The sequence below is a fragment of the Pecten maximus genome, chromosome 12, assembly GCF_902652985.1.
Source record: "Pecten maximus chromosome 12, xPecMax1.1, whole genome shotgun sequence".
Taxonomy (NCBI): domain Eukaryota; kingdom Metazoa; phylum Mollusca; class Bivalvia; order Pectinida; family Pectinidae; genus Pecten; species Pecten maximus.
In genome coordinates, this window is record NC_047026.1 from 33,834,164 (window position 1) to 33,906,252 (window position 72,089).

General features: G+C 36.8%; 6 protein-coding genes across 10 annotated transcripts; 2 read left to right on the forward strand and 4 right to left on the reverse strand.

Moving 5' to 3' along the window:
* Positions 1-6,601: 6,601 nt before the first annotated feature.
* On the reverse strand, positions 6,602-25,514 carry LOC117339422 (protein FAM204A-like). Its single transcript, XM_033900994.1, has 7 exons — positions 25,371-25,514; positions 22,881-22,974; positions 21,823-21,964; positions 21,102-21,300; positions 10,660-10,716; positions 10,436-10,485; positions 6,602-8,056 (listed from the first exon to the last, which is right to left on the reverse strand). Exons 1-7 carry the CDS (start codon positions 25,485-25,487, stop codon positions 8,014-8,016), a joined length of 702 nt encoding a protein of 233 aa, XP_033756885.1. The 5' UTR covers positions 25,488-25,514; the 3' UTR covers positions 6,602-8,013.
* LOC117339421 lies at positions 12,904-19,672 on the forward strand. The gene is made up of 2 exons (XM_033900993.1): positions 12,904-13,099; positions 18,080-19,672. The coding sequence occupies exon 2, from the start codon at positions 18,084-18,086 to the stop codon at positions 18,849-18,851; it is 768 nt and encodes a 255-aa protein (XP_033756884.1). The 5' UTR covers positions 12,904-13,099; positions 18,080-18,083; the 3' UTR covers positions 18,852-19,672.
* A 2,938-nt stretch (positions 25,515-28,452) lies between the features above and the next one.
* LOC117339423 (M-phase inducer phosphatase-like) lies at positions 28,453-34,682 on the reverse strand. 2 transcript variants are annotated; one of them, XM_033900995.1, is made up of 6 exons: positions 30,967-31,083; positions 30,473-30,619; positions 30,134-30,232; positions 29,731-29,861; positions 29,204-29,321; positions 28,453-29,020 (listed from the first exon to the last, which is right to left on the reverse strand). In XM_033900995.1, exons 2-6 carry the CDS (start codon positions 30,590-30,592, stop codon positions 28,889-28,891), a joined length of 600 nt encoding a protein of 199 aa, XP_033756886.1. In that variant the 5' UTR covers positions 30,593-30,619; positions 30,967-31,083; the 3' UTR covers positions 28,453-28,888. The 2 variants fall into 2 exon arrangements, 1 of the variants encoding a protein (XP_033756886.1); XR_004535193.1 differs by lacking the exons at positions 28,453-29,020; positions 29,204-29,321; positions 29,731-29,861 and adding exons at positions 31,410-31,481; positions 31,662-31,808; positions 34,530-34,682 and having other exon boundaries at positions 30,214-30,232; positions 30,967-31,101.
* Positions 34,683-38,469: 3,787 nt separating this feature from the next.
* LOC117339273 (M-phase inducer phosphatase-like) lies at positions 38,470-42,564 on the reverse strand. Its single transcript, XM_033900777.1, has 9 exons — positions 42,469-42,564; positions 41,821-41,967; positions 41,569-41,640; positions 41,126-41,260; positions 40,632-40,778; positions 40,288-40,386; positions 39,885-40,015; positions 39,347-39,464; positions 38,470-39,162 (listed from the first exon to the last, which is right to left on the reverse strand). Exons 2-9 carry the CDS (start codon positions 41,962-41,964, stop codon positions 39,031-39,033), a joined length of 978 nt encoding a protein of 325 aa, XP_033756668.1. The 5' UTR covers positions 41,965-41,967; positions 42,469-42,564; the 3' UTR covers positions 38,470-39,030.
* A 5,082-nt stretch (positions 42,565-47,646) lies between these two features.
* LOC117339272 (M-phase inducer phosphatase-like) lies at positions 47,647-52,811 on the reverse strand. Its single transcript, XM_033900776.1, has 9 exons — positions 51,845-52,811; positions 51,223-51,375; positions 50,467-50,538; positions 50,088-50,222; positions 49,593-49,739; positions 49,238-49,336; positions 48,823-48,953; positions 48,433-48,550; positions 47,647-48,159 (listed from the first exon to the last, which is right to left on the reverse strand). Exons 2-9 carry the CDS (start codon positions 51,370-51,372, stop codon positions 48,028-48,030), a joined length of 984 nt encoding a protein of 327 aa, XP_033756667.1. The 5' UTR covers positions 51,373-51,375; positions 51,845-52,811; the 3' UTR covers positions 47,647-48,027.
* Positions 52,812-54,789: 1,978 nt separating this feature from the next.
* LOC117339274 lies at positions 54,790-63,033 on the forward strand. 4 transcript variants are annotated; one of them, XM_033900778.1, is made up of 4 exons: positions 54,790-54,839; positions 57,139-57,271; positions 57,855-58,049; positions 59,449-63,033. In XM_033900778.1, exons 2-4 carry the CDS (start codon positions 57,226-57,228, stop codon positions 59,853-59,855), a joined length of 648 nt encoding a protein of 215 aa, XP_033756669.1. In that variant the 5' UTR covers positions 54,790-54,839; positions 57,139-57,225; the 3' UTR covers positions 59,856-63,033. The 4 variants fall into 4 exon arrangements, with proteins under 4 accessions (XP_033756669.1, XP_033756672.1, XP_033756671.1 ...); XM_033900781.1 differs by having other exon boundaries at positions 54,831-54,846; XM_033900780.1 differs by lacking the exon at positions 54,790-54,839 and adding an exon at positions 54,865-55,281.
* The last annotated feature ends 9,056 nt before the right edge of the window (positions 63,034-72,089 follow it).

Genomic DNA, 72,089 nt, shown 5'->3' on the forward strand with positions numbered 1-72,089 from the left:
GTTTGTTATCGCTATTCCTCAGAAAGTACTGAAGGGATCTTTCTCAAATTTCATATTTAGGTTCCCCTTGATGCTTAGTTATGCATATTGCATTTTGAGACTTATCGGAAAACAACATGGCCGACAGGCAGCCATCTTGGATTTCGACAATTGAAATTTGTTATTGCTATTTCTAAGAAACTAATGAAGGGATCTTACTGAAATTTCATATGTAGGTTTCCCGTGGTGATTAGTTATGCATATTGCATTTTGAGACCAATCAGAAAACAACATGGCCGACAGGCAGCCATCTTGGATTTTGACAATTGAAGTTTGTTATCGCTATTTCTGAGAAAGTACTGAAGGGATCTTTCCCAAATTTCATATGTAGGTTCCCCTCAGTGCTTAGTTATGCATATTGCATTTTTAGACTGATCGGAAAACAACATGGCTGACGGGCAGCCATCTTGGATTTCGACAATTGAAATTTGTTATCGCTATTTCTAAGAAACTAATGAAGGGATATTCCTGAAATTTCATATGTAGGTTCCCCCTGGTGCCTAGTTATGGATATTGCATTTTGAGACCAATCGGAAAACAACATGGCCGACAGGTAGCCATCTTGGATTTTGACAATTGAAGTTTGTTATCGCTATTCCTCAGAAAGTACTGAAGGGATCTTTCTCAAATTTCATAAGTAGGGTTCCTCTTGGTGCCTATTTATGCATATTGCATTTTGAGACCAATCAGAAAACAATATGGCCGACAGGCAGCCATCTTGGATTTTGACAATTGAAGTTTGTTATCGCTATTTCTCAGAAACAAATGAAGGGATCTTTCTCAAATTTCATACACAGGTTCCCCTCGGTGCCTAGTTATGCATATTGCATTTTGAGACTAATCGGAAAACAACATGGCTGACAGGCAGCCATCTTGGATTTTGACAATTGAAGTTTGTTATCGCTATTTCTCAGAAAGTACTGAAGAGATCTTTCTCAAATTTCATATGTAGGTTCCCCTCAGTGCCTAGTTTTGCATATTGGGACCAATCCAAAAACAACATGGTCGACAGACAGCCATTATCGCTAAATCTTAAATTTTATATATAGGTTCCCCTTGTTTGAAAAGTACTAGCTATAGAGGGCTGTTTCTGAATTTACACAGATTAGTAAGACTTAGAGGAAGGAAAAAGTAGAGAAAAGATCAATCTGACATGGAACCTATGAAGATCATTCAATGGTGGGCGCCAAGATCCCTCTGGGATCTCTTGTTTTATTACATACAAGTCATCATTTATAGGCCTGACAGAAAGATGCTGTGCTTTTACTTCACTAAAGAATAATGGTACTTTTATGAATCTTAGCAATGCCATTGGACTATTTAGTTAATTATACCTTCTATTTATGTATTGGAATGACGTATGTGGTTCCTCTCACTGTCTTACTCTTGTTTAAATACATTTACCTTCAATTCTTTATAATTATACTTTAGCATCAAAAGAGGGAGTGTAACATCTTTCTGTCGGGTCTAACCTGAAGTTTTTTTTCTGGAAGAAGACTTATATAGGCTTGGCCTGTTGTCTGATTCTTTTATCAATGCTGTATTTGCATGCATAAATATTTGTATGTATTATATATGTATTGTTAATAAAATATTTTGAAATGAAATGGGATTTTGGGGCAAATGCTACAAACAAACAAATTTTTTTTTTTTTGTTGAGAAAATTAAATATAAACATGTTGACGTGTCAGATATCATATATGTATATGCAAAGCAAGAAGTTACAATTTTGAATACATAAGAAACAAGAGATTAAAAAAATGTGATGGATATTGAACAAAAACATACTCTTTTTACATTAAGCGAAATTTTCTGAAAGTCAAAAATACAGTCCATTCGTAAATATGTGCTTAAAAACATCCCAAAAAAGTATAAAAAACATAGTCCAAACATATTAATTAGGAGTTTTGTGCAAAGTAATTAAAATTGATTGACAATATTGCTATGTTGACAATATTGCTATGTAACTTTTAAAGATAAACGACCATAGGAAACAAGAGATCCCAGAGGGATCTTGGCGCCCACCATTGAATGATCTTTATAGGTTCCATGACAGATTGATCTTTTCCCTACTTTTTCCCTTCCTCTAAGTCTTACTTATCTGTGTAAATTCAGAAACAGCCCTCTAGTACTTTTCAAACAAGGGGAACCTATATACAGAATTTAAGATTTAGCTATAATGGCTGTCTGTCGGCCATGTTGTTTTCCTATTGGTCCCAACATGCAAAATTGGGCACTGAGGGGAACCTACATATGAAATTTGAAAAAGATCCCTTCAGTACTTTCACAGAAATAGCGATAACAAACTTCAATTGTCAAAATCCGAAATGGCTGCCTGTCGGCCATGTTGTTTTCTGATTAGTCTCAAAATGCAATATGCATAACTAGGCACCGACGGGAACATGCATATGAAATTTTAGAAAGATCCCTTCATTACTTTCTGAGAAATAGCGATAACAAACTTCAATTGTCAAAATCCAAGATGGCTGCCTGTCAGCCATGTTGTTTTCTGATTGGTCTCAAAATGCAATATGCATAACTAGGCACTGAGGGGAACCTGCATATGAAATTTCAGAAAGATCCCTTCATTACTTTCTGAGAAATAGCGATAACAAATTTTAATTGTCAAAATCCAAGATGGCTGCCTGTCAGCAATGTTGTTTTCCTATTGGTCTCAAAATGCAATAGGCATAAGTAGGCATCAAGGGGAACCTACATATGAAATTTGAGAAAGATCCCTTCATTACTTTCACAGAAATAGCGATAACAAACTTTAATTGTCAGAATCCAAGATGGCTGCCTGTCAGCCATGTTGTTTTCTGATTAGTCTCAAAATGCAATATGCATAACCAGGCACAAAGAGGAACCTGCATATGAAATTTGAGAAAGATCCCTTCAGTACTTTCACAGAAATAGCGATAACAAACTTCAATTGTCAAAATCCAAGATGGCTGCCTGTCGGCCATTTTGTTTTCCGATTGGTCCCAAAATGAAATATGCATAACTAGGCACCAAAGGGAACCTACATATGAAATTTGAGAAATATCCCTTCAATACTTTCTCAGAAATAGAGATAACAAACTTCAATTGTCAAAATCCAAGATGGCTGCCTGTCGGCCATGTTGTTTTCTGATCGGTCCCAAAATGCAATATGCATAACTAGGCACCAAGGGGAACCTACATATAAAATTTGAGAAAGATCCCTTCAATACTTTCTCAGAAATAGAGATAACAAACTTCAAATGACAAAATCCAAGATGGCTGCCTGTCGGCCATGTTGTTTTCCGATTGGTCCCAAAATGCAATATGCACAACTAGGCACCAAGGGGAACCTACATATGAAATTTGAGAAAGATCCCTTCAATACTTTTTCAGAAATAGAGATAACAAACTTCAATTGTCAAAATCTAAGATGGCTGCCTGTCGGCCATGTTGTTTTCCGATCGGTCCCAAAATGCAATATGCACAACTAGGCACCAAGGGGAACCTACATATGAAATTTGAGAAAGATCCCATCAGCACTTTCTCAGAAATAGCGATAACAAGAATTGTTTACGGACGGACGGACGGACGGACGGACGGACGACGGACCACGGACGCAGGGCGATTTGAATAGCCCACCATCTGATGATGGTGGGCTAAAAATCTGTTTTGCATGGAAATATTGTAAAGTGAACCGAAATATTTTTTAGCTCACCTGCCCAAAGGGCTAGGGAGCTTATGCCGTGGTGCGGCATCCGTCATCCGGCGTCAACTTTTTCATTTAAACAACTTCTTCTCAATAACCAAGAGGCCCAGGGACTTGATATTGGGCCTGTAGCATGCTGGGATGAAGGGCTACCAAGTTTGTTTAAATAAATGACCTTGACCTTCATTTATGGTCACATGGGTCAAATAGGCTATAATCTTAAAAAAGACTTCTTCTCAATAACCAAGAGACCAAGGGACTTGATATTGGGCCTGTAGCATGCTGGGGTGAAGGGATACCAAGTTTGTTCAAATAAATGACCTTGACCTTCATTCAAGGTCACATGGGTCAAATAAGCTATAATATTAAAACGACTTCTTCTCAATAACCAAGATGCCCAGGGACTTGATATTGGACCTGTAGAATGCTGGGGTCAAGGGCTACCAAGTTTGTTCAAATAAATGACCTTGACCTTCATTCAAGGTCACATGGGTCAAATAGGCTATAATCTTAAAAAGATTTCTTCTCAATAACCAAGAGACCAAGGGACTTGATATTGGGCCTGTAGCATGCTGGGGTGAAGGGCTACCAAGTTTGTTCAAATAAATGACCTTGACCTTCATTCAAGGTCACATGGGTCAAATAGGCTATAATCTTAAAACGACTTCTTCTCAATAACCAATAGACACAGGGACTTTATATTGGGCTTGTAGCGTGCTGGGGTGAAGGGCTACCAAGTTTGTGAAAATAAATGACATGGGTCAAATAGGCTAAAATCTTAAAACGACTTCTCAATAACCAAGAGGCCCAGGGACTTGATATTGGGCCTGTAGCATGCTGGGGTGAAGGGTTATCAAGTTTGTTCAAATAAATGACTTTGACCTTTATTCAAGGTCACATGGGTCAAATAGGCTATAATCTTAAAAAGACTTCTTCTCAATAACCAATAGACACAGGGACTTTATATTGGGCCTGTAGCATGCTGGGGTGAAGGGCTACCAAGTTTGTTCACATAAATGACCTTGACCTTCATTCAAGGTCACATGGGTCAAATAGGCTAAAATCTTCAAACAACTTCTTCTCAAACACAAAGAGGCCCAGGTACTTAATGTTGGGCCTGTCTGTAGCATGCTTGGTTATAGGGCTACCAAGTTTGTTCAAATGAATGACATTGACCTATATTCAAGGTCACAGTGGTGAAATATTTTTTAATTTTGCGATAGCCAAGAGTCACCAAGACCTGATATTAGGCCAATAGTATGCTGTAATGAAGGACAAGAAAATGTATTGACATGAATAAACCTAGCTTACTCTGATATTTAAATAAAGTGTTTATCAGTATAGCATCTGTGAGCGATACAGGCCCATTGGGCCTCTTGTTTATACTTGAATTCGTCAGTACACAGGGACTGACACATACACTAATAACCAACTAAAGCAAAATTTCCACTTTCAAAAAACCCATCGCCGCCATGTTCCCTGACAACCACAAATATGAAATGTTCTTAAAACTGCTGAATAAATTTACTGACAAAAACGCTACATGATACATTTATGTTGGTTTATACATTCAACCACCTTATCTGGAATCCAGTATGGCTTCCTCGTCCTAAAATTCGATTGGCCATGTCAGTGTTTGGTCTACATCGTAGTTCTAATTGTCCAAGTCGACCATACCTAATTCCTGGAAGATGACTGTTGGTAGCGATATCTACATTGCTTGAGGTTTGTCTTAATCCTTTGACTTTTGGATGCAAAGGCTGGCTGGTTTCCAAATGCATGTAGTATCCTACAGTAAATAGTATATGATACTGGCTACGTGGGCACATACCCCTGGGTGCTCTGTCCGGTAGGACACTGGCAGTAATAATCCTTTATGGGATTAATGTCGTCGGAGCTGACATGCTGGATCAAAGCATTGTACTTTACCCTCCTCTTATGCCTCGAGTGGATCTGACATCGTTCAATGTCCCACGAGTGCCGATAGATCAAGATCTCATAGTCCCTATCATCACCGAGGTGCTCACCGATGTAGCCAGCTGCCAGTGATGTTTGGTATGTACTACAGGAGATTGTCCGAAAGTATTCCATGTCTAATTTCAGAAAGTCACAATTATCCGCATTTGCATCTAGTTTGACAAATAGTTACTTGGCCTTTCTAGTACGATCTGGCTCATTTTTCACACGCTGAGCTAAGGTGTGAACACTGAGGCGCTTTAACTTTGTCAGCCATTCCTTTCCGTCTCGCTCTGGTGTTCATACATTTATGGGTCCTCCGATTCCATTCAGAGATGTTGTTACTAACCTAACGAGTGCCTCGATGACATCAATGAAATAGATAAAGACCAGTTGTGTTTTAAAAATTTGAAAAATAGCCATTGTTTGAAGCGTCCGTGATATGACTCCCCTACCCATCTAGATTTACAGTTGTGTTAGCTTGCAGGTCGCCATGTTGAGTCTGCCCAGGGTTTTGATAAGACTCCATCTTTACTGTCAAACCATGTGATTTATAATCTGGTAAACCATCCCTATACCCTCGATTAATACTGACATTGTTATTTTTCTCCAGCCAGGAGAGACTATCCATGATGGCTTTTGTAATCTTCACATCATTATCGCTTCCAGGAAAGGGTCCTACTGTGTCAAGAAGGTAACCATCAGGCAGTGCCATGCTCATGAACTTCAAATACTTCCGATTCCTCTGGCCATAGTAGGAGATTCTAAGCAGCTTTTTGATCTGAACTCTTAGGAATATCGATATATGGACCGTCAAGTATGACAATCGCTCGCTTGCCAAGTTTGCTTCGGAGAACATTGTGATGTGAATGTTTTCTTTGCAAGATGTTCACGCCCAAAGAACAACGAAACTATAGCTAAGTGTAATGCATTTACTGTGGAATGAAATATCTTCGAAACTGACATGTTTAAAAGAGTTGAGCACTGTTTACATGATATGTCCGTCTTTTCTTTTACCCAGAACAACAGTAGTGCATCCTCGTGGTTCCAAGTATAAAAACCAGTGTCAGTAGAGGACGAACAGTGTGAAATAATTTCTAGAAACTGTGTTCTTGCCAAACCTGTCCAGGCTTTATAATCTGCATCATCCAGAGAGGAGAAACGCAGACTATAGGAAGAGTACTACTTTCTTGTGTTTCTAGCAGATTTCTTGGTTTTAATGTCTCTTCTAAAGACAACTTTACAACACGCACCTACACACCTATTTCTCATTGCGATAACGGTACTGTATTAGGTGTTTAAAGACTCCGTCAAACACGTTTTATAAATAGGGTAGAAGCGCTTTAATAATATAATATTTCCAATCATGGACAGAGAAGGTACATTTCATTATGAATAAAAGGTAAAAAGTAATGGCAAAAGAACAATGAGATTGGCGTATATGGGATATACATAAATGTATTGTTGTAAGATTTGTTTCATCACTATCGGTCATGTAATACAGCGTATCTAATGTCCTTATTATAATTAACAGCGATGGTCAAGAAATAATCGTGAAAAACTCAAAATGGAACATACACATCTAAGGAGAAAGGGGAACCTACAGGTGAAATTTGAGAAAGTTCCATGAAGAACCTTTTTGAGAAATAGCGATAACCAACTGTCAAATTATAAATAAACTGCTGTGCCATCTTGTTTTCCAACCAGTCTCATTATGGAACATGCACATATAGGGACCATGAGGAACCTAAATATGAAAATTGCTGTCTGAGAAATAGCGATAATAATCATTGTTAAAGGCTAGACGTCCGCATGCCAAACGAAGAGAGATCTGAATAACCCACTATCTGATGGCGTTGATCAGATGGTGGGCTATAAAAGTCACAATACTTTCCGAACTTATCTTTGATTATCGATGGAGGCAATCATGTTGCTCCGTCATTGCTATGGTTTTAAATATCAATGGCGTATCACATTTTGTAGTCATGCCATATAACGGCTAATTCTGAAAGCCGCCCATACCTCCGGAGACTTCGAGAACAAATACTGGTATATATATAAATATGAAACAACTATATTATAGTCATTGGTCACAGAACATAAAGCATAAGTTTACCAAAGACAAAGTTACCGTCCGATCTCAATGTAATGTTGTAACCAGATAGTATTCGTGGTCAAGACTCGGTTTAACCTTTTTTCTCTCCACGATCGTAAACAACTGAGTCATTTTATTGATGAATATTCCAATGCCAAGTAAACAACTTCATTCCGAAGTTATGTCATTGTACAAATGGAAAAGGACGTAAAAAATGTATCGACGCAGCACCTCTTCACATGTTGCCTTTCGTTTCCCATCTTTGCTTTTCTTGAAACCTGCAGTGAGATAGACAAAAAAACTACAAATCAAGTCGGGCAGTCACGTCATCGACGAAATCTATAAACATTGTACAATCATCATCGAAGAGGACAAACAAATACTCGAGTCAAAACAATTAAACTTTAGATCGAGATCGACGAACAAATACACGTGTAAAATCAAGGCTTATTGACGTCGGTTGATCGTTAAAACAATATATTAGATCTAGATCTATTGAGCTATTAAAACCAACACGGTCCAGCATTGCAGCTATCAACAAGGTTAACAATGGAAAGACATCTAAATATACACATCATAACGTCGGTCATTGTAAAGACACCATTAAAATCATCATTACCACCAGGTGGAACAATATATTCCGTCACATGCCAATAAGAAATACAACATGGTGTCAATTGAATACAAATATTGAAATGCAAGATGAATTGTTTAATCAAAATGCCGTTCAGTGAAACAAGAACTATATGCATTGTTTCAAAGAGATCGATAGAAAAAATGGTTTCTGTTGAAATAGAAAGCAGTTGAATGATTAAATATGTTGTATAGCCATCAAATAGGTCCACAAACATTTTAAACCCATCGTGAGGTCGACAAACATTGTAAAGCCATCAAAGAGGTCGACAAACATTGCAAATCCATCAAAGAGGTCGACAAACATTGTAAAGCCATCAAAGAGGTCGACAAACATTGTAAAGCCATCAAAGAGGTCGACAAACATTGTAAAGCCATCAAAGAGGTCGACAAACATTGTAAATCCATCGGGAGGTCGACAAACATTGTAAATCCATCGTGAGGTCGACAAACATTGTAAAGCCATCAAAGAGGTCGACAAACATTGTAAAGCCATCGGGAGGTCGACAAACAATGTAAGGTCATCAAAGAGGTCGACAAACAATGTAAGGCCATCAAAGAGGTCGACAAACAATGTAAGGTCATCAAAGGGTCAACAAACAATGTAAATCCATCAAAGAGGTCAACAAACAATGTAAGGTCATCAAAGGGGTCAACAAACAATGTAAGGTCATCAAAGAGGTCGACAAACAATGTAAGGTCATCAAAGGGGTCAACAAACAATGTAAGGTCATCAAAGGGGTTAACAAACAATGTAAGGTCATCAAAGGGGTCAACAAACAATGTAAATCCATCAAAGAGGTCGACAAACATTGTAAGGTCATCAAAGAGGTCGACAAACATTGTAAATCCATCAAAGAGGTCGACAAACAATGTAAATCCATCAAAGAGGTCAACAAACAGTGTAAGGCCATCAAAGAGGTCGACAAACATTGTAAATCCATCAAAGAGGTCAACAAACAGTGTAAGGCCATCAAAGAGATCGACAAACATTGTAAATCCATCAAAGAGGTCGACAAACATTGTAAATCCATCAAAGAGGTCGACAAACAATGTAAGGTCATCAAAGAGGTCGACAAACAACGTAAATCAATCAAAGAGGTCAACAAACAATGTAAGGTCATCAAAGAGGTCGACAAACATTGTAAATCCATCAGAGAGGTCAACAAACATTGTAAATCCATCAAAGAGGTCGACAAACAACGTAAAGCCATCAAAGAGGTCGACAAACAACGTAAATCCATCAAAGAGGTCAACAAACATTGTAAGGTCATCAAAGAGGTCGACAAACAATGTAATGCCATCAAAGAGGTCAACAAACAATGTAAGGTCATCAAAGGGGTCAACAAAAAATGTAGGGTCATCAAAGGGGTCAACAAACAATGTAAGGTCATCAAAGAGGTCGACAAACAATGTAAGGCCATCAAAGAGGTTAACAAACAATGTAAGGTCATCAAAGAGGTCGACAAACAATGTAAATCCATCCAAGAGGTCGGCAAACAATGTAAGGTCATCAAAGAGGTAGACAAACATTGTAAGGCCATCAAAGAGGTCGACAAACAATGTAAGGTCATCAAAGAGGTCGACAAACAATGTAAGGTCATCAAAGAGGTCGACAAACAATGTAAGGTCATCAAAGAGGTCGACAAACAATGTAAGGCCATCAAAGAGGTCGACAAACAATGTAAGGTCATCAAAGAGGTCAACAAACAATGTAAGGTCATCAAAGAGGTCAACAAACAATGTAAGTTCATCAAAGAGGTCAACAAACATTCAAATCCATCAAAGAGGTCGATAAACAATGTAAAGCCACCCAAGCGGTTGACAAACATTCTAAAACTTTCAAAAAGTTCAACAAACATCATAGCGCCCATGATTATAAAGGCACCAAACAGGTTGACAAAATGTTCATTTACACCATTACAAGAGTGTCCGTCCGTGGTTCTATACTAAAATATAGGCAGTATTACACGTTATGTTCAAAACATATTTAGAAGACTTCCATCTCCTTTTCCCATACTTACCCCCAATGAAGACTTTTCTTCTTTTTTGACTGTTTGAATTCTTCTTGTTCCTTAAATATATATGATACAATGAATAATACATTCACAATCCCAACAAAATCGTAGCTGTTGACCGTTGTCATTATTAAAAATGGCGCCTTCAATGTATCGATGATAGAGAAAAAATTACCAACACATGGAGCTACGGAAGATTCAGTATTTCTAAAGACAGTTTATTTACTTACCTTTCTTTTTTCAACAAATCTGTGAGCGTCAAAGGCTTTGGCCACTTTCGTTCCAAACTGCAAAATGACAACACAGGGAGACGTAATTAACGGTTAGGAAAATATTGGACACGTTGGTATAACTATCGGCACGAAAGCGAAAGGTCGTTTGTTGGATCATACATGTACATTGTATGAGGTCGAGTATCTTGGGGCACCAATTGAAAAGAATATTAACTTCGAATAATTGTAACTAATCACTTACGGAAGTTGAATGTTTACGTGGATATTAAAGTAGTATGGTACATGTATCTGGTAGTGAAGTGTATGCCAACAATATGAATTTTAATATCTTCAGACACGTGTTATCGCATCAAGTCCAGTAAAAGTTATAAGATTAAATTTGTACTGTGTACGACCACAGAACTCAGCACTAATTCCCAGCCCACGGTTCATTTATAAGTATTATAGTATTAAGGGTACTGTAGAGAAAACCGGACAAGACTTTTTTCAAATTGTAACTTTGACATAATACGGGCCGTGAATCCCACTTTATTATACATCAACACAAAGAGAAATGTCTTTCCCGCGAGTGTTCATACAAAGTAATTGGCAAGCTTTTTGTATTTGTATTATATCGCCTAGCTTAAGGTTCGCTGTATGCTGTATCATTACTGGATGTCGGGAGAGGGCGTTTCAAAAGTTCTCCGAAACTTGTCCGATCCCTCTGTTTCTTGATAGAAAACATATGTTTACGCTAAGACACAAGTAGTGGTGGAAAGCACAGAGGACAGAAATTAAAGGAAACGAAGACAGAAAAAAAGGAAACGACAACACTACAAACGTCGACAAGGGGGCAGCAGACTTATAATGGTCTCTCTCTAATGGCTCTCAAAGTAGGGGTAAGAAAAAACCTGACTCTACTAGGGCGAAGGTGATGTTTAGCACTCATATCTTAAGAAGATTAAAAACTCATGTTTAAGTTATCAAATGGTTCGTTCATGTGTATTTTATGACAATAATTATAGAACAATCACATAAACCTTGTCACATAACTTATTTTCAGCTGCTTTTTTTCATTTTATGATAGTCACCAAGGAATGATTTTATTTAGTGAAGCACTTTGGTGTATTAGGACTTCGCCGATGACTTGTTGCTTTGGACCTCGCACTGGAAATATGTCTAGATATTACTATGATAGACCAAATACATTTAAATTTCATACATTATTCAATTACGTAACTCAAAATTTCATTGACTAAATTTATTATTGATATAAATGAAATAATTCACAATACTGATGTCCATCCTGTTTTACTATGTATCATTTTGATCCATTTGTTAATGTTCATATTTTCTGCAGTATACTGTTTATGAGAATAAATAATTTTAACCTGCAACTGCCACCGCATTGTCGGGATACACCCACCGTATATATTTTTGCTGTATACGGCAGTGACGGAAAAACAGCTGTATTTTGGAATCTTAGCACGTGCGTCAATTCGACTGACCTACTTCAGAGTGAAGAACGTTTAAAAGGCGAACATATTTCTGTCATTTTTGACACCGTTTCACTTCAAAATGATTATTTTTGATGATTATTTTTTTATTGTTGCAGGATAAATAGAAAACATGGTCAGTATCTTAAAATATAAGCTGTGTTTTTGGCTCGGGACAGAAAGACAAAAGTGGCTCGCCAAGGCTCGCCACTTTTGTCTTTCTTTACCCTCGCCAAAATACAGCTTATATTTTAAGACACTGATCATGTATTCTCTATGTCATTGTCGTTGACAATTTATAAGTGTCTATAGATGAGTCTCTTGTTTCGTGTTGACACACGGTCTTGGAATCTCTATTGTGATCAAATTGCTCAGGCTAAGAAAAACATCCATCTATATGCGTAATAAAGTAATTATACGGATGGTACAAAAAGACGGGGATTATATTATACGATTAACATTCCACATCATCTCTTAATCTAAAGCAGTTTTGGGTCGAAAAGCAAATTGAATGCACTGTTAAGTTAATGCGTTTTAAAGCTTTAAAGAAATTTATTAAAAATAGACTTACATGCTACCTTTTATCTTAGTTTGTATTCTTTAGCTAACAAAACACATCGAGAATTTTGTGTTGACGCAGTCTCGCTGCAGTGCTGGCATATTTCTGTACTCGACCACCGAACCGGTTCAACCAAGAAAATTGAAGCACGCCACAAAAAAAGCGTTTGATCAACATCGACGATGGAAATCCCCTAAACTATTTATAGAACACGTACACTGTCGGTGTGCTATTTGATACTGGAGTAACATTACTGACGTGCTCACATGTACACTCAACAGGCTGTAAACATCAACAAGTACAGACTGCGTTAACATTAATACATGTGCACATCACACAATGTAAGAAGGATGTAAAGCTTACAAGGAAGTGGAAGTTAATCCTCACTACAGTACTGACTCAGGTTGGTATTTTTCTGTCAGGAATTGTTCATCCGTCGTCCAAGGGACGTTATGGACAATATAATGTATTGTATGTACAATTGTACGTCCCTAGTAATAATTTACAATGTAAGTCCATGTACATGTAATTATGTATAAAATATATATAAATTATATATTATATATAAAGTTCATCCCTGGTAAAAGTACGTCCCTTGTAATTATGTACAATATATGTAGATTTTATACGTCCTTGGTAATAATACATAGTGCACGTGTATGTCCATGGTAATTATGCACAATGTAATTATAATAAGTACGTCCCTGGTAATAATGTACAATACGTGTATATGAATGTCCCTGGTAATTGTGTACAATGTATGTATGTCCCTGGTAATTATGTACAATGTATGTACGTCCCTGGTAAGTATGTACAATGTATGTACGTTCCTGGTAATAATATATGTACACTGTATGTACATCTATCATCCCTGGTAATTATGAACAATGTATAATTGTATGTTCATGGTAATTACATTTATGTACAATGTATGACATTGTATATGTATATTTTTATTTGACCTGGAAGGATTTGAAGTGATTTTTAAAATTTTTATACCTCTCAATTTGTAACCTGATTTTCAACTGAGTTTGAATTACAACAAGAGATCCCAGAGGGATCTTGGCGCCCACCATTGAATGATCTTCATAAGTTCCATGTCAGATCGATCTTTTCTCTACTTTTCCCTTCATTTTACTAATCTGTGCAAATTGAGACATCCCTCCAGTACTTTTCAAACAAGGGAATCCTAGCTATATAAGAAATTTGAGATTTAACGATAATGGCTGTTTGTTTGCCAGGTTGTTTTCAGGACAGACTGGTCCAAAAATGCAATACAAGGGACAAGGGGGAACCTACTTATGAAATTTGAGCAAGATCCATTCAGTACTTTGAGAAATAGAGATAACAAACTTCAATTGTCAAAATCCAAGATGGCGGTCTGTCGGCCATATTGTTTTCCAATTGGTCTCAAAATGCAATAAGCATAAGGAGGCACCAAGGGGAACTTCCATATGAAATTTGAGAAAGATCCCTTCAGTACTTTCTCAGAAATAGCGATAACAAACTTCCAATTGTCAAAATCCAAGATGGCTGCCTGTCGGCCATGTTGTTCTCAGATTGGTCTCAAAACGCAATATGCATAACTAGGCACCAAGGGAAACTTACATATGAAATTTCAGAAAGATCCATTCAGTACTTTCTCAGAAATAGTGATAACAAACTTCAATTGTCAAAATCCAAGATGGCTGCCTGTCGGCCATGTTGTTTTCTGATTGGTCTCAAAACGCAATATGCATAACTAGGCACCAAGGGAAACCTACATATGAAATTTCAGAAAGATCCATTCAGTACTTTCTCAGAAATAGTGATAACAAACTTCAATTGTCAAAATCCAAGATGGCTGCCTGTCGGCCATGTTGTTTTCCGATTGGTCTCAAATCGCAATATGCATAACTAGGCACCAAGGGGAACCTACATAAGAAATTTGAGAAAGATCCCTTCAGTACTTTCTCAGAAATAGCGATAACAAACTTCAATTGTCAAAATCCAAGATGGCTGCCTGTCGGCCATGTTGTTTTCCGATTGGTCTCAAAACGCAATATGCATAACTAGGCACCAAGGGGAACCTACAAATGAAATTTGAAAAAGATCCCTTCAGTGCTTTCTGAGAAATAGCGATAACAAGAATTGTTTACGGACGGAGGGACGGACGGACGGACGGACCACGGACCACGGACGCAGGGCGATTTGAATAGCCCACCATCTGATGATGATGGTGGGCTAAAAATTGGAGTGCAATGGATCAGAAATTTTCATTGTTACAAAGTAGTCTTTTTTAAAATCTATAATATGCAGCCATAATCTAAAATATATTGTTATTTTTACCTGAAAGTATTTTAGAATAGTTTTTAAAAATAGACAATTTACAGTACCTAATTGGATGTGAGTAAAAGAAAGTCAGAAAATGGAAATCTGGGTAAATTAAAAATAATGGGCATTGGGAAGTTTCTTTATTTAAGAAAAATTAAATGCAAAATAGTGAAATACTAATAATAACTTATCATATAATTAATCTGACTGTTTTCCTTTGATGTTAATGTTTTAATTACTGTAATTTAATCATTCTTAGTTTTATGGCTCTAGAATTTTTTTCCATATACCTGAACATGTACCATAAAAATGTTGTGGCATTTCGTTCATTTTGACAATATTATTTAAATGTATTTTTTAAGTCAACCCCATATCTCAAAGGATATGAGTAAACTATTAAGGAGTAATTAATGCAAACTAAACTTCAAATTTTTCCTTATTTTTCTATACACCCCAAAAGGTTGGTTCAGATGCATGAATATTGTGATCTGTGTGACTTCGAAATTCCCATTGTGAAAAGTATCAGAAAACGTTTTCACTATCTAATTCTACAAATGAGCAATAAATTACTTCAAAAATATACAGAAACACATAGATGAATTAATAGAATTTCTGTCAATATTCCTTGTAACAAAGACATATATACCTGATATACAAGTCTCTGTCTCTGCTTGTAAGTGTCATTTATATACATAAAATCTTGTACTAGTGTTTTAGGCTACTGTCTAGATCTAATATAATGATTTAACACAATTCAAGTTTATATACATGTACATGTATTACCCCATTCTTTTAATCAACTAACACTCACAGTTATGTCAGTTATTTCTACAATAGAAGATTATTTCCTTACACCTGCTGGGAAGATGATTGACATGTCTGAGTAACTTTACCTGGGGGCTATACCTGTGTATTTGTTCTCAAGGTAGGGTATACCCCAGTGCACACCTGTGTCAGCAGGAACTTTTCTTTAAACTTAAATTTGTCATCAGAAATATACTCCTTAAGTCTTATTTAAGAAAATCAACTAGCTATAGGCTGTACATGTTTAATTCATCACTTCACCAAGCATAAATTGTGTTGTACATTTGTATATATAAGTTCATGACATATATAAAGTCTAAAATGAAGATAAATGGATAAGATAGAAATTTAAAAAAAAAAAAGAAAAAAAAAAAGAAGAGAAATTATTAAGAAATAAATATGTACAGTTGTATATACATGTATATATACATGTATACAGTACATATATATAAACTTTTACCATATACAATGTATATATACATGTATGTATACAGTACATGTACAGTATATAAACTTCTAACCATTGGACAATATACTGTATGGTACACAACATAATTTAAATTGGATCATTTATTCATGAACTCTTTGATGATGAAGTGCAAAATAAATTGAAGAAAAAAATGCATAAATTTATTAACCAGATCTTTTATCTATATCATATCTCTATCATATCTATTTATGAAAATGTTGTCCACTTAATAAAATTACAAACTGTCCAAATTTTAGGGTCTAACATTTGATTTCTTCACTAAATAAATGATGTTACATTCACATATTGATAGTAATCTTTTCCGAGATATACTTTGTATTGCATAGCGATTATATAATTAGCTATTCAAAATTTGCAATTTGACACTGTGACCAGAAGATTTTTCTGCTTCAAATTTAATTATAAATATATATATACCGGTATTACTAATTTTAGTCTAAATGCTGTTTGAAATTTTAAGGTCACCTGAGTTCCCAAATTATTATCCCAGAAAAAGTTGATCAGATGTTGCTACCACAAATTATAATTTAAATAGTGTATATGAAACAGTTTGAGGGATGTATGTCTTATACTGCAGTCTACATGTATACTAAAGGCAGTAAAATATACTGCTGCAGGTACATATGTTTTTCAGGCTATATAAAAACTGTTGTCAGTTTTCCTGGAAAAACTATAAAGTCATGGATCACTCCTTAATGAATCGTCAGAAAAATTATTGGAAAGAACCTAAATAGACTAATTCCTAAAGGATCACTCTATTTAGGTATGTTCATCATTGGGGACCTACAGTTGATTGCACGACATGTACACTACATAGCATAGCAACCAACTGTGGGTCTCTGACAATGAGGCTTTTTAGGACAAACTTATTCCAATTGCAACAGTACGATAAAAATCTTTGTAATGTCAGAAAGCAAATTAAAACATGGGAAAAAATAAACAAAACTAATTGGTTTTTTTTACTCATATTGATCATTGATTCATGACAATATTCATAAAAAATTGGCATGTCCAGTACATTTTTGTACAGTGTCTTTGAAATTTGATACAGTAATTGTTTAGAAATTGTTTGAATTATTGATAAATATTTTACAATTTAGTTAACAAATTTAAGTTTCCAGTCATTAGCTACACAATAGAGAATAATGCATTAAACACAATGGAACATGTCACATTTTAGGGTATTTTATATTTAAATAATTGTCAAGAAAAGACAATGTTCAATAGGTACATGTACATACTGGCAGTGTATATATAGTAAAAGTGACTATAATCTGACATTTCCTCAACTAAATTAACATATTATATAAATATTATGTGTGAACATTCTTTCTATGTACCCACATGTGTATATGCTGTTTTTATAGTATAAATAACAATATCATTACTAGTGGGAAGGAATATAGTCTCATTCCCTTTGCAGACTAAAAATGAGTTACCTCCCTTGAAACTCTTTTCCATTTATATCGGGCCTAACAGTGATTGCAATAATCCTACAGTAATGGTCATGTTAAACATGAAATGAGAATATTGGGGAGAATAATGTTTGTGCTAGGATTAATTTTTGTGTATTTGTGTATATTTGAATGTATTTGAATGTATTTAAATGAACCCCTGAGGGTCACCATACATGTGTACTAGCTCAGGTTTAGTGAAAATTTCCCTTTAGCCAGGGCATTTTCACTGTGTTTATTTAAATTTTCTTTTATTTAAAGGATGTTCTTTCAATATATTGCAAAAATTAAGCCAATCGTGATTTTTACTTTTATCTTTTAGAACCATGGATTTACTGTCAATCCTGCAAAGCAACTTGAGTCCAACCAAGAAATTGGAATCTGCCATCCTTCAAAACAATGTGGCCTTGTTAGAGAAAACCTTACAAACTGGGATTGATGTAAACAGTAGGTTACAGTTACAGGGAGGGAACACAGCGCTCCATATAGCATCTCGACAGGGTTATCGTCATTGTGTTGCCAAACTCCTGGAATATCATGCCGACCCAGACAGGAAGAATGATTTCAACATTAACTCCATAACTGTAGCTTTCCAACAGAAAAACTCCCAGTGTCTGTGGCTACTTCTGCAGAAAAGTCGTGAATGGATGAATCTCGGTTCATTTTGGTTAGAAGATGATGTAGCAGGATTGTTGTGGAACACTACGGACAGCTCCATGGATACTCTAGTTTCTGTACTCATTAAAGCAACACCAGATTTATCACAAACTCGGAGTAATTTAAAACAAAACCTATTTTACAGGTGTAAAGATACAAACTTAGAAAAGTCTCTGAAAATTTGGAGAATGACCGAAGACATGGACAGTGAATCATTTGTTACAAATAAAAAATCTGCTTTCAATCAAAATGAAGACTGGCAAAAGCAGTTTGTTGAATGGATGAATCAATATAACAAAACTCCCAAATCTTTATCTCATTATGCGAGGCTGGTGATTCGGAAAAGCTTCCATGCTAACTGTAATGTGTGTTATGGAGCAAGTCAGCTTCCTATTCCGACCTCACTCAAACAGGATGTAATGATGACCTGTGATTAGTCATCATGGCGGTTTTCAAACTGCACCAACAGTATCTCACCATCTGTGATTACACCATGTCTATCTATTTACCTTGAAAACAAGGGTGTAATTACCATATATACATTACGAGTCCCACGTAATGTTGTCCTTGTTACACATGGTTGGAAAAAACAGTCTATTCACTATATCATGGATTAAACAAGAGACAGGCAATGGAAAATGTATAACATAACTCCTCTAGTTGAGCAACTGTAACAGTACTTTGTATTTTCTAAAACAAAAATACAAAAAGGACCAGTCAATCCAGATTTCTATAATTATGATATTAAGGAAATAATCTGCAGACTGTATCTAAAATTCACCAGTAGTTCTGTCCTATACTGAATAAGTTTGTATGTTAATTGTTATAAAATAACATATCAAACATATAAGTATAAATCTTGAATCCCTAGGGTGGTCCAGATACGGGGAGTTCTATAATCAATATAAGGGATCTGTGATATCTTTAACAATGAGATCTTACTTGCTGTTCCAATTCACTAAATAGTTTACTTCTTTACCTCATAGAAAAGACCCATGCCTACTTTGGTATGAAAAAGAGGATTGAACTTATAGGACTTTACCACATCTTACTATCATATGATAAATTTTGTGATCCAGGTAAGAATATTGCTACAGTATATATATATTATGTCAACATTATAGTGCAATATAAAAATTATAAAACATTTTAAGTTAAAAATTGCATATAAATGAATATCCTTTGTTCAATACACTACATGTACATTTCAATAAGAGATAGTATGTATCGTATAATAAAGTAATCTGTAAGTATTGTTTGAGGTTTTTAGTTTTGTTTATATATCTATTTAAATCCTTAAAAAAGGGAATTGATTAAGCCTAACAAATAATTAGATATACATTTATATAAAAAGAAAATAAATACTTTGAGAAATAGATAAGATGATTTGCAAATCGTAAGTAAGACCAAGACTGTAATATTAAATATGAAACCATGTACAGTACATAGGAATCATTGTTTGAATAAGTATTAATTTGCTTGAATTTCCATTCAGACTTTAAAATAATCAACTGATCATTAAAAATAAAAGACAAAATCACTTTTTCATATCACTTACCATGGCATCTAGATCTGCATTTAAAAATATCCAATTCAATATCCTGTTATACAAATTAAACTTAGGGTACTTTATGATGAAAATTACTGCACAAAAATAATGTTATGTTGGGAAACTGTTGTCAAGCTATATCTCCCACTTTGAACAATTCGATGGTGGGAGATCTACCACTTGGGCATTTCTAGAGGACGGAAACCCTAAAATACGTAGCCGAGTGTTCGACCTCACCAAACTGAACAGAATAATGGCACCATATTGCTGGTTATATGATGACTGGAATCACACTTCAACACAACATTTTTTACATCTTTCTGTATCTGTTTTTTTTATGAAGAGCTGTGTATTAGGTAAAAGTCTTCTGAAAGTTGAGATTATTATGGCCACAAATCACAGTTTTCTATCATAATAAAAGTTGTACAACTGTATCTACAGGTAGTTTAGCATGAAAAATTGCCACAAAAATATATTACCCCTGTTTGGCAGGTTGGGACAGGTGGGAGAAATGCAAAAGACATATCGGAACAAATTTTTTCACTTCCATATGCACATCAACTTTGACGGTAAAAGCACCAATGTGTATACTGGAAGTATTAAGTAAATAGTAGTGATAACCTTGACCTTTGAACCCTGACAGGTGAACTCATTCATATGGTATATACTTGATTTTTGAATGGTTTTCTTTGATAGTAAGTGAGAGTGATTTTGGCTCATTCATACATACCACAAAACATATATCCCCATTTCCCTCCCTCAATCCCCAATAACTTGAATAAACTGAGAGAGAGAGAGAGTGAGAGGAGGGGGGGGGGTTGATGCCAGACGGACAGACATTACTGATAATTTAAACACTCAAATCTAGTTTGGAACAAAAATCATGTTCTTACTTATTAACTCATCATATATTTGACAACACATACACATCTAGTTTGGGGCTGACATACTAGAAGCTTTTTACCAAATCATATTTTGATGAAAATATGTATTAACGAAAATGCACACAGCATTTCTGAATAAATATTGAAAAGTACTCGTTTGAGAAACATGCCTGTTGTTTGAACCCAAGGTAAAGTTCCCATATTAAGATTTTCCGGAAACGTGACTCCCAATATTCAGATATTTTGTTTATTACCTCTCGTGTAGACAGTTGATCACTGAGTTCCTCAGCCCTTGAGATTTCTCCTTGTTTAATGGCAGATGTAATCTGAACCTCTAGTCCTGACTCTGGTTTGTGACAGTCCTTATCTGGCCTACGAAGATGATCATCTGCAGTCAAGTATGGCTTGATTTTCTCCCAGGAATTATGTGTACCACTTGATGAACTCTGTCCTCTGAAAATACAAATAATTCTGTGTTTTTTCAACCTATATACATATGTATATTTGATAAATGATAGTTGATAACTAACCCAATTCCTGATGGAAAAAGGTAGAATGTTTTCACAATTTACGAACCAAATTCCCAATTTCATTTTTTCAAGATTTAAAGTCTGGTACTAAACTTGCTTTATAATAAAGACAATAATCTTAAAACAGTTTTTGCATTGAATTAATCTGCTGAAAATATGGTGCTTGGATTTTTTTTAGCATATTCCAACATTCACAACAAAATTATTTTTCCAATTTCTTGCTTAAGCTTTACATAGGAGCTATTTCCCGAATTAACAGAAAAAACACTGTAATGTTGATCAAATTTGATTATATTGTATGTTTCATGTCTAATTTATTCAACTTCAAGTTTAATTTGATATTCACTTATTCATAACTGATCGACTTATCAATATAATTATCTTGCTGTAAAAATGTATTTGCTTAAATTATCATATAAAAGAGAGTTGGAAAAGTTTTTAATACTCTTGTGTGGTTGTATCGCTAGAAGCAGGAGTCTTCCTCTTCCTGTTCCCTCGTTCAGTGTCATCACGTACAGGTGGTCCAAACTTGACATCATGCTGTCTAAGAATGTCTCTGTCTTCTGGAAGAGTTATCTCCTCCTGAACTACAATATGGCCAAGGAAATTATTAATCATACCAGTCTTAAGTATCAACAACATAATCCATTACTGCAAATACAAATATATGTATTGTACTAGACTTACATGTAGCACACTGTGCACTTATAAAAACACGAAACAGGTGCCCTTAATAAAACCATGTACACGGAAAAGTTTCCATTTGAAATCTTGGTGGAAAAATTACTTTTTTTTCTTCATTTACATACATTCATGTAGTAAAAACAATCCAGATTCTTTGGTTAAATGACTAAAGATTGTATTGGCAGATCAGTGAGGTAAGGAAATTTTTATTTGTTTCAAGTACAGTGTACCGGGGCAAATTATTTGTTATGGACTTATTTTTAAATGCTAAGATTTCTTAGAAAGCACTTAATGCTGTATATACTGATAAATGTCAATGGTGTTGGTGGTATTATGGTCTGGACGAGGACTACAAATATATCACTATCAATGAAACACAAAATGGACATTCAAAATAACAGTGGAAATTTTAGCTTTCTCACTAAAAACTAAGTAAGGACTAAGTTTCAAATTTCAACCATTGAATTAAACTCAATAACTTTTTTTTCTTTTTTATTCTGAGGATTTTTTCAGGTAGCTGCCTGGAAATTCAATCACTTTTAAAAATCTGAATAAATAATGTACAAATGTGTACAAGTACAATTTCAATATAACAAAAATATACTATCCCATTTTTACATATAGATTCACTTAGCCTGAATTTCAACTGGCCCTAGCTAGCTGACACCCACATTAGTGCAATAGGGCCCTACACCAAACATGATGTTAGGACCAGAGGAAAGTCAGGCTAAGATTTACTTAATTGATATTTCTTTATGACTTTAAAACTATTTGTCAATCTTAAAAAATCAAAATAATCTTAATACACATGTATAATACCTTTCTTTATCAATGATTTCTGCATATATTTGATTCTTTTTTCTGTAGATCTTCTGGTCATGTCATCAGTCTTCTTCTCCAAGACCTTGAATCTCTGTAAAGAAATAGAACACCGATATAGGACTAATTGCCTGTCTTCGGGTAAATAAATATACATGTTTTGTTTATCCATATGTGTAAGGCACAGTTCACGTCAGGTGGTATGGTCCCCAATCACTGCCACAGTTTTGAGGTCTAATCCCTTCCACTTGCTCAGTCTGTTGCATCTTGGTTGAAACATTGACTGACACCGGCTCAAAACCCGAGTGGTCACCTTTTTACTGACACCGCGCGACACGTTATGGAAGAGTGTTGGGGATTAATGGAACAAGGGACCTGACTCATGATTGACAGTTGCATTGCCTGATACTCTGGACTGTTTTACCTGTTGGAACCTGCGTTGTCGTAGAGTACGGTACATGTACTGTAGCTGGATTTAGACTTATATTTCAAGTATGATGTGTTTGCGTCCGAGATATATCATGTTGTAGATGTATGGTACATATACACTCCAAATTAAAAACAAATTCTAGCTAGATGGTAACACAAATGTTCGTAACAGGAAATGAAATATAGACACAGAGAAAACAAAACATTGCAACATTTTAACTACCAAGGGAGAAGCGAAGTTCAATACTACAAAAAACTGTTTGTATCTTGCACTGTATTTTGTGATAAATCAAAAATTTAAAGTAACTAAACAGTCTTGAGTAAAAGTTATAATCTAAATAAGAAGAAAAACAAATCATGACCTACTCTACTCACACTGAACATGTAGTGTAAGCGTTATTATTTTGCTGCCTTGATGTTTCATAGCAATATTGTGATTGGAGAGTGAGCGAGTAAATTCTGCTTCCGATTTAATGAGGCCATGCTGTTCTATCTACACTTTGAAGTAAGTCAGTAATGATTGATATAATTATCTCAAGAAAGACAGTTACGTACATGTGATCATTCTATCTCCTTTTAATTGATATTGGCAGGTCAAACAGTGTGGTCTCTGTTAAAAATCGCAATCTTCCTAAAAATAAACGTTCTGATTAAATAATGGCGAAATATCATATGACAACAACTTGTGACGTGTGTTGTACTGTATTAATGCATGATTTAGATTCCTATATATAATATACATCCGTGAAAGGTAACAGAACAGGTGAAGGTTTAAAGTCACAAACCACTCCGATCACAACCACTTCTCCAGCTGTGAGTCTTCACAAATTTTTCCTGCGATCTTAATCCCCTACACTTGCCAGGTCCCAGCCAGTGGAAGCTGGTGGCAACACCCGAGTTGAAACACGGGGCATACTTAACCAAGTTGGGAAAAACCACCAACTTGCGTATAACATGTAACCTTGGGTATTATATGCGAATAAGGTATAGTATTGTTACTAAAAATAGTCAAAAATTTAACCTTTTAAAAAAACATATTTGCCAAAGTTGCATTTATTCAGTCATGACACATCATATGCAAAAATAAAAATTATTTGCACAATAATTGGAAAGTACTGTACCAGAAATGGATACTTCCGGTAGTGTAACATCAAGTTTCTAGGTAGACTTTGTTTTGTTTTTGTTTTAGTTTAACGTCCTATTAACAGCCAGGGTCATTTAAGGACGTGCCAGGTTTTGGAGGTGGAGGAAAGCCGGAGAAAAACCACCGGCCTACGGTCAGTACCTGACAACTGCCCCACGTAGGTTTCGAACTCGCAACCCAGAGGTGGAGGGCTAGTAATAAAGTGTCGGGACACCTTAACCACTCAGCCACCACGGCCCCCTCTAGGTAGACAACGCTTCAGTAAACGTATTTTAGTAAAATGTTTTTACCTTGTGGTAAATTTAATCACCATTTACATTAAATAATTTATTTCAAAATTTACTGTTACATCAATTTTGTCTTTTTTTTGTAACAAATCCATACTCGAACTGGCGTATCATTGGCGTATAATACGCAAGTTGACTGTGTTTTCCCCAACCAGTCAACCCCAACACTCTAGTGACACTCGCAACCCTGTGAGTAAAATAGAATCATAATACCCGACACATATGGGCACTTACACAGATATGTAGTACATATCGAGGATAATTTTAACTCTGGTGTTAATTACCAGATACAAGTGCCTATGCCGAACGCATATTGTAAGTGTTATGTCACGCCTGGTTTTATTTCATCTGTACGAAATTCTAAGCAACACAAAACAGTATCGGAGAATCCCACGTTTTTATATATAGTAATATAATATACGCTAGGCTACAGTCTTCGTGTGACATGGCATCAGGTACTCCAACAATGTTAGAGGTTCATCACGGCGAGAAACTTTTGACAGGCGTCGCAGATTCGCCAATGTAATCAGGCGGACTAAGACCTCTTATACGTATAGGAGTAGGCATCAGGTTGTCAGGGCCAGAGAAAACTCGGGCTAACCTACAGTAAACCAGTTATTACATAATTACCTCCCATAACTTAGATGGTACATTCTTTGGGGCCTTTTCACTAGCGCTGACAGTTTCTGTGATAACTGGCTTGTCGGTATCTTCAGCATCTTTAGGTGGAGGGACCCTCTGGTACATTTTATTTTACTGTCGTCCGTCCGAGTCAGTAATTATATTGCTTCAAAATACTCTATATTTTTACTTACGAAACAAACACTGATGTGATGCCGTTAAAGGTTCATGATATCACGGTCTTCTGCAAGCTTCGTTTCCCTGCCATAGATAGGTCTGTTCGGTCTGTTCGTCTAGTTTTATCATATGTAGCTATACAGTGTAGGTCTCCCATTTTTTCATAGATTACGCTTTTACAACTTAAGATTGAACACCTCCATTACATTAATTGTATTTGAATTGGATTGTTATTGTTGTGATAAAGGTGAGGCAGAGGGGCATGTTTAGTCGTAGATATTTCTGGCCGTTTTCTTTGATATAGGCCTAAGACTTGACATGCCCCTGTGGCCAGTGGGTAAGAGTATGAAAGGCCGTTCATTTAATATTTAAGCACACTCTCAGGCCATAAGATATTCGGGCGTTGATTAAGTGGTTTGAGTTCGATCATAGATTCCTGACGCATAAGATAGGAAATACTATGTAAAACAAATGTATTGATGTATTACACGGAATTGTCCTATCTTATGCGTCAGGAACCTATGGTTCGACATTCCCACCAAAATATGACGTCACAGTCACCGGAAGGTGACACAATCTGTAAGAATCGTACTCAAACCATGTAATTTTACGTCATTTTTTCGAAATTCCCGTTTTGTTTGCGGTAAACTCATGTTGTAGACCTTGGAGCCATATGTATGTCAACAATATTCGAATGACGTAACGCGGACGTGTCCAGACACGCTATTTGATGCACAGATTTCTGCGATCTCTAATAGTCCAATGTGTTCCCCTCATTCATTCGAGATGATATAAGAAAACAGCAATGCATATACTTTGGTCTATCATGAAATTGAAAACATGGAACCGAGATATAGAGCTCTACCCATTTACACATACATGTAGTTTTTTTCCAACATTGATTATGAGACAAGCTACATCTACAAGGCCTCGCTAATATGATATCCATGATCTACTTAGCGACTAGGTCGATGTGATCTATTTGGGGACGTATGATACCATTCAAGTCCGTGATCTCTTTACCACCATGGGTTACTCAAATTCAGCTGATCAGTTATTCGATTGGGTTAACTATTTTACTGAATTAGTTTGCCCTTTTGGTTTTGTGACCCTTAAAATTTGAAGATTTCTGAAATGCATTCCGTTGTTCACATTGCTATATAATTTTTATACATAATTATGCGACACATAATTATATTTCATGTATATGGAAAAGTAAATGCTTAAACTGTATGCTTGTATGCACATTGTCCGGTCATCCATATGTACAGTAAGCCTGGTTAGTAATAGCCTCGATATGCCAATTAATTAAAGATATCTTTTCTTTAGCGCGATTGGCTTAGCGTTAATCTAGCAAGCCAGAGATCGCAGGGAAATGCAGTTTCATGCGGCACAAACTACAAGAATGAAGCATGATCACGTGATTCCAAAAGAGTGGCGCGTGAAGCACGCGTAAGTTTCGCGCGCATCGAACTACCACGAAAGCTTGATCACGTGATTCCCACCGAGTGGAGTGTGATGCACGGAGACATTTTTGCGCGATTAAAACTACCGCCAAAGCTTGATCACGTGATTCTAACCAAGTTGAACATGAATGGCATGGGGTTAACAGGGACATAAGAATCAGTTATATAGTCGTTGGCCCTATATCCTAGTCGATATAACCTTTTTTTACATGGTTTTTTTCTGGGTGGCTTGGGGAGGGCTACATTAACCTTGCATAGACCCTCCATCTTACAAGGGAGTCATTTGTAATTGTCAGTTTTCAACGGGTCCATATTCCACGGGCCGGAGGGAAGAATACGCAGATGGTTCAATTTTCAACGGCATTTAGGGTCACCGCACATAACTTCAGGTGAGGCGACCAATTTAGTTCCGGCCACCTAACTTCAGGTGAGGGGCTGCGAAGCTAAGTAGGTTAGAGCGATGGCCACCTACACTGTAGCTTCAGTTGCTGCGTGGCCGCATTAGCTCCGTCGGTTAGAGCGCCTGCTCTGTACGGTAATCCTAAGGTCATGTAAGACCCGAGGTGTGTGGTTCGACACTTTCTGCCCGTGTCGGATAAACTGTCATAGTTGTGTTCTTGGGCAAGACTCTTTTCCCTAATCGATCTGCATATGGCATGCAACGGGACTTCCGTATAATGTTCAGTGAGGTGGTCACTTATATAATACTGCAAGTGACACCCCCTCAAAATGACCCAGATTGTTCACGGGGCTAACAAACAAAATTATAGAATTTCAGAAACGCATTTCCAGAGGTATTGGAATCGGGCGATGTCATCTTCCTGCTTCTAAATTTAATCTATGATAAGATACCCAAAACCTTGTAATTTGAGACAAGAATATAACATCTGGCTAGTGGCGAGTCTACAAGCTCTCTATGCCAGTCTTGTATAAATATGTCTCACACCATTTATTGGAGTAATGATCAAATACATCTATATCTCCAACTCCTTGTTCAAGCCAAACATAACAGAAACTATAAGGACATAACATGTTTTTCACTAGTTTAGCCCAATTTATGGTACGAGAAGTTTCCGCTTGCGTGTAGAGCTCGTTATATATAGACTTAACCAGTTGATTTCTACATTCTTTTGGTTATGCACGAGTTTTTTCTATCAATATTTAATAATCTTGCTGTATCTGATAAATTTAAGTTTTATACATGTAGATGACTTAGTCTTGGAAATAATTTATCTGTTCTCAATGAATATAAATATCGGTACATATATTTATATGCCTTTTCTCAAGTTTTGAAAGGGGGGGGGGGGGGGGGGGGGGGGGGGACAACCTCGGAGCTGCGTAGCAACGGCATCCAAGATGGCGGAACTTCCTCAGCAACTGCCCTTTATCTTTATATTATCATAATGTAAATATTTAATCACATAACGCACTACAGAAAACATGGTTAATGTAAATTTTATTTCGTAAACAACTGAAATAAACATGTATACAAAAAGTAAAAGCACTTCAGTCAATATAGCACTAGACAAAGATAAACTACAGTCGACACAATGTACATGTACAGGTCCTCGTCCTGAACTGTCGACCATGTAACATAACAAGGAAAGGAAACATAGCACTTCACGATGAAAACGACGGGGATGGTCAGTTTGTAGGTATTGATTTGTCCTTCAAGTAAACACATGCCTCCCTTCAGAATCTTTAACATCAACAACCATTTCCGGAAGAAATGCGAACAATAGAGAATTGTTTCTGGCTCCGACATGAAGCTCCGGCATGAAGCTCTGACATAGAGCTCTGACAAAGAGCTCCGACATGAAGCTCTGACATGAAGATCTGACATGAAGCTCTGACATGCGTCACTCCTTTTTGTAGTTGTGTAGTTCAGGGACGTCGTGATATCGTTCTTTTCTTGTCTCCTGCAGCCCAGGACTTGGATCTTGACCGGAAGTGACGTAAATCATCGCAGTGACCAGGATGCAGCATCGGCTTGTATTCCATTGGTTGACACAGAGCCTGCAGAAGAAAAGTTGGAGTTAAATATATGATCAGCGATTAATTTTTAAAGTGTTTAAGATCATTCATCACAGTTAATTCTGCTTTCATGATATTGATATAGGTTCATGTTAGATACATGTAACAAAAAGATTGTTTGGACGATCAGATGGCAGCAGGGATTAAATAAAACACGATAATTACCTTGTCTTTGTGATAGAACGCTTTGTAACCGCCATCAAGTAGGTACACCTCGGGGAAGGTCAGGGACGGGTAGTTAGCCTCGTTCTGAGTACGGTCTTGGGCCCTCAGGAAACGCATCCTGTTAAAAAGCAATAGATAAACATGTATAGAACTGAACTATTGATATCATTGTAATGTCTTGATTAAGGAAATAAATGGTTCGGCATATACATGTAATTGCTTTAGTAAAACTCTAAGGTCTTTGCTTGTGTCTACAGTAAAACATATCTCTTAACGAGAACGCAATTTACGAAGTTTCTTTTTGAAGTTGTTTTTAGTATTTTCATGGGGGAGAGAGAGTATCTGCAAACGTTGACGACAGTAAAATGTCACTTTTAAAAAATCTTATCAACCGTTTTTCTTCGTGTTGTATAGAAATGTTTGTGTTACGTGGCAAGTTTGGCACTCGTTTTCTCCTTAAATATATGTATATATGGATGTAGAAATGACGTATACAGTTTGTAGGTACTCTTAGGTGACAAACTTACATCTTGGGTCCCCTCTCTGATGAGAATTCACAGTGGAAGATGAGAATGTTTCTTTTTCCGGTAACGTCACACGCCTGCGTGTCGTGAAGCAACTGTTGGACCTGGTCACGTGTATATTTATTCTCTGCGTCCTGATGAAAAAATAGACAAAACTGTTCGTTAAATGTAGATCTAAATTACTCAGTTCAGGATAAGACTGAAAATGGAATGATAACATTACTTCAGATATGGATTCAATATACTATCGGCTATTCGTATATCCAGAAACTCATAGAATGTGTACTTTAGCTTGTTACACCAGCTCCTAAATTTGAATTGAAGTATCACGTGATACGTTGGTGAGTCGATGGAAATGTTGATGACTAATTTCAAAAAATTCATAATGAAAAAATGAAGTACAAACCTTGATGTGACCCCGATCGTACTCGTACGGGTATCGACAGTCGATGATTCTGTAAGTATCGATGACGTCATCATAACTTCCGGTCAGTATATCGGCCATCTGTAAGGAAAAAAATATATATAATGAAAAATAATGCATACCATTTATTATCATTTTATCAATAGCAAATTAATTTGTCATTTCTAAGCATTGTAATGATCTAATTCAAACTGCTTGGTAAAGAAATTCAATAAATAGTAAAATACAAAGTAACGTAATAGTTATTGTGCCATTTATCCGGATTCCAATATATATACATTGTATCTGTGTAATATTTTTTCCGTTGAATTCTACCCTTACCGTATCAGCTGAGATGGACTTGAGGTCCTGGTGTTTGCCCCTGGTGGTCGGCAGACAAAACGTGTCGGTCCCGTCCCCTATCAAATCCTCCTCCACCAAACGGTCTACAGCAGCCTTCATGTCACGTGGTATCAACTACGGACTGTCCTGTGAAAATAAAAATATCAAATATGATTATTTGAATTCTTACCATGTGCAGATTTGGAGATAATTTTTTAGTTAGATCTTAATGACGTGATATTACTCGAGGAACAGATTAAATACGTTTTTTGTTGATCTATGATTGCTTTGATTTTCTTCTCATATTTGACTTATCTTTCATCTTGAATTGTAATGCTATGGTACAGCTACGTGTATAGTGTATAAGACAAATGATTGGAACTTGTACCGAATGCAATTTCAGACATTATTTTGCCAAGTGTCTTGCTGATCGACACTTATTTCTTTTTTATCGCCCTACCGCTATTATATCTGGTGAACCACAATACCCTTACCTCATAAGATATCGTCCTCTTCATTTCACCGCTCCTCCGCTGTATCTTAGACGAGGGAGTAACGCAATCATCCTCATCACGGTGACGCTTGCCTGAGAAGAGGGAACGCTTTAACCCGGTATAGTTACCATCAATCTTTAATAAGGAGGAAACGGTGAAAATATGAAAATTGTGTTATCGAACAATTTTTTTCTCAATTTAAATCATTTGAATAATTTTTCTATTATTATTTTATCAGATTAAATTATTAATAAATATTTGTTGAAACTTGCTTTTTTATCTATTGATACATATAAATATACTCGTTTAAAATTGTTTCTCATATCAGAATGAATATAAATAATTGACAAAGATGCCACAATTTTTCTCATTTTACATGATATATAGAATCCTAAATATCATTTATTTAACATTTTGATCAGCATTCGTATTTTGATACTTACATGCCGTACCGGGGAGGCGAACACGTTACTGAAATCCAAACGTGTGGACACCTTGTAATCTGTTGATGGGATCTGAAACATCAAAAGGTCATGATTACATAATATAACTATATATATATGTATCGATATTGTAGATATATACATGTATGTATCATTACACGACGGGATTAATCTAAGTCTTTACAACTTCACATGTCACATAAACAAGCGTCCAATACTTCAAACCTGTGAACCAATCATACAAGTTCTTACCATAATATCATCCATTCCAAGTCCGGAATCTTCATCATCGAACAACTGACGGAGGTCCTTCTTCACTTCCGGGGTCATTAGGAATTTGACCTCGTCATCGAAGTCAAGACTACGACACGGGGTCAAGGTCAAAATTGATGCCATCACCTGAAACATAATAACAGTGAATTGTCAGACTTTCAAATTGAAGGAAATACATACATTTTGTATCATAGCAGCTTGCTTCAAAAATTATCAAAATATGAAAATTAATGAGACCATATTGCAGTGAATAGTTCACGTGGAATTACAGTATACCAGAATGATTTTAATGGTCAATAATTCAAACGTAACAGTTTACGAAATCCAAAATTTTATTTCTAATTATTTTGTGTATATGCTCAAGACATTTTAAATAAATATTGATCTCGAATGAATATTATCAATAAATCGGCATATAGTGTACATTTTGAAGACACGTATATATAAGATATTGCTACCCAGATATCAAATTTTGATATGCATATGTACATGTATATTGAACTTATCAATACAATTTACTGTATGAACCAAGATATGATCCCCTGAAAATAAATGGTAAACATTGAACAGAAATATGTAATCATTGAATGTTGTAAATAATAGCAAGCAACAAACTATAAAACTTACGATTTAAACTGGTGAATAGGTTTAGTGAATTTGAAGACTGAAGAAGAATCTAGATTTCGTTCAGGGTTAGTAGATGTAGGTAGTAATGATGTACGTAGAGGACAACTTTGATGAAGACCACAGGGAAAGCACGTGTATATATACGTCTATGTCCTTGCTCAATGTGTCTGCTCAACTCGCGTGGACATATCAAAGCAGCCCCGGGCCCCGGGACGAGGCGCTCTACTCCAACTGTGTTTACGCCCTGTCACGTGATGTCCTGGACCCTCAACAGCCTTTACTAGGTTTGTTGTTACAACATCACGTCATCGATTACTTTTATAAACACAAAACTCGGACTTCAAAAGATAAACACTGATCGCTGTCAGGTGGTGTTTTCTTTATCAAAGTGTGCATTAATATCGGGACAAAACTTATAACTAAATCTGTATTGTAAAATTATCATATTGTTCATAAAATACGAAGTGTTTTAGATAGATATTTCAATATACATGTATCTCATTGGAATACAGATATGTATTTGCGACTAATTCGAAGTTTGGCACGTTATTTATATTTTCATTAAGGAAGATGAACGGTGGACATGACTACGACCATTGTTGTAAAATTACAATTCATCAAAACATTACATTACAATATAGTTATAAACGACACAAAATATTGACTTAACAAGTTTTTCCAGTTTTAAAACAAAAAGTATGTATGATGAAATCCGTAAGCCTTTGTCATATTAGTTATTTAGTAGAACATGTTGATGAGACGATACAATTTTATTTAGTACGAACAGTTTTGAAAGTGTTCATATTTAAAAGTCTGCGATATTTCTCGATTAACCGTATAGGTGTATAAAGTACACTAGGTATCCCGGGTCGTCAATATCTGATAAGTGTTAATCAATATTACTGATCGGTAAGTTTAAACCTGTTAAGATAAATGACTAATTAGTTATTAACGTAGTGTTACAAGTAATTAATTCAATTCTCGCAACCCAGAGGTGGAGGGCTAGTAATAAAGTGTCGGGACACCTTAACCACTCAGCCACCACGGCCCCCTCTAGGTAGACAACGCTTCAGTAAACATATTTTAGTAAAATGTTTTGACCTTGTGGTAAATTTAATCACCATTTACATGAAATAATTTATTTCAAAATTTACTGTTACATCAATTTTGTCTTTTTTTTTGTAACAAATCCATACTCGAACTGGCGTATCATTGGCGTATAATACGCAAGTTGACTGTGTTTTCCCCAACCAGTCAACCCCAACACTCTAGTGACACTCGCAACCCTGTGAGTAAAATAGAATCATAATACCCGACACATATGGGCACTTACACAGATATGTAGTACATATCGAGGATAATTTTAACTCTGGTGTTAATTACCAGATACAAGTGCCTATGCCGAACGCATATTGTAAGTGTTATGTCATGCCTGGTTTTATTTCATCTGTACCAAATTCTAAGCAACACCAAACAGTATCGGAGAATCCCACGTTTTTATATAGTAATATAATATACACTAGGCTACAGTCTTCGTGTGACATGGCATCAGGTACTCCAACAATGTTAGAGGTTCAACACGGCGAGAAACTTTTGACAGGCGTCGCAGATTCGCCAATGCAATCAGGCGGACTAAGACCTCTTATACGTATAGGAGTAGGCATCAGCAGGTCGGGGAAACCCCAAGATCGGGGTATAATACCTCGATCGGCCTATTATACGCCGATTGAGGTATGGATTTGTTACTAAAAATAGCTCAAATCAATTTAAACTCATCTTTTTAAAAATTTCTATCCAAGTCGCATTTATTTAGGCATTAAACGTTATACAAATACAAAAATTAAATTTATTTGAGTGCGGGAAAGAACTGAAAACAGATGTAACACTTCCGGTCTATATGGCCTATGTTACGATGGTAGTGTTACTACGGCGGCGATTGTAACATCAAGTTTCTAAGTAGCCACTGCTTCCATTCAACATATTTCAGCAAAATATTATTTATTTTGTCATAAATTCATGCGACTTGGATAGAAAATTTTAAAAAGATGAGTTTAAATTGATTTGAGCTATTTTTAGTAACAAATCCATACCTCAATCGGCGTATAATAGGCCGATCGAGGTATTATACGCCGATCTCGGGGTTTCTCCGACCTGATCAGGCTGTCGGGGCCAGAGAAAACTCGGGCTAACCTCAGTAAACTAGTTATATTACATAATTACCTCCCATAACTTAGATGGTACATTCTTTGGGGCCTTTTCACTAGCGCTGACAGTTTCTGTGATAACTGGCTTGTCGGTATCTTCAGCATCTTTAGGTGGAGGGACCCTCTGGTACATTTTATTTTACTGTCGTCCGTCCGAGTCATAGTAATTTTATTGCTTCAAAATACTCTATATTTTTACTTACGAAACAAACACTGATGTGATGCCGTTAAAGGTTCACGATATCACGGTCTTCTGCAAGCTTCGTTTCCCTGCCATAGATAGGTCTGTTCGGTCTGTTCGTCTAGTTTTATCATATGTAGCTATAGGTCTCCCATTTTTTCATAGATTACGCTTTTACAACTTAAGATTGAACACCTCCATTACATTAATTGTATTTGAATTGGATTGTTAATGTTGTGATAAAGGTGAGGCAGAGGGGCATGTCTAGTCGTAGATATTTCTGGCCGTTTTCTTTGATATAGGCCTAAGACTTGACATGCCCCTGTGGCCAGTGGGTAAGAGTATGAAAGGCCGTTCATGTCAAAAACGAGATACATGTACATTTAATACGTTGTTTAACATAACATTTTAACAAGTTTTAACGCGTTAAGATTTACGTAAAGACTTAACGCGTAAAGCTTTAAATAACGCGTTAAACAGAGAGGTGCCGATAAAAATACGGCTTGATGTACAAAATTCTCAACTCTTAATAAACGGGACATAATACATGTAATATAAAGTGGGGTTCAGCTTCAACTTCTCTTCTATTACATAATAGACACAGTCTTTGGGCTCTGGAGATATGTGTACCTTGGTATCTACCAGTTTCAACACTTAAATCGTATGCTTGTATCCTAAACTTGGTCACCAGACGTCATATAATCCGAGACTACTTAGCTCTTGCTTTACATGATACATTACATTTATTTAATACATCTTGGCTTCGTTATGTTAAGCTCTACAAGTTTATTACAACGTGATTTTAAAACTCAATTATATAGTTTTTACCCCCGTTGAAAATTGACCTTAGGCCTGTTGTCAACGTTGAATATGGACCCGGAATGCCGTTGAAAATGGGACGTGTTGTTGAAAAATGACAGCTTAAAAGGTCAATTCTCAACGAATGGTCCGTTGAAAATTGACTGTTGAACACAAGCTTCACCGATCTACTCCATTTGACATAAAATCCATGGGTACTTTGATCTACTCTCTCCCTGTAAGCGCCCTCTTTTGACTAGGTATTGGAATTATATAAACCCCATATTTTTTTGTTCCCACTGATAATTTTGATATTGTTTAAGCACACTCTCAGGCCATAAGATATTCGGGCATTGCTTAAGTGGTTTGAGTTCGATCATAGGTTCCTGACGCATAAGATAGGAAATACTATGTAAAACAAATGTACAGTATTGATGTATTACACAGAACTGTCCTATCTTATGCGTCAGGAACCTATGGTTCGACATTCCCACCAAAATATGACGTCACAGTCACCGGACAATCTGTAAGAATCGTACTCAAACCATGTAATTTTACGTCATTTTCTCTATCTCGAAATTCCCGTTTTGTTTGCGATAATCGCATGTTGTAGACCTTGGAGCCATATGTATGTCAACAATATTCGAATGACGTAACGCGGACGTGTCCAGACACGCTATTTGATGCACAGATTTCTGCGATCTCTAATAGTCCAATGTGTTCCCCTCATTCATTCGAGATGATATAAGAAAACAGCAATGCATATACTTTGGTCTATCATGAAATTGAAAACATGGAACCGAGACTAGAGCTATACCCATTTACACATACATGTAGTTTTTTTCCAACATTGATTATGAGACAAGCTACATCCACTAGGCCTCGCTAATATGATATCCATGATCTACTTAGTGACTAGGTCGATGCGATCTATTTGGGGACGTATGCTACCGTACAAGTCCGTGGGTTACTCAAATTCAGCTGATCAGTTATTCGATTGGGTTAACTATTTTACTAAATTAGTTTGCCCTCTTGGTTTTGTGACCCTTAAAATTTGAAGATTTCTGAAATGCATTCCGTTGTTCACATTGCTATATAATTTTTATACATAATTATGCGACACATAATTATATTTCATGCATATGGAAAAGTAAATGCTTAAACTGTATGCTTGTATGCACATTGTCCGGTCATCCATATGTACAGTAAGCCTGGTAAGTAATAGCCTCGATATGCCAATTAATTAAAGATATCTTTTCTTTAGCGCGATTGGCTTAGCGTTAATCTAGCAAGCCAGAGATCGCAGGGAAATGCAGTTTCATGCGGCACAAACTACAAGAATGAAGCATGATCACGTGATTCCAAACGAGTGGCGCGTGAAGCACGCGTAAGTTTCGCGCGCATCGAACTACCACGAAAGCTTGATCACGTGATTCCCACCGAGTGGAGTGTGATGCACGGAGACATTTTGCGCGATTTAAACTACCGCCAAAGCTTGATCACGTGATTCTAACCAAATTGAACATGAATGGCATGGGGTTAACAGGGACATACGAATAAGTTATAGTCATATATATCCTAGTCGATATAATCTTCTTTTTTTACATGGTTTTTTTTGGGGGGTGGCTTGGGAGGGCTACATTAACCTTGCATAGACCCTCCATCTTACAAGGGAGTCATATTTAACCAAATGTAACTAGAGCACCGACAGATCAGAAAGGACCCCTGTAATGTTGCCAATTGTTGCCCCCCCCCCCCCCCCCCCCCCCCCCCCCGACACACACACACCATAGTCACATTCAACAGTTCCCCCGTTGGCCAGTGATTACATTTGAATGGTGAATGTCGCATGTTGAGCTGCACAACATTCCATTTCTGAAGGTTTTATTTCGTACATTGAAAAGTTCCCATTTTGACCATGCTTCATGTAAGTGAAATCGATAAATGAATAACTCATCGCTTGACCTTAAACTTTGACCTAGTTGGAAGCCATTTGTAATTGTCAGTTTTCAACGGGTCCATATTCCACGGGCCGGAGGGAAGAATACGCAGATGGTTCAATTTTCAACGGCATTCAGGGTCACCGCACATAACTTCAGGTGAGGCGACCAATTTACTTCCGGCCACCTAACTTCAGGTGAGGGGCTGCGAAGCTAAGTAGGTTAGAGCGATGGCCACCTACACTGTATCTTCAGTTGTTGTGTGACCGCAATAGCTCCGTCGGTTAGAGCGCCTGCTATGTACGGTAATCCCAAGGTCATGCAAGACCCGAGGTGTGTGGTTCGACACTTTCTGCCCGTGTCGGATAAACTGTCATAGTTGTGTTCTTGGGCAAGACTCTTTTCCCTAATCGATCTGGATGGCATGCAACGGGACTTCCGTATAATTTTCAGTGAGGTGGTCACTTATATAATACTGCAAGTGACACCCCCTAAAAATGACCCAGATTGTTCACGGGGCAAACAAACAAAATTATAGAATTTCAAAAACGCATTTCCGGAGGTATTGAAATCGGGCGATGTCATATTCCTGCTTCTAAATTTAATCTATGATAAGATACGCAAAACCTTGTAATTTGAGACAAGAATATAACATCTGGCTAGTGGCGAGTCTACAAATATAAATATGTCTCGCACCCTTGATTGGAGTAATGATCAAATACATCTATATCTCTAACTTCGTGTTCAAGCCAAACATAACAGAAACCATCGAGTTTTTTTTTACCAATATTTAATAATCTTGGTTTATCTGATCAATTTAAGTTTTATACATGTAGATGACTTAGTCTTGGGCGAACAACCCCGGAGCTGCGTAGCAACGGAATCCAAGATGGCGGAACTTCCTCAGCAACTGCCCTTTATCTTTATATTATCATAATGCAAATATTTAATCACATAACGCAACACAGAAAACATGGTTAATGTAAATTTTATTTCGTAAACAACTGAAATAAACATGTATACAAAAGTAAAAGCACTTCAGTCAATATAGCACTAGACAAAGATAAACTACAGTCGACACAATGTACATGTACAGGTCCTCGTCCTGAACTGTCGATCATGTCTCAAAACAAGGAAAGGAAACATAGCACTACATGATGAAAACGACGGGGGTGGTCAGTTTGTAGGTATTGATTTGTCCTTCAAGTAAACACATGCCTCCCTTCAGAATCTTTAACATCAACAACCATTTCCGGAAGAAATGCGAACAATAGAGAATTGTTTCTGGCTCCGACATGAAGCTCCGGCATGAAGCTCTGACATAGAGCTCTGACAAAGAGCTCCGACATGAAGCTCTGACATGAAGATCTGACATGAAGCTCTGACATGAACCTCCGACATGAAGCTCCGACATGAAGATCTGACATGAAGCTCTGACATGAACCTCCGACATGAAGCTCTGACATGAAGATCTGACATGAAGCTCTGACATGAAGCTCTGAAATGAAGATCTGACATGAAGCTCTGACATGAAGATCTGACATGAAGCTCTGACATGAAGCTCTGACATGCGTCCCTCCCTTTTGTAGTTGTGTAGTTCAGGGACGTCGTGATATCGTTCTTTTCTTGTCTCCTGCAGCCCAGGACTTGGATCTTGACCGGAAGTGACGTAAATCATCGCAGTGACCAGGATGTAGCATCGGCTTGTATTCCATTGGTTGACACAGAGTCTGCAGAAGAAAAGTTGGAGTTAAATATATGATCAGCGATTAATTTTTAAAGTGTTTAAGATCATTCATCACAGTTAATTCTGCTTTCATGATATTGATATAGGTTCATGTTAGATACAAAAAAACAAAAAGATTGTTTGAACGATCAGATGGCAGCAGGGATTAAATAAAACACGATAATTACCTTGTCTTTGTGATAGAACGCTTTGTAACCGCCATCAAGTAGGTACACCTCGGGGAAGGTCAGGGACGGGTAGTTAGCCTCGTTCTGAGTACGGTCTTGGGCCCTCAGGAAACGCATCCTGTTAAAAAGCAATAGATAAACATATATAGAACTGAACTATTGATATCATTGTAATGTCTTGATTAAGGAAATAAATGGTTCGGCATATACATGTAATTGCTTTAGTAAAACTCTAAGGTCTTTGCTTGTGTCTACAGTAAAACATATCTCTTAACGAGAACGCAATTTACGAAGTTTCTTTTTGAAGTTGTTTTTAGTATTTTCATGGGGGAGAGAGAGTATCTGCAAACGTTGACGACAGTAAAATTACACTTTTAAATCACTTTTAAAAAATCTTATCAACCGTTTTTCTTCGTGTTGTATAGAAATGTTTGTGTTACGTGGCAAGTTTGGCACTCGTTTTCTCCTTAAATATATTTATATATGGATGTAGAAATGACGTATACAGTTTGTAGGTACTCTTAGGTGACAAACTTACATCTTGGGTCCCCTCTCTGATGAGAATTCACAGTGGAAGATGAGAATGTTTCTTTTCCCGGTGACGTCACACGCCTGCGTGTCGTGAAGCAACTGTTGGACCTGGTCACGTGTATATTTATTCTCTGCGTCCTGATGAAAAAAAAGACAAAACTGTTCATTATATGTAGATCTAAATTACTCAGTTCAGGATAAGACTGAAAATGGAATGACAAAATTACTTCAGATATGGATTCAATATACTATCGGCTATTCGTATATTCAGAAACTCATAGAATGTGTACTTTAGCTTGTTACACCAGCTCCTAAATTTGAATTGAAGTATCACGTGATACGTTGGTGAGTCGATGGAAATGTTGATGACTAATTTCAAAAAATTCATAATGAAAAAATGAAGTACAAACCTTGATGTGACCCCCATCGTACTCGTACGGGTATCGACAGTCGATGATTCTGTAAGTATCGATGACGTCATCATAACTTCCGGTCAGTATATCGGCCATCTGTAAGGAAAAAAATATATATAATGAAAAATAATGAATACCATTTATTATCATTTTATCAATAGCAAATTAATTTGTCATTTCTAAGCATTGTAATGATCTATTTCAAACTGTTTGGTAAAGAAATTCAATAAATAGCAAAATACAAAGTAACGTAATAGTTATTGTGCCATTTAGCCTATCCGGATTCCAATATATATACATTGTATCTGTGTAATATTTTTTCCGTTGAATTCTACCCTTACCGTATCAGCTGAGATGGACTTGAGGTCCTGGTGTTTGCCCCTGATGGTCGGCAGACAAAACGTGTCGGTCCCGTCCCCTATCAAATCCTCCTCCACCAAACGGTCTACAGCAGCCTTCATGTCACGTGGTATCAACATCGGACTGTCCTGTGAAAATAAAAATATCAAATATGATTATTTGACTTCTTACCATGTGTAGATTTGGTGATAATTTTTTAGTTAGATCTTAATGACGTGATATTACTCGAGGAACAGATTAAATATGTTTTTTGTTGATCTATGATTGTTTTGATTTTCTTCTCATATTTGACTTATCTTTCATCTTGAATTGTAATGTTATGGTACAGCTACGTGTATAGTGTATAAGACAAATGATTGGAACTTGTACCGAATGCAATTTCAGACATTATTTTGCCAAGTGTCTTGCTGATGGACAATTATTTCTTTTTTATCGCCCTACCGCTATTATATCTGGTGAACCACAATACCCTTACCTCATAAGACATCGTCCTCTTCATTCCACCGCTCCTCCGCTGTATCTTAGACGATGGAGTAACGCAATCATCCTCATCACGGTGACGCTTGCCTGAGAAGAGGGAACGCTTTAACCCGGTATAGTTACCATCAATCTGAAATAAGGAGGAAACGGTGAAAATATGAAAATTGTGTTATCGAACAATTTTTTTCTCAATTTAAACCATTTGAATAATTTTTCTATTATTATTTTATCAGATTAAATTATTAATAAATATTTGTTGAAACTTGCTTTTTTATCTATTGATACATATAAATATACTCGTTTAAAATTGTTTCTCATATCAGAATGAATATAAATAATTGACAAAGATGCCACAACTTTTCTCATTTTACATGATATATAGAATCCTAAATATCATTTATTAAAAATTTTGATCAGCATTCGTATTTTGATACTTACATGCCGTACCGGGGAGGCGAACACGTTACTGAAATCCAAACGTGTGGACACCTTGTAATCTGTTGATGGGATCTGAAACATCAAAAGGTCATGATTACATAATATAACTATATATATATGTATCGATATTGTAGATATATACATGTATGTATCATTACACGACGGGATTAATCTAAGTCTTTACAACTTCACATGTCACATAAACAAGCGTCCAATACTTCAAACCTGTGAACCAATCATACAAGTTCTTACCCCAATATCATCCATTCCAAGTCCGGAATCTTCATCATCGAACAACTGACGGAGGTCCTTCTTCACTTCCGGGGTCATTAGGAATTTGACCTCGTCATCAAAGTCAAGACTACGACACGGGGTCAAGGTCAAAGTTGATGCCATCACCTGAAACATAATAACAGTGAATTGTCAGACATTCAAATTGAAGGAAATACCTACATTTTGTATCATAGCAGCTTGCTTCAAAAATTATCAAAATATGAAAATTAATGAGACCATATTGCAGTGAATAGTTCACGTGGAATTACAGTATACCAGAATGATTTTAATGGTCAATAATTCAAACGTAACAGTTTACGAAATCCACAATTTTATTTCTAATTATTTTGTGTATATGCTCAAGATATCTTAAATAAATATTGATCTCGAATGAATATTATCAATAAATCGGCATATAGTGTACATTTTGAAGACACGTATATATAAGATATTGCTACCCAGATATCAAATTTTGATATGCATATGTACATGTATATTGAACTTATCAATACAATTTACTGTATGGACCAAGATATGATCCCCTGAAAATAAATGGTAAACATTGACCAGAAATATGTAATCATTGAATGTTGTAAATAATAACAAGCAACAAACTATAAAACTTACGATTTAAACTGGTAAATAGGGTTTAGTGAAGTTGAAGACTGTAGAAGAATCTGGATTTCATTCAGGGTTAGTAGATGTAGGTAGTAATGATGTACGTAGAGGACAACTTTGATGAAGACCACAGGGAAAGCACGTGTATATATATACGTCTATGTCCTTGCTCAATGTGTCTGCTCAACTCGCGTGGACATATCAAAGCAGTCCCGGGCCCCGGGACGAGGCGCTCTACTCCACCTGTCGTTTACGCCCTATCACGTGATGTTCTGGACCCCCAACAGCCTTTACTAGGTTTGTTGTTACAACATCACGTCATCGATTACTTTTATAAACACAAAACTCGGACTTCAAAAGATAAACACTGATCGCTGCCAGGTGGTGTTTTCTTTATCAAAGTGTGCATGAATATCGGGACAAAACTAATAACTAAATCTGTATTGTGAAATGATCATATTGTTAATAAAATACGAGGTGTTTTAGATAGATATTTCAATATACATGTATCTCATTGGAATACACATATGTATTTGCGACTAATTCGAAGTTTGGCACGTTATTTATATTTTCATTAGGGAAGATGAACGGTGACATGACTACGACCATTGTTGTAAAATTACAATTCATCAAAACATTAATTACAATATAGTTATAAACGACAAAAAATATTGACTTAACAAGTTTTTCCAGTTTTAAAACAAAAAGTATGTATGATGAAATCCGTAAGCCTTTGTCATATAAGTTATTTAGTAGAACATGTTGATGAGACGATAAAATTTTATTTAGTATAAACAGTTTTGAAAGTGTTCATATTACAGTCTGCGATATTTCTCGATTAACCGTATAGGTGTATAAAGTACCGTAGGTCTCCCGGGTCGTCAATATCTTATAAGTGTTAATCAATATCGCTGATCGGTAAGCTTAAACCTGTTAAGATCAATGACTAATTAGTTATTAACGTAGTGTTACAAGTAATTGGTAACTTAATTAATTCAATTATTTCATTAAAGCCACGCGCTACCTGCGATGTCCGGTGACTGGGTATTCAGTGTTAATTATACCTGGATGTGAACAGTGGTCATTTTCACACACAATTTGATTGTCCTAATTACTTATATCAATTCACATTGTTCTGAAAAGACGATTGTGATGTTATTATCACACTTGTTAACTATATAAATCATGTTGTTAATTTAAAAGAGAGGAACTGAGTGAAGATGTGTAACCGTTGACTTAAATAGATTAAATAAGGCCAATCGATATCAAAGGTTAATTATTCGTGTGACAGATATTCTTCTTACATTCCCTGTTTCTCTATTTAACCTTTATAATAAAAACCAATGTAAAGTATAGAATGTCATCCTCACACACAGGGTAACTTCATCGTAAATCGATTTGATTTTCCAGAGATATTTGATATTTGGGGTTTGGGGTTGAGCCGCTTGAAGAAAGAAGAAAGATAGAAAAAACATGTTATTCTTGTATATAATAAACTTCATAAAAATTGAGTCCGTCTTATTTACATGTATCTAGTATTCTTCCACCCAAAGTAGGCGAACCTACCACGTATACCTACAATTGGAGATATACTGCCAACTATCGGTGTAGTGGTTATCAATTCTGACTGATTCCAATCTTTTATTCCAACTACTGTAAAATAATAATTCGTCAAACGAGGCACAGAGAAGCCATTCGCTATTGTTTTAAATGTTCAATTTCACGTTAAATTCGTTATTTACACAAATTGTATGGCTAAAATAAGAATAGATATTTTACTACGAGGTTTTCGTAATAAATTACGAGTTAGTAGTTTGAATTACGACTTATACTGAGTCAATATTGTCAATGTCTGGATCGTGAGTTACTGACGACTTTATCTGTGAGTGTCTGGATCGTGAGTTAAGGACAACTCTATCCGTGAGTGTCTGGATCGTGAGTTACCGACAACTCTATCCGTGAGTGTCTGGATCGTGAGTTACGGACAACTCTATCTGCGAGTGTCTCGATCGTGAGTTACCGACAACTCAATACGTAGGTGTGTCTGGATCCTAGGTTACCGACGACTATATCCGTGCTTGTCTGGATCGTGAGTTACCGACAACTCTATCCGTGAGTGTCTGGTCTGTGGGTTACCGACGACTCTATCCGTGAGCGTCTGAACCATGAGTTACCGACAACTCTATCCATGGGTGTCTGGTTCGTGGGTTACGGAAAACTTTATCCGTGAATGTCTGGTTCGTGGGTTACCGAAAACATTATCTGTGAATGTCTGGATCGTGAGTTACCGACAATTTTATCCGTGAATGTCTGGTTCGTGGGTTACCGACGGCTCTATCCGTGAGTGTCTGGATCGTGGGTTACCGACGACTCTCTCCGTGAGTGTCTGGACTGTGGGTTACCGACAACTCTTCCGTGAGTGTCTGGATCGTGAGTTACCGACGACTTTATCCGAGAATGTCTTGATCGTGAGTTACAGACAACTCCACCGTGAGTGTCTGGATCGTGAGTTAAAGACGACTCTATCCGTGAGTGTCTGGAGCATGGGTAACCGACGGCTCTATCCGTGAGCGTCTGCTTCTTGGGTTGCCGACAACTCTATCCGTGCGTGTCTGGATCGTCAGTTACCGACGACTCTATCCGTGAGTGCCAGGATCGTGAGTTACCGACGACTCTCTCCGTGAGTATCTGGATCGTGAGTTACCGACAACTCAATAAGTAAGTGTCTGGATCCTAGGCTACCGACAACTCTATCCGTGAGTGTCTGGATCCTAGGTTACCGACAACTCTATCCGTGAGTGTCTGGATCGTGAGTTAGCGACGACTCTATCCGTGAGTGTCTGGATCGTGAGTTACCGACGACTCTATCCGTGAGTGTCTGGATCGTGAGTTAGCGACAACTCTTATCTGAGAGTGTCTGGATCGTGAGTTACCGACAAGTCTATCCGTGAGTGTCTGGATCGTGAGTTACCGACAACTCAATTCGTAAGTGTCTGGATCCTAGGCTACCGACGACTATATCCGTGCTTGTGTAGATCGTGAGTTACCGACAACTCTTCCCTGAATGTCAGGACAATAGGTTACTGGCGAGTCTCTCCGTGAACATCAGGATAATGGGTTACTGGCGAGTCTATCACTGAACGTCAGGACCACAAGTTACTGGCGAGTCTATACCTGAACGTCAGGAGAATGGGTTATTGATGAGTCTGTCCGTGAACGTCAGTACCATGGGTTACTGGTGAGTCTTTCATTGAACATCAGGACCAATGGTTACTGGCGAGTCTATCACTGAACGTCAGGACCACAAGTTACTTGCGAGTCTATACCTGAACTTCAGGAAAATGGGTTATTGATGACTCTGTCCGTGAACGTCAGTACCATGGGTTATTCGCGAGGCAGTCCCTGAATGTCACGACAATGGGTTACTGGCGAGTCTGTCCCTGAACGTCAGGTTAATGAGTTACTTGCGAGTCTGTCCCTGAACGTAAGGACTATGGGTTACTGTTGGTTCTGTTCGTGAACCTCAGGACCATGGGTTACTGTTGAGTCTGTCCGTGAACGTCAGGAACATGAGTTACCGGCGAGTCTGTCCGTGAACGTCAGGACCAGGAGTTACTGGCGAGTCTTTCCGTGAACGTAAGGAGAATGGGTTACTGGCGAGTCGGTACTTGAATGTCAGGACCATGGGTTACTGGCGAGTCTGTCCCTAAACGTAAGGACCATGGGTTACTGACGAGTCTGTCACTGAAGGTCAGGACCATGTGTTACTGGCGAGTCTGTCCGTGAACGTCAGGACCATGAGTTACTTGCGATTTTTCCCGTGAAAGTAAGGACAATGGGTCACTGGCGAGTCTGTCCCTGAACGTCAGGACAATGGGTTACTGGCGAGTCTGTCCGTGAACGTCAGGACCATGGGCTACTAGCGAGTCTGTCCGTGAACGTCAGGACCATGAGTTACTGGCGAGTTTGTCCGTGAACGTCAGGACCATGGGTATTGGCGAGTCTGTCCCTGAACGTCAGTTTCATAAGTGAGTTACTGGCGAGTCTGTCCGTGAACTTCAGGACTATGGGTTATTGGCGAGGCAGTCCATGAACATCAGGACAATGGGTTACTGGCGAGTCTGTACCTGAACGTCAGGACCATGCATTACTGTTGAGTCTGTCCGTGAACGTCAGGACAATGGGTTACTGGTGAGTCTGTCCCTGAATGTCAGGACAATGGGTCACTGATGAGTTTGTCCGAGAGCGTCAGGACAACGAGTTACTGGTGAATCTGTCATTGAACGTCAGGACATTGGGTTACTGGTGAGCCTGTCATTGAACGTCAGGACCATGGGTTACTGGCGAGTCTGTCCGTGAACGTCAGGACTATGGGTTACTGGCGAGTCTATCGCTGAACGTAAGGACCACAAGTCACTGTTGAGTCTGTCCGTGAACGTCAGGACCATAGGTTATTGGCGAGGCAGTCCATGAACATCAGGACAATGGGTTACTGGTGAGTCTGTCCCTCAACGTCAGGACCATGGGTTACTGGCGAGTTTGTCCATGAGCGTCAGGACAATGGGTAACTGATGAGTCGGTCATTGAACGGCAGGACCATGGGTTACTGGCGAGTTTGTCCGTGAACGTCTCGCCCATAGGTTACTGGCATTTTTTTCCGTGAGCGTCAGGACAATGGGTTTCTGATGAGTCGGTCATTGTACGTCAGGACCATGGGTTACTGGCGAGTATGTTCGTGAACGTCAGGACAATGGGTTACTGGGGAGTCTGTCCCTTAACGTCAGTTTCATAAGTGAGTTACAGAGTGTACTGGCGAGTCTGTCCCTGAACGTCAGGACAATGGGTTACTGACGAGTCTGTCCCTGAACGTCAGGACCATGGGTTACTGACGAGTCTGCCCGTGAAAGTATACCTTTAGAAAGTATGACAGAGTGATACTGTCTAAACACGACCTGATGTTAAATCATATGTTCAAAGTTGTCTGGGTAATTAATACGTTCATGAACTATGATCAATAAACACTGCTAAATCATTTCCCCACGATACTCTGCTCTATCATTTAAATCAAATGGGAGATCATCTATCGTCTCGTTGGTTCCGACATACACTGTACATGGTTGTATATGTGGAGGTGTGTTTGTATAGGGCTTAAACATTTCATAACATTACACAACACAGAAAAAAGGTTAATGTAAACTTTATTTCGTACAAAACTGAAATAAACATGTATACAAAAAGTAAAAGCACTTCAGTCAATATAGCACTAGACAAAGATAAAATACAGTCGACACCATGTACATTTACAGGTCCTCGTTTTAAACTGTCGATCATGTCTCATAACAAGGAAAGGAAACATAGCACTTCACGATGAAAACGACGGGGATGGTCAGTTTGTACATTGTAGGTGTTGATTTGTCCTTCAAGTAAACACAATCCTCCCTTCGGAATCTTAAACATCAACAACCATTTCCGAACGAAATGCGAACAACAGAAACTTGTTTCTGGCTCTGACATGAAGCTCTGACATGAAGCTCTGACATGCGTCCCTCCTTTTTGTAGTTGTGTAGTTCAGGGACGTCGCGATATCTTTCTTTTCTTGTCTCCTGCAGCCCAGGACTTGGATCTTGACCGGAAGTGACGTAAATCATCGCAGTGACCAGGATGTAGCATCGGCGTGTATTCCATCGGTTGACACAGAGTCTGCAGAAGAAAAGTTGGGGTTTGAAATATGATCAACGAATGCTTTAAGAGATTTGAGATCAGAGACAACATACAGTGTAATAACTTTATCTTTTATACTGTACATCATAGTTAATGCTGCTTTTATGTCATACCAATACAACATGTGTTGTAAATAAGATAGATATTTTATTCAGCCGAACACGAAAGTATATGTGTTTATCATAGTCAGGTATAATGAAATTGTTTGGACGATCAGCTTACACCAGGGATTAAATAAAACACGATAATTACCTTGTCTGTGTGATAGAACGCCTTGTAACCGCCATCAAGGAGGTACACCTCGGGGAAGGTCAGGGACGGATAGTTAGCCTCGTTCTGAGTACGGTCTTGGGCCCTCAGGAAACGCATCCTGTTAGAAAAGCAAAAAATATACATGTATATAGAACTGAACTTTTGATATCCTGGTAATATCTTGATTAAGGAAATAAATGGTTAAATATATAATTGGTTTTGTAAAACTCGAAGCTCTAGAATCTGTCTACAGTCAAACAGAATGAAAGCGCAGATAAACGGGATAAGAACGAAATGTACATTGGTATCTTGTTGTCGAAATTATGTTTGGATTTTTTCTGGGAAGACAGTGTCCGAAAATTATGAGAAAAGTGAACGAGATCAACTTACATCTTGGGTCCCCTCTCAGATGAGAATTCACAGTGGAAGATGAGAATGTTTCTCTTTCCGGTGACGTCACATGTCTGCGTGTCGTGAAGCAGCTGTTGGACCTGGTCACGTGTATACCTATTCTCTGCGTCCTGATAAAAAAAAGACATTTTTTAAATAAGATATTGATCTAAATCATTATAATATTGAAACTTAATTGAAAATTACAAGCATATATTCAATATGTTGTTAGTTTGATTCGTATACTCAAGAAACTTATAGATTAATAAGATTATTATCTATTTTCGGGGGTATATTTACTTCTAACCCGCTCCTCAACTTGAATTGAAGTACATGTATCACGTGATACGTTCGTGAGCGATGGAAGTTTTAATGACAAGTACAAAATATGATAACGCTTAGATGAAGTACAAACCTTGATGTGACCCCCATCGTACTCGTACGGGTATCGACAGTCGATGATTCTGTAAGTATCGATGACGTCATCATAACTTCCGGTCAGTATATCGGCCATCTGTAAGAAAAAATAAAACAAATACAATGAAAAATAATGAAGACCAGTAAACATCATATATCAATAGCAAACCAATTTGTCATTTCTAAGAATGGAAACGATCTGTTTTAAAACTGTTTGGTGAAGAAATTCTATAAATAGCGAAATTCAAAGTAGGGTAATAGTTATTGTGCCATTTATCCAGTTTGAATTCATACGTGATTCTAATATATACATCGTATCTGTGTAATATTTTCCCGTTGAATTCTACCCTTACCGTATCAGCTGAGATGGACTTGAGGTCCTGGTGTTTGCCCCTGATGGTCGGCAGACAAAACGTGTCGGTCCCGTCCCCTATCAAATCCTCCTCCACCAAACGGTCTACAGCAGCCTTCATGTCACGTGGTATCAACATCGGACTGTCCTGTGAAAATAAAAATATAAAATATGATTATTTGACTTCTAACCATGTGTAGATTTGGTGATAATTTTTTAGTTAAATCTTAATGACGTGATATTACTCGAGGAACAGATTAAATATGTTTTTTGTTGATCTATGATTGTTTTGATTTTCTTCTCATATTTGACTTATCTAACATTTTGAATTGTGATGCTATAGTACAGCTACGTGTATTGTTTATAGCGAAATGATTGGAAATGGTACCGAATGCAATTTCAGACATTCTTTGGCCAAGTGCCTTGTTTATAGACAAATATTTCGTTTCTATATCACCCTAACATTATTATATCTGGTGAACCACAATACCCTTACCCCATAAGACATCGTCCTCTTCATTCCACCGCTCCTCCGCTGTATCTTAGACGAGGGAGTAACGCAATCATCCTCATCACGGTGACGCTTGCCTGAGAAGAGGGAACGCTTTAACCCGGTATAGTTACCATCAATCTGAAATAAGGAGGAACCGGTGAAAATATGAATATTGTGTTATCGAACAATTTTTTTTCTCAATTTAAACCATTTGAATAATTTTTCTATTATTATTTTATCACATTAAATTATTAATAAATATTTGTTGAAACTTGCTGTAAATGACAAAGATGCCAAGGTTCGCCTCATTTTTATGATATGTATAACTCCTAAATATCATTCATTTAAAAAAATTGATCAGCATTCGTATTTTGATACTTACATGCCGTACCGGGGAGGCGAACACGTTGCTGAAATCCAAACGTGTGGACACCTTGTAATCTGTTGATGGGCTCTGAAACATCAAAAAGTCACGATTACATAACTATATATACATGCAGGTATCGATATTCATTCTTTCAAAATATTCTATTGTCAACACAATAAGTTTAAAAACAAGGTGTTTTACATAGAATATCATCAAGATTTGGTGTTGGCAGAAGGGATTGGACAACAGGCTCAGCCTATATTTGTCCTTTTCTATAGATTTCAAGTTAAATGAACATATGATTATTATACAAAAATAGTGTGAAAGTAGTAAAATATTAGCAGTTAATAATTGATATATACTAACAAAGAAAACACTTTCTCACTCAATCTCATACTACTATGTACTCATGATGTATTTTCAATTGATAGATCTTTTATATAAATAAATGAGTATATAGACATAATTATTACTTACATGTATAAAATTGAAAGCGTTTACTTTTTTAAGATAAGAACTAGTGTTGGAAAGTATGATTCTATTTAAATCAGTTGGCAAGTCAACGGCACCGTATAATAGAACGTGAAGACTAACATATCCTATAAGGTTATACATGTAGGTATTGTTGTAGATACATTGTATATACATGTACTGTACATGTATGTATCATTACACAGCGGTATCAATATAAATCCATACAACCTCGCACGCCACTTAAACAAGCGTCTGATACCTCAAACCATTTAACCAACATACATTATAAGTTCTTACCACAATATCGTCCATTCCAAGTCCGGAATCTTCATCATCGAACAACTGACGGAGGTCCTTCTTCACTTCCGGGGTCATTGGGGATTTGACCTCGTCGTCGTAGTCAAGACTACGACACGGGGTCGGGGTCAAGGTCAAAGTTGATGCCATGAGCTGAAAAATAATAAACAAAATGAAGGAAATGCGTACATTTTGTATCATAGCAGCTTGCTTCAAAAATTATCAAAAATTGACAAGACCATATTGCAGTGAACTAGTTCATTTGACATGTGAAATTATACCAGAATAAATTTAATGGGAGAATATTCAAACGAATGAAAAAGTTTACGAAATCCACAATTTTATTCCTAATTATTTGATGTTTGTGAACAATATATCTTTAAAAAATATTGATCTCTAATGAATAATATCAATAATTTGGCATTTAGTGTACATTTTGAAGATACATATTTAACATATGCAGTTATTGAATTTTAAAATGTTTATGCATATCTATTGCATTAATACAGTTTACTGTATGAACACAGATATGATCCAATGACAATAAATAGTAAATATTGAACATAAATATGTAATTATTGAATGTTGTAAATAATGACGAGCAACAAACTATAAAACTTACGATTTAAACAGTTGATAGGTTCAGTGAAGTTGAAGACTGTAGAAGAATCTAGATTTCGTTCAAGGTTAGTAGATGTGGGTAGTGATGATGTAGAGGACAGCTTTGATGAAGACTACAGGGAAATCACGTGTATTTATACCTTATACGTCAGGGAGAAATCGACATCTATCTTCATGGTCATGCTCAATGTGTCTGCTCAACTCGCGTGGACTTATCCAAGCAGTCCCGGGGCCCGGGACGAGGCGCTCTACTCCACCTGTCGTTTACGCCCTATCACGTGATGTCCTTGACCTTCAATACTAGGTTTGTTGTTACAACATCACGTCATCGATACTTTTATAAACACAAAACTCCGACTTCAAAAGATAAACACTGATCGCTGCCAGGTGGTGTTGTCTTTATCAAAGTGTGCATTAATATCGGGACAAAACTTATAACTAAATCTGTATTGTAAAATGATCATATTGTTGATAAAATACGAGGTGTTTTAGATATAGCTATTTCAATATACATGTATCTCATTGGAATACACCTATATTTGCGACTAATTCGAAGTTGAGCACGTTATTTATATTTTCATTAAGGAAGATGAACGGTGCATGTCTACGACTATTGTTGTAAAATTACAATTCATCAAAACATTAATTACAATATAGTTATAAACGACAAAAAATATTGACTTAACAAGTTTTTCCAGTTTTAACACAGACAGTATGTATGATGAAATCCGTAAGCCTTTGTCATATCTAAAGTTATTTAGTAGAACATGTTGATGAGACGATACCATTTTATTTAGTATAAACAGTTTTGAAAGTGTTCATATTAGAGTAGTGTTTAATAGTGAGTAATTGGTAATTAAATTGATTAAATTATTTCATTAAAGCCACACGCTACCTGCGATGTGCGGTGACTGGGTATTCAGTGTTAATTATACCTGGATGTGATTAGTGGTCAATTTCACACATAATTTGATTGTCCTAATTAGTCTATTCACGTTGTTCTGATAAGAGCATTGTGATGTTATTATCACACTTGTTAACTATATCAATCGTGTTGGTATATAAAATGGGGGAGGTATAATTGTACAGTAATAGAAAAAATTCATTTGGAATTTTGTAAAAATATACTTGGTGTTAAGAAATCTACCTGTAATGCTATGGTTTATGTTGAATTAGGTCGATTGCCACTGGCAAATGAGCACATATTTAGGATGATAAAATATTGGTTTAAGTTATTAAGTCATGAAAATTGTATCTTGAATGAAGTTTACAGTTTTTTGTTACTAGAAACTGAAAAAGTTTATCCAAAATCTAATTGGTTAGTATTTGTAAAACAGAAACTTTTTGAACTTGGGTTGGGTTTTATATGGGTGAGGCATACTCCTTCCGACATCAGATTATTACCTTTGATTAAACAGCGTATAGAGGATCAGGCTAAGCAGACGATATTTAATTCTTTAAGTATTTCTAGTAAGTGTGACTTAAATAAGTATCTAGTGGACAATGTCACTTTAAAATATTATTTAACCAAGTCATTACATAAACAACATAGAATTGCAATAACTAAGTTACACTTGTCTGCACACAATCTTGCTATAGAAGTTGGTAGAAGTAGAAATATTGACAGGAAAAATAGACTTTGTATAAACTGTACTCAAAACGAGGTTGATGATGAATTTCACTTTTTACTTATATGTCCTAAATATTCAGAGATAAGGAAGAAATTTATCAAAAAATATTACTGGTACAAACCTTCTGTCTTTAAAGTTTTAAATTTACTGAACTCAAATAAAATAAAGGAACTACATGTACACAGATTAGGTAAATTCATTATACACGCAAATAAACAGAGAATGATGTAATATGTGTTTACTTATGTTGCAAATGTATGGATAAATGTATATATAGATTAATCGTAAATATTATAATGTACCTTATGTAATATGTATATCATAATGTTAATGTTCATCTTCATATGTTATCCTCTGTATTCTGTACAATATGTAATATTATGTAATATGTTTTGTACACCACTGATTGGCTGTCAAGCCAAAAGTAATAAAATGAATTGAAATTGAATAGTGAGTAATTGGTAATTAAATTGATTAAATTATTTCATTAAAGCCACACGCTACCTGCGATGTGCGGTGACTGGGTATTCAGTGTTAATTATACCTGGATGTGATTAGTGGTCATTTTCACACATAATTTGATTGTCCTAATTAGTTAAATAAATTCACGTTTTTCTGATAAGAGCATTGTGATGTTATTATCATACTTGTTAACTATATCAATCGTGTTGGTATATACAACAATACAGCAACTGAGTGCAGATCTGTAACCGTTGACTTAAATAGATTAAATAAGGCCAATCGATATCAAAGGTTAATTATTCGTGTGACAGGTATTCTTCTTACATTCCCTGTTTCTCTATTTAACCTTTATAATAAAAACCAATGTAAAGTATAGAATGTCATCCTCACACACAGGGTAACTGCATCGTAAATCGATTTGATTTTCCAGAGAAATCGGATGTTAGGGGTTTTGGTTTGAGTCGCTTGAATAAAGAAGAAACAAAATTAAAAAAACAAACATGTTATTGTATATCATAAACTTACATTCGTCTTATATATTTTGTATTCTTCCACCGAAAGTAGGCGAACCTATCACGTGTACCTACAATGGGAGATATACTGTTAACTATCGGTGTAGTGTTTGACTGATTCCAATATTTTATTCCAACTACTGTAAACTAATGATTCGTCAAACGAAGCCCGGAGAAGCCATTCATCTATAGTTAGAAATATTTACTTCGATGTTAGATTTGTTACATTGTATTGATTCAACATTTCGATCGGCTACCACATGAAAAGGAAAGTCATTCAGATTTATCAGAGTTACTTCCCTTCGTTTAATCAGTATGATGTAAACTTTTTAAATGAGAGTGACCTCCCTTCTTACACCTGTTGATAATCCGGAAGTCGGCTAGATTACAGGTAAGCTGTACGTGATATTAACGTCGATTTAGTATTTTATCCCATTTTCTTATTAATTCTGTTCAATTTGAATGTTTTTTTTGCAGAACGAGTAGTTAGTTTGAAACAGTTAATGGTGATCCACCTGTAATTAAAGCTTGTCACACCTGTACACAGGTCAGCAGGTGACACACTTACGGAATAAAACGTGTAATGTTATCGAGGAAATAAAAATCACTGCATTACCTAGACATTCTATGTTGGAATAACGCCATACACTATAACTGTGAGTGGTGTTCGGTCACCTGACCGGAGTCGCACCTGTCCGTCACGTTCCTGGTGCTGGATGTTGGATGGGTCCATGTTCGCCAGTGTCTTTAATGTTGCTGTTATCGATGCCCCACGTTAGTGTGTTATTGTCCTGGCAGGGCGACCGGTAGGGACCAAGAGGGCTCGCCCAAATGTAATATAAAGTTATTTATGCATGCTCCACATGAAACTAAAACCAATGATGGAATTGAAAAGGCCATCTTATACAAGATGACACATGAAACATGAAAAATATTATCATCAGAAATATTTTGAAAAGTTCATCATAAGATGGCTAATTCCGCATCAGTATTAGAACAAAATACAAATTGTATGACAATTTACATCCTTAGGTGGGTATTCGACAGAATAACGCCAAAAAGTATTGATAGAATTACACCGAAATAGAACATAATACAAATTGAATGACAATTTACATCATGAGTGGATATTTGGCAGAATTACCCAAAACCGTATTACATGTAAAAGGGTGGAATGAGGATGGTCTTCGAAATAGCTGAATTTTAGATTTAGTTCTATATGCGTAAAAACAAAATGGCGATGATGAAAAAAAAATTTCCAGGTGAAGAAAAGTAAACAGCCAATCATCGACCAGCAAGTGCTGTATGCTCTGGGCCCCCCAACGGGATAAAAAGGGGCCCCATAAAGGGAATAACCCAAACAGAATAAAATTACAAGAAAATTTATGTGTTACAGCATAAAATCAGCTATTTGCATAGCTTGCATTTATGCATGCTCCACATAAAACTAAAACCAATGATTGAATTGAAAAGGCCATCTTATACAAGATGACAATTTATTAAAGAAACATGAAAAATATTATCATCAGAAATATTTTGAAAAGCTCATCATAAGATGGCTAATTCCGCATCAGTATTAGAACAAAATACAAATTGTATGACAATTTACATCCTTAGGTGGGTATTCGACAGAATTACGCCACACAGCAAACAAGCATTGTTTTGCTGCCCCACTTGCATTTTTACTGTATATGTAAATCATCAAAGAAGACATAAAATATTTAGAAGAATATATTCAAAAATGAATATAGTGTATGTGTATTATTGCAAACTACTTATACATGTATACCGTTTATTAAAGACTTAAAATATGAAAATATTGAAATGTTCACAAGATAGTGTATACGTCAAAGAAAGGCTAATTTGCAAAAGGAAGTTGCCAAAATTATTGGGAAAATAAACATTGAAAACACATAGATAGATGTAAAAATATATAATATATCGAACAATTAATAAATATTTGCAGAAAAGAATGCATGACATTTTCAAACTATAGAATGGTCTATTTAGATTTTATTTATAAATTTGCAAAAGTGAGTTAGAGAATTCTGCCAAAAAAAAATGAAGAAATAGGTACATGTACATGTACGTGTAATCGAAAAGTGGAGATGATTTACCCGACTCGTATTACAATTTTGCCAAGATATGTTCGCGAATTAGCTCAATTGTTATAAAGTTCCCTCAAGAAAAAGAAAAGACAAAATCAAGAAACGATTTATTAAAAACTTAATAGTTTTGAAGGAGGAGGGTTATCACAATGCCGATCGAAAATAATCTGTATATACATACATTATATATAGTCTTATGTATACTTGTGTATTTATGCGGTCATGTAGTCTAATGGGTCTATTAATTACAGTCCTGTTATTTGAACCCGCGAATCAAGTGATTTATTCCTAGATCTCCTCCAAGATCAAGTTTGAAGATGTTAAATATTTGGAAAAATCATTACCATTTCAAGGGGATCAATTCCATTCTTTCAGTAACACTTCATTGTTCATGTATATTATTTATGTACATGGTATTATATCAAATACCAAACAATGCAGAGCAATAAAGACTGCATTTCAATTCCAATTCGTTCCAACCGGTAGTAAATATCAAATGATATGATTTAATTGCAGTTCATACAATGTAGTCGTGTCTTTTGATTGCAGTTCATACAATGTAGTCGTGTCTTTTGATTGCAGTTCATACAATGTAGTCGTGTCGAGAAAGGGAGATAACTTGTTGCAATGGCAACATGAGCAGTGCTGTACCGCCCTGTATAACAGAGGATGGATTGGATAAACTACACAACAGCGGCTGGTCCAACTACAACAGGTAAGGCAGATTATCAGTCAGTTATTATCTCAGAGGATTAATGTGACACAACATATTCTTCTGGAGGCGAATAACCACTAATGCACACTTGACAGGATAAGTATTTTTCGCCAACAGGGGATCATTGTTTTTTTTTTCTGTTTCTTATTATCTCTGGCTATCGTTATCATTTAATAAATGTCTTTATATGCGACTTAAAATGAAATACAATACATCATTATGTATACACTTTTCATGTATCATCAAAGCGGCTTTAACTGTAAAAATAACGTTTGGAGTATATTTCAGTTGCTATTTATACAAAAGATGTATAACAAAATTTAGACTTTCCCTTTATTACGATAATTAAAAGGGTTCAAAACCGTGTTTTATAAATCTTAATCAGTGTAAAACAGTAATAATGAATGTTATCGTTAGTATATATTTTTAGAAATTTATTTAGGTCGATGCTCGAGCATTGCTACATACCTTTTAAAGTTATCAATTTTAATATATATTAGTTTAAAAAAATGTTTACTCTACAAAATATATAAGTTCATATGGTTTGTTTTTCTTCTGATTTGTGCTATTTTTGTGACGTCAGAGTGGGCAGCCTGGTCGGAGTATGAGAGTGAGTACAACCGAGCGACCAAGGCCGGTAGTGTTGTCGGCCCAGTTGTTGGTTCCTTTATTGTCATCATCTTCATCATATCCGTCTTTTGTTTCACATCGCACGTGCGACGAAGGCGACAAGAAATATTGGCGAGAGCTGCACGACGTAACATCAATCAAAGACAAGGTACAATTCGAGCTCATTGTAAGGATTTGTTTATATATTGTTTAACGTCCCATCAACAGCTTTTATTTAAGGACGGTCTCACCTGGGCTGCTTGCAAATGATGAACGTTCCTGTGAGCGCCGTGGGCGCATGCGCCCCCTTAAACATTGGCGTTTGGTCGTATTTGGATAGTTCTAGCATGATCTGTCAGAGTACAAATAGGTCATGCTGATATATTTCCATGATGTATGGGAAAATCTTGATTCCTCATTTACTGGCAAGTACGTCACCTGTAATGCTATAATGGTATATAATGTAAGTGTATATTCATTATTCAAATACTATATTTGTTTTCTTTCGCAATATGCGCTGATATTTCACTCAGATGGCGGGTATTGAGATACTTGAAATTACTAACAGATTTTAACGACCATGTCCCGATATGTCAATGTATGCACGTCAGTACATTTGACGACAAAACCGAGTTTAAGAGTTTAGAACAAATGTCGAATGTTAACATTTCTTGACCTTAATACACATATGCTTGATTTGAAGGCACGGGTTTACGTGCTTTTGTTTCTTATACGAACTAAAAAGTCTTGTGTTATTGCTATGTGGTGGATCCAAGATGGTGGAACTGTGATGCTTCGTTTGTCATACTAATGTATGTTTTGTCTTAAACGAGACGGGAAACCTTCATTTGCGAGTTGTATAAGTTATTCATGTTAATATATGACGCAACCATTCAGGCTTTGATTTTACATCTGTTACATTATAAAAAAGAAAAAGAATATCTTTTTATGTTTCAAGCGTATAGTCTGTAGAGACGGTCGCCATCTTGGGAACTCACTTGATATTCAGTTGCGTTCCATTACATTGTAACGTACCTATTCAGTAACACACGGCTAGAATACTTAATTGCAACTGCTGAGAAACTACTGTACCATTTTAAGGATGACCAAGTGTCCGGACCGAGTGTTGTTATTGTTCGGGTCAGTCTGACATCCAAGATGGTCGCCATGGTCAACAGTACCACTATACTTGCTACTGAGTATGTACACTACAATAGTACAAGAGGTCTTTAGAGTCAAATGTTTGTTACGGCCCATGAACCTTTTGTTGTAGTCTTTGGTATGTCTCGACAAGTGACGAAAACCCGAAGCCTTCCTATCGGGGGCGAACGCTCAACTAAAAAAAAAAATGGCCAAGAATCGGACATTGTCCAATTTCGCGGTGTTCATCCCGTATAACAGCAAGATGACGCCTACTTTGTACAGAGAAACACATTTCTGTCTATTCGGGAGCGGATTACTTTCATTTCAAAGACATTTATTATATCATTGTTATTTATATACATGTGTATCATCAGTTATGATAGAAATTGTACTGCGCCACTAATATATAACATGTTGCTTTGAAGGTGAGAGGGCTTTTGTGGTCGGCCATGCCCACAGTCCAGACTGGATAGGCGGAGAAGAACATGGGAGTTACACCAACACAATAATGCAGGACTTACCTCCCCCTTACACACCTCCTTACGAAACTGAATTGAAGGATGGAGATCTACCGCCATCGTATGCCGACGCAGTTGTCATGTATGGTTATGACACTGAACGTGATGACGTCACGCGAACATTTGATGAAAGTGACGTTAATTATGATGTTGATTATGACACTGACAATATGACTGACTATAGTGTCGATGATGACGTCAATACTGACGCCACATATGATGTTGATGTTCCCTACGATGCCACCAATGAAACAAGAAGTTGTACTTACGAGGCCGGAAGTGGTCATAATTATAATGACGTCACAACCGACTAGGAGGATAGGATTATCATAACTAAGTGCTGGAAAACAGAGCTCGTGCGTGTATGTGGCTGTGTTCACTGCCACAACAAATGGATAATATATATATAGAGGGAGATGACATACTTGGAAAAGTTGTGAAAAGAGTAATTACACATACATCTTGCTACCCGAAAAGGTGTCATGGTGATGTTTGAATTCATGGCCGGGGAATGCTTTACGCGAATAATCATATAGGAGGAGCGCCAGTCAGGTAGCCTCTGGGCCATTTTCGTTTTTGTGGTCCAAACGGTTGGACCAGTTGCACTGGTGTTGTTCGTTTATAAAAAAAGACAGACCTGGTGATTTTATAATGTTTCCAGACGAACCTTGACGAAGACTTTCAAGGCCCCTAATGAAGGTCCGAGATGCGTGGTTGGATGCTCCCTACTCGTGTCACCTCGAAATGACTCCAACAAACAAAGAAATATCGGACGACATCAATATTTTAACACCATGTCAACCTTTTCATTTGTATGAAGTATCACTCCTAGGGGTGTAATTTACACGTGGGCATCACTGGCACACTCAGTGACACACAGATTTGGAACGGATTCCCTATTTCACATTTGTATGCACCTGGACTCCAGGAAACTCGTCAACAGGCTATTTCAGTCTCATAACCATTGTTGCATTGTGTGTGACACATGGACATAACACGAACTTCCCACCCACAGACCATGTAACCGTATTATACAATAATTACGGTGGTTTAGAAATGTATGCCAAATCTCTGTGGCATGTGTTTATAACTAGAACATGACCCAATAGTTGAACTCTGAATTTAACTTATTCAGGAAATCGTAGCAACATATCGCAACTAAGGAAATCTTTTAGTCCCGCTCGTATTTATAACGGATGAAATGCTAAGCGCTTGTTCTTTTTATCTCATAACTATTATCATATTTTATTTATCTAGCCTATCATATGTTTTTATATTGATCAGAGACCTCCATTTTGTGACTGAATCCTATTCTTGTTCAACACACCAAGATCTGAAAAATACAGAAAGTTTTAAGATAGGAAAATGTTTACACCTTTTGGCGTATTGAAGCTGTGCTGACTGAAATGTACTTACAATGTAGACTAATACATATGTATGAATGTTCGGCATTAGCATGATGTATTTCCGGTTAACCAATTTCCACTTTATTTCAATTTAATTTCCGCCATGCCATAATGTTACATGTACGATATAAACTATGTAAGCATTTCATTTACGTTAACTCGATAAACGCTATGGGCGCACATTTATAAACATAAACAGAAAAAGACTATTGTTTAGTAATCACGGATCTCGTCTACATTGTACAAATATTCAAACATTATCTGATGCCAGGGGAGACAACTGTGTATATCTGATATTGCAATCCAAGATAACATGATATGCTCAGAATACTGTCTTTACTACAGAATTAACGGAATTTATTGAGCAGACACTCACATATTAACCGAATGACGGTGGATATTTTTGTTTTTCTTCACACTTCAATTAATATTCCACCAGATCAAAATTATTGGCTTGAATAAAAAGCCCTGTTGCATCTGGCGAAATATTTGGCTGTATCGGGGCGATACATAACAATTCGTCCCTTAATCAATACATTTTGTATACAGTGTATTTTAACTATATCAGGGATGTATACTAGTACGTCCATGTCTCAATATATAGTGTATTTTAACTGTATCAATGACGTATATTTGTACGTACCTATATCAATATACCAATATACAGTGTATTTTAACTGTATCAGGGATGTATACTAGTACGTCCCTGTCTCAATATATAGTGTATTTTAACTGTATCAATGACGTATATTTGTACGTACCTATATCAATATACCAATATACAGTGTATTTTAACTGTATCAGGGATGTATACTAGTACGTCCCTGTCTCGATCCATACAGTGCAAGTACACCTATGGCTATATTTCCCCCCCGCCTGCTTCAATTATGCGTAATCCATTCAACAATCAAGTTTTTATCTTGGCATTTTATGACCGATAGATTATTTACAAACTGGAACTCTTTGTTAAGTGGCTGATGTTATTCAGTCAATGACCTCTGACAAAATATGGTGCTATCATTCTTTGCTTACTTAAGGACTCACACAACTAAATAATTTACTATATGTTATTACTAGTGACCCAATCCCTTTATTCGCTCGTTTGAAGTTCAAATGATGTGAAATTTATATCAAATTAAAGTTTGAAGTTTTTTCTATCGGATAAATGTTGTTATTGTAAAGGTTTAATGGCATATTAGAGCAGACGGGTACTCGGAAGACAGTAACCCTGGCATTAACATTACACTGGGGAACCCCTACCTGGGGAATTCCCGTCTGTTTACACCTCGAATCCTACGCCATTCTATTTTCAGTAGGAGTGTATATTTTTGATTTTCCAAACCTCAAGACCCTACACTTTATTCTCGTGTATAGGAAGTACCCATTTCATATATTAATTAATCAGGAAAACAGCTACAAACCTAAGAAACACATTTTCCTCAGGGACTTGGTTCACGTGAAACACCAGCTGATTGCATTGGCTGATTTAGTTGTGTGAGTCCTTAAGCAATATGTCCGACGTAGCGAAGGCTCCCTTTAGGACGATTTTAACTGGAAGGTGCTGATTTCATGTTCTATGGAGAGTCTGAACATTTAACGGGTACACAAATAAAGTTTTATGCACATGCATTGTAAATCAGTTTTTATTGATTTTTAATTGGAACTTGATTTTATCACAACTCCGAATATTTTTGTGTATATTCATGCTGATGCTACATGTACGCTATCTGTCAATATGGTAAAACAATTGTCTGTTTGAATGCTATCATGAATTTTCTCCCAGTTACATTTCTTGATCGTATTTTATCTCTTAACAAAACCTACACATTTACCTTATATACTTTGCATTCTGAAGTCATTCCAACTTTAAATTTTTTCGAAAAAGGTTTGCTATTTCGGAATTCCTGTTTTAGTTAGCTATTTTTGTGTAATGTGTTCGTTTTAATTTGATATCTTATTTAAGTGGATGCTATTTATTAGATGTTGTCAAAAAATGCTGAGCCACAAAATAGTATTGCATTTGACTTGATGAACATAATATAAAGTTGTTGTACACGGAGAAAGGAATAAATTTCTGTTAAACTAATATTGTTCTTTTTTGTGTCGCCCGTGAAGCATGACGGACACTAGGAATCACTTTGTCCGTCGTCACGTTTGTAACATCAATTTGTAACTTAATATGTGGCCTTGTGATAATGATCTACAGTTAGTGTTCGAACCCCGTGTAAATATTCCATTTCTTGCTGGAGTTATGACCATTTGTACAAGGGGAACATATCTTAATTTCCAATTTTCCTGACTTTCTTGAGTTCTTGCATATAAAAAATTCTTGTTATTAACTAACGTTTGCTAACCCACGTACACACAAAATATTATCAATGGATCAAGATACAGTACACATATGGCCTCAGATGTTATGTGGTCATTAAACCAACAAACCGTCAACAGAAAGCATGATTTTCATATGGTTATCACGAAATATCACAAAATGACATCCTTTTTATTTGTGCATCAAAGTGAGCGCAGGCCACACATCCACTCTTTATTTTTCGTATGTTACTGTTTGTTTATAAGATAAAATGGAAAAAAAGACACCCCCACCTCCCCACTCTAGAATTTTATTTTTCGTATGTTAGTGTTTGTTTATAAGATAAAATGGAAAAAAAGACCCCCCCCCCCCCCCAAAAAAAAAAAAAAATTTCATACTGTGAACGGAATGGTCATATTGGGAACGGTCTATTACACTGTGAACGGTCTGGTTATAAGAGGAACGGTCTAGTCACACTTGGAACGGTCTGATTTCATTGAGAACGGTACAGTCATATTGTGAACGGTCTAGTCCCACTGGGAACGGTCTTGTTACATTCTGAGCGATGAAGTCATATTGGGAACGGTCTAGTTACACTTGGAACAGTCTGGTTACAATGGGAACTGTCTATATGCATAGAGAACGGTCTTTTACACTGTGAACGGTCTAGTTATAAGAGGAACGGTCTAGTCACACTGGAAACGGTCTGATCTCATTGGGAACGGTGCAGTCGTATTGTGAACGGTCTTATTTCACTTAGACTGTCTAGTTACACTGGGACGGTCTAGGTACATTGTGGACTGTCTAGTTACACTGGGACGGTCTGGTTACACTGTAAATGGTTTAGTTACATTGTGGACTGTCTAGATATATTGTGGACTGTCTAGATACATTGTGTACTGTCTAGTTACACTGGGACGGTCTAGGTACATTGTGGACTGTCTAGATACATTGTGGACTGTCTAGTTACACTGGGACGGTCTAGTTACACTGTGAACGGCCTAGTTACATTGTGGACTGTCTAGTTACATTGTGGACTGTCTAGCTACACTGGGACGGTCTAGTTACATTGTGGACTGTCTAGTTACACTGGGACGGTCTAGTTACACTGTGAACGGTCTAGTTACATTGTGGACTGTCTAGTTACATTGTGGACTGTCTAGTTACATTGTGGACTGTCTAGCTACACTGGGACGGTCTAGTTACATTGTGGACTGTCTAGTTACACTGTGAACGGTCTAGTTACACTGAACGGTCTTGTTACATTGTGGACTGTCTAGATACATTGTGGACTGTCTAGCTACACTGGGACGGTCTAGTTACACTGAACGGTCTTGTAACACTGTAAATGGTTTAGTTACATTGTGGACTGTCTAGATATATTGTTGACTGTCTAGATACATTGTGGACTGTCTAGTTACACTGGGACTGTCTAGTTACACTGGGACGGTCTAGTTACACTGTGAACGGCCTAGTTACATTGTGGACTGTCTAGTTACATTGTGGACTGTCTAGCTACACTGGGACGGTCTAGTTACATTGTGGACTGTCTAGTTACACTGGTACGGTCTAGTTACACTGTGAACGGTCTAGTTACACTGTGAACGGTCTAGTTACATTGTGGACTGTCTAGTTACATTGTGGACTGTCTAGCTACACTGGGACGGTCTAGTTACATTGTGGACTGTCTAGTTACACTGTGAACGGTCTAGTTACACTGAACGGTCTTGTTACATTGTGGACTGTCTAGATACATTGTGGACTGTCTAGTTACACTGGGACGGTCTAGTTAAACTGTGAACGGTCTAGTTACACTGAACGGTCTAGTTACACTGAACGGTCTTGTTACACTGGGACTGTCTAGTTACATTGTGGACTGTCTAGCTACACTGGGACGGTCTAGTTACACTGTGGACTGTCTATTACACTGTAAACGGTTTAGTTATATTGTGGACTGTCTAGTTACATTGTGGACTGTCTAGCTACACTGGGACGGTCTAGTTACACTGAACGGTCTAGTTACACTGAACGGTCTTGTTACATTGTGGACTGTCTAGTTACACTTTGAACGGTCTAGTTACACTGAACGGTCTTGTTACATTGTGGACTGTCTAGTTACATTGTGGACTGTCTAGTTACATTAAGGACTGTCTAGTTACATTGTGGACTGTCTAGTTACATTGTGGACTGTCTAGTTACATTGTGGACTGTCTAGTTACATTGTGGACTGTCTAGTTACATTAAGGACTGTCTAGTTACATTGTGGACTGTCTAGTTACATTGTGGACTGTCTAGCTACACTGGGACGGTCTAGTTACATTGTGGACTGTCTAGTTACATTGTGGACTGTCTAGTTACACTGAGACAGTCTAGTTACACTATGAACGGTCTAGTTACACGGGGAATGGTCTACATCACAGACATATGGTCAATCATTACGGAGTAATAATGATATTTCTAAAACACAATCACTAAATCAAATTTTCACATTTTATATTACTGATATACTTGTATAAAAATTAAACTCATGGAGTTAATAACTTTTTTTTACACATATATTAACAGTTATCTTTTCTAGTCTTGATTTCGAAAAAAAACCTGGACTATCAAAATAAAGGACGAAGGGAGATAACTCTGTTAATCTTGGCAAGCTCACCGATAATGTACGATTTTCTCCCCATTTCCTGGTACTGTTTGGTACAGAGTGTTTCAAACTATCTTACATTCTAAATTGACTTTTCTCAGTCATTTCTCATCACATTGAAAAGCTTTATAAATCATATGATAGTTAATTGTTCACAATTTTGTTTAAAAACATAATTTGTAGTTCAGGAAAATATGACTTCATCTATGACTCATCTCTGACTCATAAAACAGGCAGTTTTATCAGCTTAATTCACCTATAAAAGTGGCGAGATGTATCCAGAGATGCCGAGGATGTCAATAATGCAGATTAAGCGTATTGTAAAGAGGTATGAACACAGTGGATCAGTTGCTGATGGAAGACATGTAAACAAGAGAAAGCCTAAATGTGCTCGTTCTAAGGAAAATATTGAAAGTATGAGAACAGTAATTGAGGAAACTCCCCAAAAGTATGTGCGAAAAGTTTTAAATATCACAGACAGTGATAGCCCCAGTATCTCTAGTGTCTACAGGATACTTCCATTTGATTTGCACTTGACTCCATATCACATTTCAATTATGCAGCCCCAGTAAGACACTGATATTCATTCTCGGTCGGCATCTGCGAGATTATAGAGCAGCCGCAGACATTTCCGGATACCGTTTGGTTTTCAGATGAGGCTCATTTCCACCTACATTATGAGGTGAACAAGCAGAATTTCAGATTCTGGGGGTCTGAAAAATCTCAATTCTATACAGAAAAACCCCTATATAGTAAAAAAAAAAAGTAACCGTTTGGGCGGCCCTTAGTTCAACTGGAATTATTTGCCCATTTTTCTATGAGGACACGAATGGCAACGCCATGACAGTTAATTCTGATCACTACCTCCAGCTTCTGAAAAGAAAATTCTTACCGGCCTTCTAAAAAAAAGAATTTCATAACATTAGATCAGTGTGGTATCAACAGGATGGCGCAACATCACATACAACAGGAACTGTTCTTAAGTGGTTGGATTCAATTTTTGGAAGAAAGATTATATCGCTGAAGACCCATACAGAGCGGCCACCACATTCACCTGACCTCAACCGTTTAGACTTCTTTTGCGGGGGTATCTTAAGGATAAAGTGTTCAATCCACCTCCAGACCTGAAGCAGGCTATCCGAAGAGAAATCCGTGCAATTTCTACTGGAACATGTTCATTAGTAATTAAGAATTTAGGCGTAGAATTGACTTGGTCGCTGACCAGAATGGACGTCATTTGAAACACTTGGTATAAAAGGTACATTTATTAACCAATAATTAAATGTTTAACGCCCTATTCAGTATGGTCAGTAAGATATGAGAATAAAATTTAGAAAATGTGATTTGCTGTGGTATATATTATTTTCCTATGATTAAAATGAAATGAGTTATCGGGATTTATCAACTATCAGATGTTTTGAAACACCCTGTACATACATTACCATAGACTAGTCGACACATGACAGTGCCACATTGATGGCGACTGAAAAGGTTGATTAGGAAATTATTCAATTTAAAGCTATAAAAGTCAGTGGGTCATGTGACAATCTGATCATCGCAATACGGTCTGGGATTGTTTGTCGAACACGGTACCTTTCAACTGCTCTGTGGTTACTATCTCGGTGTAGTGTCTGCTCAGTAGAGCTACACATGCTAATAGCTTGGTTGCTACTTTTTCATGACAAAAGCACGTGTTTAAATCAGTCATATGCATAGCTTTATAATAGGTCTCTGCTACACAGCCGTATTGTATGGTTTTTACATGGCTATAAATAGTCTACTTTGATTGGCTGGCTAGCATACTTCTAAAGCAGTGATTGGTTACCTGTTGTCTGTAATATAACAATTCGTAGAGATAATATTGGGGAAATTCATTGCAAACAACTGTAATTGATAAAATACAGAGAGGGTATTTAAATGTTTGCCGTTTTATATGAAATGTATTTCAAGGGTTTGGCACATTTTTGTAATTTTTCAAGAGTGCGTAGTACGAGTGAAAATATACATAAAAAGACCTTCCACATGGCAAATTATTGGATTTTCTTCCTATTACATTTCGAGTAGACCTTTAAATGCTTTTATGAAAGTGTTTCTCTACCCGCCCACGGGAAAGTAGCTAGGCAAATTCGTCGAAATGACAACCGATCAATTTAAGTGCGCATATCAAAAAACGGTGTATCAATACGCTACAAAATATAGTTTCATAATAAAAGTACATTGGAAATAATAGACGACACTTTAAACCTCCAGTTCGTGTTTATTAATTCCTAAAACACAATATTTGTACACTAGGTAAGTAAACAGTGTAGTTAGATACAGATAAGTAATAATAATAAACCGTAGTCCGTCTGGTATTTTTGCGCCGAAGCGACTGGTTTGAAGTAGTTCTAGCAGAACTTTATATTTTTATTGTAAAACCGTGTTTGTATTTTCACCGCAAATTCTTATATTGTCTTTATATTCTTATATATTCTTATATTCTTACATAAGTCTGATAATACAATTTCTTTATTGCATTTTTGCCAGTGAAATATAAAGAGGATATTGAATGGTTTACCGTTTAATATAACACATATTTCACGAGTATGACAGAATATTTCGATATTTTTCTTTTTATTGCATTTCATATATTAAAAACACAATTGAAATCATCGAAAGATTAATAGTGTCAAAAAGTGCGGGAAACAGTATACTAGTAATGACGTCGACCATTTGCAGTGAAAATATATGTTTTTCGTGTTTGACCAATCAGAGCGAACCTTTGTATTCGCCTCATTGAAACTTGTCGACTTTTCTAATCCAAGCGAAGATAGACATATTGGTTATTTTGCTGTATTTCTGAAATATTCAGACTAGTTTTTGTCAAAATACTCACTTGACGTTAGCTATTCATGCACAGATTCTCCGATAACAGCAGAAAACGCTTAAATTATGTTGATCAGTCCTTTCAAAATGGCGCCGCCATGTTGACGAGGAGCAACGTCAAAAAAAGATGACGTCATGAATTGTTACTGATTCCTGCACTTTTTGACAAAATCAATTTTTCGATGTTTTTAATTTTGTTTTTAAGCATATAGAATAAAAATAAAAAGGATCGCTGGACAATGTTCTGGTATGCCACGCGACGAAGTTGATGTTTTGTTACGGTCGAAAGTCGATAAAATCATAGCAACATGCGTATGAGAGAAATCCATCACCTGGCCAACATGGTAACAGAATAGACATTCGTGAACGCACTGAACTCTCATCAATAAGTTCTCAGCATAGCAACGCGAGGTTCTATACGTACCTATCTACCTCAGACTTTACTCTAACTGCTTACTAATAAATAATGATATTGGTTGCCCTCTTAGCTTTTTTGAAAGCTGAATAAAGGACACTCAAGGGGCAAACAAAAAGTGTCCTTTATAGAAAGGTGTCGTTTATATGATACTTGTAATACCTCTTTGTATTAAAAACAAAGTTGTAGAGTAAATGCGCTACTTCCGGTGACGGGAATGTAGCGATTTCTTACATACCGAGCGTTGGCGGGACTTCTCGATATGTAACGATTGTTGTATACAACATTTACACTTCCGGAACAGCTTTGTCTCGCCCATAGGAAAAAAAATCATCCGCTTAGGTATGATTTCGTTTGCCACATTCCTAATCTATACGGGTTGTATGTGTAGTAACAATACGGTTTAATCGATATTTTAAACTATGCTACCTTTATCATAATCATAATTTTCATATTTCATCCACTACATGTGTATCACGAGTAGACCAATTGACGGCACACGACTAGCTGTTTGAAACATGATAGGAAAAATCTTGTTAATCACTAATATGGCGCGACAGTCCACTAATATGGCGCGACAGTCAAGTTCAAGGTCAGTCAATTTTACGCTAGGGCAACCTGGAGATTCGTTTGGTTTGATGTACATCAAGGGATCCAGGTCTTTTTGTTTTATCAACAGGATGGCTTGACTTAACCTTCAACTTTTCCATGACACATTCCAGGAGTGCACATAGCGAATGGCAACGTAACCCCTGGAGTATCGAGGTGGATATTTTTAGAAACTTGTCTATTTTTAACTTTCAATAAACCCCTGTTATATATGAAGGAAATGTGTACAGTAACACTACGTACTGGAGATTTAACGCCGCTAGTATTGTACAACCTTATGTCACAGGCCTATTTGTGACAACATCTCTCTCTTTTTTGTATACATATATAGATTAAAGTATAACACTTCAAGTTCTTTATTAACTTTGAGTCTACATGGCCTTGAGGTATATTGCGACTGGAATTTACCAGGGTTACATAATCCTCATCCAGAACTTGTCATCGACTCTCCAGGGGTTACTACAGCAATGCTGTCGCAAGCAACGTGGAATGATTAAAATCCCCGAGTCTTTAAATGGACGCAAATGTATCAGAGCACGAACCCAAGACCTCTGTCTTCCTTGTATTACGATATCTGTCTTGCAAGCGGTATTGAGCCCAAACACCAAAGAATGATAGCCTTTCTGACAATCGGTTTCTGTTGTGTGAAAACGTGTTGACTGCTCATATTGGTCGGTAACATCTGTCTAATAAAGTATAAGATATCTCCGATGAAAAAATTAATAAAAATGAGGTTCTAATGGCGCTTTGTCATGAACAGTAATATTTGAAATATTACATACTCCCATTCATCGCTGTTTTATTTTGTATACATGTGCATTCTCTTATTTCAGGGATTGTCCTGAGGTGTCAGTCGATGGCGTGACGTTTTTAAACTTATCCACGCAATGCATCGTCCAATGTATTCGTATAAAAGATTAGCACATATCATTACAACGGGGGCGTGCCTTAACGCCGACGAGAATCACGGCACGTTCCGAGATACCTCTGGTTAGAACTACTTGATAACCTCTTAATATCGATAACGTTACGCATTAATCAATAGATTGCTCCGTAACGTTTAAAAAGCATAACACTGTTTTTTATTAAAACTCAGAACAATTCAATGTCAATACAGAGACACGGTTGTAACTTTTTATCTTCAGGACACGTGAAGGCTGTTAACACTCATCAACCGTCGGAAACTGACATGTTAAAAATCCGGAAACGGAAATATAGAACGACAGGAAATGTCTTAACCACGTGGTTCGAACCTCCAGATATCGTAATAAACTTTCACATGCAATTCAGATATAAATTAACAAACACCCATTGCTCTCCTCACTACAATCTTGTACAGCCTTTAGTACACTATACTGTATTCAAAGGTGTTACTCAGTTTTTAATTTCATTTCGGATAAATACAAATGTATATCGGCTGTTTGTCAATACCAGACATACCTGTACAGATACGGTATCAGACTGGTTACAAACTAAATATTTCTGTCGTATTAAAGTATAGACGTTCTTACCAATAGGAAGATGTCTTGGGTGATGTAGACACGTTTAAGGCATGAAATGTTTATTAACAAATGCTTCTAGATTCTCTGTTGACAAAAAAAAATATGTTGATGCAATAGTCAGCTATTAGTATATTATACTATCTCCCGAGAAAACGTCAGATCTATGCATGAGTACAGCCTTATATACTATCTGCCGAGAAAACGTCAGATCTATGTATGAGTACAGCCTTATATACTATCTGCCGAGAAAACGTCAGACCTATGTATGAGTACAGCCTTATATACTCTCTCCCGAGAAAAACGGCAGACTTATGTATGAGTACAGCCTTAATATACTATCTCCCGAGAAAACGTCAGATCTATGTATGAGTACAGCCTTATATACTATCTCCCGAGAAAACGTCAGACCTATGTATGAGTACAGCCTTAATATACTATCTCCTGAGAAAACGGCAGACCTATGTATGAGTACAGCCTTATATACTATCTCCCGAGAAAACGTCAGACCTATGTATAAGTACAGCCTTATATACTCTCTCCCAAGAAAACGTCAGACCTATGTATGAGTACAGCCTTATATACTATATCCCGAGAAAACGTCAGACCTACATGTATGTATGAGTACAGCCTTATAAACTATCTCTCGAGAAAACGTCAGGCCTATGTATGTTAGGCCTACACCCTTAATATACTATCTCCTTAGAAAACGTCAGACCTATGTATGAGTACAGCCTTATATACTATCTCTCGAGAAACGTCAGGCCTATGTATGTTAGGCCTACACCCTTAATATACTATC

Bases quoted from the DNA above. Each gene is read 5' to 3' on its own strand.
- LOC117339421 (XM_033900993.1), top strand. From the start codon at position 18,084: ATGGATTTACTGTCAATCCTGCAAAGCAACTTGAGTCCAACCAAGAAA.
- LOC117339422 (XM_033900994.1), bottom strand. From the start codon at position 25,487: ATGTACCAGAGGGTCCCTCCACCTAAAGATGCTGAAGATACCGACAAG. The intron at 22,975-25,370 runs GTAATTATGTAA...ATTTCTTTACAG, and splicing joins TACCATCTAAGTTATGGGAG to AGATTCAAGGTCTTGGAGAA. The intron at 10,486-10,659 runs GTAAGTAAATAA...TATATATTTAAG, and splicing joins GATTTGTTGAAAAAAGAAAG to GAACAAGAAGAATTCAAACA.
- LOC117339423 (XM_033900995.1), bottom strand. From the start codon at position 30,592: ATGAAGGCTGCTGTAGACCGTTTGGTGGAGGAGGATTTGATAGGGGAC. The intron at 29,862-30,133 runs GTTTGTACTTCA...TTTTTTCATCAG, and splicing joins ACGATCGGGGTCACATCAAG to GACGCAGAGAATAAATATAC. The intron at 29,021-29,203 runs GTAATTATCGTG...TTTCTTCTGCAG, and splicing joins CGTTCTATCACAAAGACAAG to GCTCTGTGTCAACCAATGGA.
- LOC117339273 (XM_033900777.1), bottom strand. From the start codon at position 41,964: ATGGCATCAACTTTGACCTTGACCCCGTGTCGTAGTCTTGACTTTGAT. The intron at 40,387-40,631 runs GTAAGGGTAGAA...TTTTCCTTACAG, and splicing joins AGTCCATCTCAGCTGATACG to ATGGCCGATATACTGACCGG. The intron at 39,465-39,884 runs GTAAGTTTGTCA...GCTTTTTAACAG, and splicing joins TCAGAGAGGGGACCCAAGAT to GATGCGTTTCCTGAGGGCCC.
- LOC117339272 (XM_033900776.1), bottom strand. From the start codon at position 51,372: ATGGCATCAACTTTGACCTTGACCCCGACCCCGTGTCGTAGTCTTGAC. The intron at 48,551-48,822 runs GTAAGTTGATCT...CTTTTCTAACAG, and splicing joins TCTGAGAGGGGACCCAAGAT to GATGCGTTTCCTGAGGGCCC. The intron at 48,160-48,432 runs GTAATTATCGTG...TTTCTTCTGCAG, and splicing joins CGTTCTATCACACAGACAAG to ACTCTGTGTCAACCGATGGA.
- LOC117339274 (XM_033900778.1), top strand. From the start codon at position 57,226: ATGGATTGGATAAACTACACAACAGCGGCTGGTCCAACTACAACAG. The intron at 57,272-57,854 runs GTAAGGCAGATT...TTGTGACGTCAG, and splicing joins GGCTGGTCCAACTACAACAG to AGTGGGCAGCCTGGTCGGAG. The intron at 58,050-59,448 runs GTACAATTCGAG...GTTGCTTTGAAG, and splicing joins TAACATCAATCAAAGACAAG to GTGAGAGGGCTTTTGTGGTC.